General features: G+C 45.2%; 2 protein-coding genes across 10 annotated transcripts; one reads left to right on the top strand and one right to left on the bottom strand.

The window, feature by feature from the left end:
• The first annotated feature begins 12220 nt into the window (after positions 1-12220).
• FZD5 (frizzled class receptor 5) lies at positions 12221-34130 on the top strand. Of its 3 annotated transcripts, XR_011528898.1 has the most exons (4): positions 12256-12388; positions 12549-14372; positions 18937-19374; positions 24600-25303. XR_011528898.1 is itself a non-coding variant. In XM_070581807.1 (3 exons), the coding sequence occupies exons 2-3, from the start codon at positions 12660-12662 to the stop codon at positions 33002-33004; spliced, it is 1881 nt and encodes a 626-aa protein (XP_070437908.1). In that variant the 5' UTR covers positions 12221-12388; positions 12549-12659; the 3' UTR covers positions 33005-34130. The 3 variants fall into 3 exon arrangements, 2 of the variants coding, with proteins under 2 accessions (XP_070437908.1, XP_070437909.1); XM_070581807.1 differs by lacking the exons at positions 18937-19374; positions 24600-25303 and adding an exon at positions 32837-34130 and having other exon boundaries at positions 12221-12388; XM_070581808.1 differs by lacking the exons at positions 18937-19374; positions 24600-25303 and having other exon boundaries at positions 12549-18725.
• CCNYL1 (cyclin Y like 1) lies at positions 23579-59143 on the bottom strand. Of its 7 annotated transcripts, none has more exons than XM_070581809.1 (10): positions 58639-59143; positions 47924-47998; positions 46207-46241; positions 40496-40596; positions 37314-37349; positions 35402-35453; positions 34229-34348; positions 30291-30457; positions 26767-26929; positions 23579-25605 (listed from the first exon to the last, which is right to left on the bottom strand). In XM_070581809.1, exons 1-10 carry the CDS (start codon positions 58862-58864, stop codon positions 25489-25491), a joined length of 1092 nt encoding a protein of 363 aa, XP_070437910.1. In that variant the 5' UTR covers positions 58865-59143; the 3' UTR covers positions 23579-25488. The 7 variants fall into 7 exon arrangements, with proteins under 7 accessions (XP_070437910.1, XP_008515117.1, XP_070437911.1 ...); XM_008516895.2 differs by lacking the exon at positions 58639-59143 and adding an exon at positions 58074-58295; XM_070581810.1 differs by lacking the exon at positions 46207-46241 and having other exon boundaries at positions 58639-58658.
• Between the last annotated feature and the right edge of the window lie 959 nt (positions 59144-60102).

Here is a 60102-nt window from a genome sequence, read left to right as displayed (position 1 = left end):
GAAGATCTGCTCATGATGTCTCTTCAAGGTTTTTCGAGCTGCTTCCTGGAGGCCAGTGATCCCTCAGGGCTTGTTTCCCAGACATTTAAACCCCTTTTTGTATACAACACCAAAAGCATGATCCCTGGAAGAAAAATTGATAAATTGTACTTCATTAAAATTAAAAACTTCTCCTCTGTGAAAGACCCTGTTAAGAGAATGAAAGGACAAGCCACAGGCTGAGACGAAATACTTGTGAAACACACATTTGATGAAGGACTGTTATCCAAATATACAAAGAACTCTTATAATTCAGCAATAAAAAAGCAGACAACCCAATTAAAAAATGGTCAAGAGACCTGGACAGACACCTCACCAAAGAAGATATACAGATGGCAAATAAGCAAAAGAAAAGATGCCCCACTGATTTGCTGTCAGGGAAATGCAAATTAAAATAACAATGAGATATCACTACGCACGTATGAGCACGGCCAAAATCCAGCACACTGACAACACCAAACGCTGGAGAGGATGTGGAGCAACAGGAACTCGCGTCCATGACTGACTGGAGTGCAAATGGTACAGCCACTTTGGACGACAGCCTGGAGGTTTCTTACAACACTAAACATACTCTTACCATATGACCAGCTATCGTGATCCTAGGATATACGTTCCGTCCCGTATATCAAGGGCTCCATAAATAAGCTATTATGATAAGATGTTGCAAAGGAGCTGAAAACTTATGTCCACACAAAAACCTCCATATGAATGTTTACAGCAGCTATATTTATAATTGCCAAAACTCGGAAGCAACCAAGATGTCCTTCAGTAAGTAAATTGATAAATAAACTGTGGTGCATCTAGATAATGGAATACTACTGAGCGCTACAAAGAAATGAGCTATCAGGTCATTAAAAGACATGGCGGAACCATAAAATATATATTACTAAGTGAAAGAAGCCAACTTGAAAAGCTGCATATGGTATGACTCCAACTATATGACATTTTGGAAAAGGCAAAACTATGGAGACAGTCAAAGGATCAGTGGTTGCCAGGGGTTAGGGGAAGGAAGAGATGGCAGAACACAGAGGACTTTAGGACAGTGGAACTACTCTGCATGATACCATGATGGTGGAAGCATGTCATTTTACAGTTGTCAAAACCCATAGGATGTACCACAGCCAGAGTGAACCCTAATGTAAACTACAGTCTTTGGGTGACAATGACGTGTCAGTGTAGGTTCACTTATTGTAACAAATGTACCATGTGGTCGGGGATGTTGAGAGTTGGGGAGGTGGTAGGGGTGGGGGCAGGGAGTATGCAGGAACTCTCTGTACTTTCTGCTCATTTTTACTATAAATCTAAAACCGCTCTAAAAAATAAAGGACATTAAAACAAAAAAGAAAAGAAGTGAGCTATCAAGGCACAAAAAGACATGAAGAAAACTTATTGCATATTGCTGAGAGACGGGAGCCAGTCTGAAAGGCTGCATACCATATGATTCCAGCTCTATGACATTCTGGAAAAGGCACAACTATGGAGACAGTAAAAAGATCAGTGGTTGCCAGGGTTCAGGGTAGGGGTGGGGAAGCGATGATTAGGTGACACACAGGAGATTTTTAGGGCAATAATGCTATTCTGTGAACACGGTAATGGTGGATACACGACATTATTTGTCAAAACCCATGGAATGTGCAACACAAAGAGTGAATCTTAATATAAACTATGGACTTAGTTAATAATAATATATCAATATTGGTTTATCAATTATAACAAATGTACCAGATGTTAACAATAGGGGAACCTGGGCCTGGGAGAAGGAAGGCTATACGGGAACTCTCTGTACTATCTGTTCAATTTTCTGTACACCTAAAATTGCTCTACAAAATAAAGTCTATTAACTTAAAAAAAATAGTGCAACCCTTTGCTTGACTAGTTCTGTGTACACCACTTAAACGATAAATTATCTCAGCAGAGTGCTTTGGGGAACCAAGCAACGACGCAGCCAGAGCCCCCGTGGGCAGAGCCTTCAGTCACCCCTGCTGCAGGGTGAGGAGCATTGGAGGACAGGGACAGAGTGTGGTGTCTGGTATGCGAGCCTCACTTGTAGCTACAACCAAGAGTCACTGAGCATGTGTAGGCAACCTAGCGGGGTAGCAGTGCCCTGAGAAACAAGCCACACTTGGCAACGTGTTTTGTTGGGTTTTTTTTTAAAGATTTTATTTTTTTCCTTTTTCTCCCCAAAGCCCCCCAGTACACAGTTGTATATTCTTCGTTGTGGGTCCTTCTAGTTGTGGCATGTGGGACGCTGCCTCAGCGTGGTCTGATGAGCAGTGCCATGTCCGCGCCCAGGATTCGAACCAACGAAACACTGGGCTGCCTGCAGCGGAGCGCGCGAACTTAACCACTCGGCCACGGGGCCGGCCCCTTGGCAACGTATTTTAACCAAATAAACTAAATAAGGAAAAAATAACCAAGTAATTCATCCGGCATGATCTTCATTTTTCCCACTGGTACAACTGAGAGTATTGCTTGTTACAGATGTTGTGTGATGTCTCCCAGCTTTCCCTGAAAGCCTTAGCACAAACATCAAAACATTCCTGTACGTGAGGAGGATACGGCAGCGGACGCGTGTGACCACACAGCACTCGGGATCGCGGTTAAGGAAGGTGGGGCAGAACTCTTCTTGGGAACACACATTTTCACAAAGCTCTTCCAGGCGCCAGAAGAACTGCGGTTCCACAGTTACTTTCACTTCTGTTTCTCCTCTGCTTGCTATCTGAAATTCTCTCTAACATTCTACACCCTCCGTGAATATAAGGACCGCAGGGGTTTTACTAACCTGCAAATACATTTCTGTTGAGCAGAAGCGTGTCCTATTGTCGTGCCACTTGCTGCTATTGCTCAAGTTTGTTAACCCACCGGTGAGAAGCCATCCATCCTCCCCCGGCAGCCCTACATCAGTGGTGATTCTGTGATGGACTTTAAGATCAGAGATGAGAAGGATTCCCCCACTGGAGATGGGAAAGTGAAAATTTAGTAAGAGAACAGGATGCAGAGCTTAAGAAGTGGGTTACCGTCCATGAAGTTCCAAGAATCACAACTGTTGGAGAAACATTTAGCAAACCAGAAAATAAGTGAAATGCATCCAGGCTGAATGAGACTGAATGCTGTCCCTAAGCCCCGGTTGGTGACCATGTTGTTCTTCGCATGGAGAAAAAGGATTGGGAAGAAATTTCAGATTGTTTGTGATTCATTTGACCATTCTCTACTGCTCTGCTCACTGGGACAACATCCTTTTTCCTGCCCAAGGTGGCCGTGCAGCTGTTGCCCATCCATTCATTCTCATCACTTGGCAGGAAGTGGTCCCAGCACCAAGGTCCAGGTTGCAGGGTAAGAACTGACAGGCTCGTGGAGGCAGCCTGAAGGGAGGTCCAGGGTGCACCCCACACCAAAGGGACTCAGGCTCAAGAAGTGTCACTTAGCCACACAAAAATACACAGGAGTGTATTTTTGGTAATTGAAGCCCAGTTTGGATTCTGTTTCGGAAAAAGATAACATTTGTTTTCTAAAGACTAGAGAGTCTTTTAGGGGAGGGGGTTCTCTCCAGCCCCACCTTAGGGCTAAAAAGGCAAACTCTTTAGGGCACAAGCTTTTCCTCCCCATGAATTCACGTATTAGATGTTTCAAAATGACTGGAATCAAAAAACGTTAGAGGCAAAAGTTTTCCACAAGCCCTGCGGTTGAATCTCCTCATTCTGTAGTTGAGGAAAATGAGGCCCAGAGACGTTAAGTGTTATGCCCAAGGGCACACAGTCGGCTCACAGGATGAGACTTGAATCCAGATTGTACCAGCCGGTGCTCTTCCCACTATGCTGTGCTCCACTTACTAGAACCACAAGAACCACTGCCACTTGTGGAATTTAGAAACTATTTTTTAAAAGCTTGGAACTAAACTTGTGACTAATTAGAATAGAGCGATCCACCACCTTTAAGTCACCAGCTAAAATCCACCGCTCCATGTCGCAGGGAGCCCGAGGCCTTCTGGGTGACCCGCTCAAAGACAGATTATTGTCTCAACGCAGCTTCTGTGTCGCGGTATCCACGAAATGGACATCACGTTACTTGGGGAAGAACAAGAGGACAAGATGAGATGAAAAGGAAGCATGTTTAAAACGGATAAAAGGAGGCACTTTTTTCCCCACTACACACAATTGACCTGAGGAACTCACTGCAGCAGGATATTAAGATCAATGGTGAAGATTTGTGTTTTAAAAGATTAGACATTTCACATGCATGTCATCAACAGTGAGACTCAGGAGGATGAAAGTAAGGTGGATGAAAGTTCTCCAGCTTCGGCGCAGAAATTGATCACCAACTGGGTCAGGCCAAAAAAAAGTTGTCTACTCAGTCATCTAAGATTTCACAGGCAGGCCGATTTGGGGGTATTCCAGTCATCGCTACTCTGTAACAAACCACGCCAACTAGTGGCGTGAACCAACAGCCATTTTACGATGCTCTTGTGTGCTGTGGGTCGGGAACCTGGAGAGGGCACAGAGGGATGGCTGACTCTGCTCTGTGAAATTTGGGGCCTCAGTTGGGAAGGCTTGAACAGCTGGGAGTGACTCGAGGCTGGGGACTGGAATCATCTGAAATCTTTACTCATGTGTCAGACACATGGCCTGGGACGCCTTGAAGGCTCACTCAACAGGGACTGTCAACTGGAGCGTCTACATGTAGGTCCCAAGAGGAGCATCTCGAAAACACAAGTGTTCCAAGGGAACCGAGTGGAAGCCGCACGGCCCTTTATAACCCACGCATAGAATTCCCAGAACATCGCTTCCATATATTCTATTGGCCAAAACCATCACAGCCGCTGAGAGTCAAGGGGAGGGGACTTCAGACTCCTACTTCCCTCCCCTGTGGGAACGGCAAGGTCACATTGCAGAAGAACTACGGAATGGGAGAAGTTTTTGCAGCCATCTTTGGAAAATACAGTCTCCCAGGGAAGGGATGGGGGATTTAAGGGCGTAAGGACACACAATCTAGGGGAAAAAACCGATATATGAACAGATAATCACAGTACAATAAAATAATCTCAAGGTAGTTATCCCCTTCCTTTGAAATGCTGCCCTAAGAATTCTTTTTTTCCCTTTCATAAGAGTCATCACATTAAAGTTTCACTGTCTGACTTCCCACCAGACTGGTATCTCCCCGTTATACCCCCTGTGTCTGAAAGGTGACCAGACCCGTAACAGGGGCTCATGTGTATCGGCTGAGTGCTGGTGAGTAACGCAGAAGGGCGGTAACAGGTGACAGCCTGACAGAAGTGAGGTTTGAGTGGGTCTTGAATGCTTTTGAAGCACGAATAGCAGTTTTCCTGGTGGAAAAGGGGGAATAAGTTTTTGTAAATCTCCTCCAGAGACTTTCATTGGCCAAGTTTAAGGGGGCACATCCTTGTCCTGGGTGTACAGACCGCATGTAGTAGTTATGATAATTTTGGCTGAACACTCTGACTCAGCGGGCTCAGAAAAGAAGCAACGTATTGTGTCACATGAGAAGAAGTGCGGAGGCAGGCAGATGTCCATGCCATCCTTCCTCAGTGCCTCAGCTTAGCTCTTTCGAGGTTGCAAGATGGCGCCCACAGTGGGAGGTATCACATGCGGACCAAACAATAGCCAGCAGGAGAGGAGACTGTCTCTCCTTTGGGGTAAAATCTCTCCCATAAGGCCTGACACTTACCTCACACTGGCCCACACCCTTGTGGGCCAGAACTGTGCCCCCCACACACGAGTAACCTGAATACTAATAAGAAGGGGCAACGTGAGCAGTTGGACCAACCATGTGTTACTGCCTGGGGCTTGACAGGAGGTCCTGTCTGCTGTGAAGCAGGTGGCTGTGCAGAAAACGGTAGGTTCCCAACCCAAACAAAACACTGGGGTTCTGTCAGGAAGGAGAAAGGGAAAAAGCCTGGGGAGGACATCAACAGTGTTCATAGCACCGAACTGGGAGAAGGTTAAAGTGCTTTTTCTTTGTGGATGAACATCCCCCAGCACTTCTGTTTATTCTCTCATCTGCTTTTTGCTCATTTCCTTCCTCCTTCTGTATTAGTGGTCAGTTGAATAAATCAACCACCACATCAATGCAAGAGTGTTAGAGTGAACATGCAAATCTAACTAATTAAAGAAGATGCTGACTAGACAGGAGGGCACGTTCAGATTCTGATGCTTCTGCTGCCCTCCAGTAGCCTGGTCGTGCCCAGCTGCACACCGTGCTTTCTGCCCTACACCCTCCACCTCTGCAGATTCCTCCATCTAGGTAGTCCTTCTCAGTTTTCACCCGCAGTGGATGCTGAGGGTTGCCTCTCGGGGACTCCATTCAATCCTTGTTCTAGTAATCCAGCTGGAGAGATTGGAAACCTCAAAACTACATTTCCCAGACTCCCTTGCAGCTAGAGTCTGGATCTGAACAAAGTTCAGTCAACCAGGTGTGCTCCTGTGAGGTTTGGCAGGCAGATGCAAGGAGAAGGCATCATTCTGCTGCTGTTGCTCCTGGCCAGCAGGGCTGAGAGGTGATGATAAGAGGCATTTAATGTTGTTGGACTCAGTGTCTAGTAACAAGTTTCACAGGTATGAGGAGCAGTTGCTGCAGCAGCACCATCTCGGCTTTTGGAACGTACCCCCATGGTGGGCCCTTGAACTCAATAGTCCAGGAGTAGCCCCTGACCTCTGCCCCTCCAGCCCTTCTAACAATTGTATAAGCCCCTGCTTGATTCTCAGTATTAAGTCTTTCTCTGCTTGAAATACCTAGAGTGGTTCCTGCTTCCTGTGCTAAACCCTGACTGAGAGATCGCCTAACTCGCATCCAGCCTTCCAGACACAGCCTGGCTCTTCCTGAGCTGCCAAGTTGGGCTCCTCTGTGCTCCGCTGTGCCCTGCCTGGGAAGTCTGGGCCTCACCATCTTCATACCCCTGGCACTAGTGCTTAGCTCACAGCAGGCACAGCATTGATATTTACTGAATTGAAGCATCCTCTGCCAAGATACCAGGAAGGTCCTGAAATCTCGTCTAAGTGGCACCCCACTTGGCACCCAGTCTGCAAAACCCAAAGAGCAAGTTGGCCCTAGACTTGTGCTGGATTCTAGATGAATCCAGACCCCAGAGCTTTTCCACACTTTAGCCCCCACACAAGAGGCTACCCCAGAATTAAAGATTCAGCCTGGTCCCCAGGATAAGGATGCCAAGGAATAAGGAAAGTTGCTTCTCTCGAGACTTGCCACCAGTGGTTCTCAGCACCCTCCACTGCAGGGCCGACAATGAGGCTGCAGTTGGGGGCAGCACAGGCTTCGGAGTCGGGAAAACCCCAGCTGGAAGGTGTGTGACCTTGGTAACAAGTTACTCGTCGGAGCCTCAGTTCTTCATCTATAAAATGGGGATAATAATATCAACCTGACAGGATTCTTGGGAGTAACAGAGATCGTACAGGTAAAATGCTTGCAGAGTGCACGCACGCTGGAAATGCTCAGTGCCCATCGGGTGCCGTCACTGCGGTCATCGCTGATATCAACGGTGCCATCACTGAACAACAATTCTGTTGTTTACATAATGTTTCCTTCAGCCCAAACAGACCCACATGCGATTAGACCAGAATGCACTTCTCTCCACCTTCCCGGACGTGCTCCATTTTACATACCGAGGTGAGTAACTCTGTCTGCAGAAGATCCAGCTGGGCCCAAGTGTGGGGCTTACTGAGGAAATAAAATCATCTACGTGTAGTTGTAGCTGAAAATCAGAATCACTTGGAGAGTTAAAACAAAACAGCAACACAAACAAGCAAGCAAACAAAACCAAAAATCAACGTGCTTCTTAAGGCTCCCCGGTGAGTACGGTGCAGCGGAGAGCAACCACTCCACGTGGGAGAGATTAGTATTTCCATCGCCTCTGGGGAGAAAGAAGCCTTGACTTCCGTAATCTCCACCCTGCTGGGGGATGGGAGAGGACTGAAAAGCATAGTTGGATTATTCCACCTGCATTGTGAACCTGGACAAATGACTCATCACGTTAATCCTCTGGTCAGTGTCTCGGTTTCTCGTTTATAGGTGTCTGATCTGATGAGAAGAGGAGTGATCAGAAATGCTCCAGGACATGTAAGGAGCTGGTCTGGAAACACCTGTGACGCGTTCATGTTGGCTTGTGGGCGTCTGTGCCAGCACAGTGCACGCTCACACACTCATGGACTGGTTGCTGATGTCAGGCGTATGCACTTTGATCCAGGGCAAGTGGAATGATCCCTGCTTTGGCATAAAACAGCTAATATCTAAATGCTAGAGACAGCTGGTGTCAGCTGGGAATGCACTCAGATATAAACTACATCTAAAAAAAGGTAACTATTTTTCCATTATTAAGGTAATATACAAAAAAAAATATAGAAGATTGGGAAAACAGAAAAATAGAATGAACCATAGTAGAAAGAATAATAACTAAGAGCTATATAGACTTACCTGGTGCCAGACATGGTTCTAAGCCCTTTACCATATAAATTCATTTACCCCTCACTACGACTTGATAACTATTTTAAACTCCATCTTACAGACAAGGAAAGAGGACCCGGAGCTGTTAGGTGACTTGTCCAGAGTGGCACAGCTGGCACAGGCAGAGCTGAGGTTTGGACCCACCCTGCATTTAACAGGGTGTGGTGTGGTGACCCTCGGAGATGTCGCTCACAAGTCTGTGTTCAAGGATTCAGTGTCAGTTGCTAAAGTTTAAAAAGTTAATCTCAGTTGTCATTCATCCATCCATTTGTTTCACAAATGCTGACTGAAGGTGCCTATCACGCAGCATCCTGTTACAGGCTTGAGTCCCAAGATACTGAAAAGTTTACGAAGGCCACCTGTCCACTTGTTCCTTTAGCATTGAACTGTCACATGTCTCAACAGAACAATACATGTATAGTCAACACAAGCCTAGTATGGTTTAAAATCCTGCAACCATCCCCTGATGACAAAATCCAAAACCAATACTTCAAAACTTTTAGAATGTCACACACTTACTAGATGGAATGTTTAGCATTATCCTCTATATTTTCATCAATTCATAAACACAACTTGGGTAATAATTAAAGTGGGATTTCATGAATTTGGCTTTTAGAAACATGTTTACTATAGCAGTAGTGTCTTCAACTCAGAAATCTGATGCTTGTTGGATGGATGGATGATGGATGCATAAGCCAGTGAATTAATACACCAGAATGCTTGGCAATGTTTCAGGTTCTGAAAAATCTCATCCTAAAAAAAATAATTTAGTGTTTTCTAGTTTGTTGAGTAGTAAATTATGACTCAGGAGAAAATTTTGATATCTGTCCTTTCCATGGACTAATAAGTAACTTCAAGCAAGTCATTATGGTGGCAGTTTCATCTGGTTGTTGTAGGAATTAAATGAGCTACTGTAAATGAGTTACTTAGCACCCTGCTTAACGCGTGTTAAACAATCAGCACATTTTAAACTGCCTTTAAATTGAAGTACTATATATTTAAAAGCAAAAGTTCAAATGATACAAAAAGCTACACAATGGAAAATAAGTCTCTTTTGGCAAAGTTTTCTATTGTTAATACTACTACTATTAGTGATCTCCAAGCAAAAATAATATTTCGCTGTTAAGAAGAGAGAGGTTTACAAACTAGTAGATAACATGGTTTGATTCAGAACCAAGTGAAATAACACAAGCATTCTAGCTAAATTCCAGCGTGAGTGATTAACATTCTCCAACTTCAAATACTTTTTATTATTAGCCAGCACTTGTCGGTCCCCAATAATACACGCGTTGCATAAAGGGCACCAAAGGAGACAGCCCTCCCTCGGCATGTTGGTCGCCACATTCTTTCCACTGAGGGCTTCCCTATCTGTTTGATTGCTATTCCACAGCTCTTGGACTCCCACGACTTTCAACCCTGGGATGTTTGCAGACCGAGGGCCAAGAATTTCCAAAAAATAAAAGAGATAAAATATGAACACCTGTAGAATTCCAGGGAACGAAACACCTAATGTACATTTTAAACATATTTATCAGTAGTTTTGACGTTGGTGAAGCTATTGATATTCCCTTTAAATCTGAGGCACATATTCCTCACATATTCCTCATTATTTCCCACGAAGCCTTGTTGATGAGCAGGAGGGCGAGGTCTGCTCTGCCCCTTAGTCTCCCAGTCTGCGCGAATCGTCAATACTGTAGGCTACCGCAGCCCTTCAGTCCGGGGTCCTCCAAGTCCTCAGGCCCTCCTGCCTTCTTTCTCCTTCTTCCCAGTGGAAAGAAGGGGTGGGGAGTGGGAAACAATACAAACCCTCTTTGTAAGCGTGTGAATGAATTTCAAGTATGCTAAACACCTAATTAGAACACGTAGAAAAGAGGCATTTTAGGACGTTGGAAACGCCGCGTAACAACCCATCTGGGGAGCGCCACAGTGCGTCCCGCTGTGGGGGCGCCCACAGGTCTCGCCGCTGGCCGGACCGCTCCGTGCGCCCCCGCGCCCCGCGCCGGTCCACGGGTACGGGCGCGCGGTCCCTGGTGTGCGGGGGCGGCTGTGCGGTGCACGCGTGTGCGTGGGGCACCCCAGGGCGGGTGCGTGGTCCTCCGGGGGGGGGTGCGGGTATGAGGTGCACGGGTGAGCGGGCGGCACCTGGGGACGAGTGTGAGGGCGCAGGTACGCGGCCCCCCGGGCAGGGGCGCGGGCGCGTGCATGGGTACGCGGGGGGCACCTAGGGGCGGGTGCGCGGGTGCGCGGCGCACGGGTACGCAAGGGGCACCTGGGGACGAGTGTGAGGGGGCAGGTGAGCGGTCCCTCGGGCGGAGGCGGGGGCGCGGGTGCAGGTACGCGGTGCCCGGGGCGCGTGCACCGGCACGCTGGGGGTACCTAGAGGCGGGTGCGCGGTGCACGAGTGTGCGAGGGGCACCCCGGGGCGGGTGCGCGGTGCACGGGTGCGCGGTGCACAGGTGCGCGGGGCGCACCCCGGGGCGGAGCGCGCCCACGGCAGAGACGAGTGGTGTGCCTCCTCTCCGCGAGCGACTTGGGAGCCGCTGGGTTTAAACTTCGCGGACAAAGGACTAACCCCTCTCTCGCCCTCCAAAGACAGAAAGCACTTTCTTGTCGCCACACTGTGGTTTTGTTACGAGACGCGAAGGTGAAGCTCTGGCGATGCCGCTGGTGGACGCGGGTTGGTGACAGCTGGCGATGCGTGGCCCAACTCCGGGGTCGAATCCGGGCTCGCCGCGGAGCGCCCACCGCGTGCGGGTCCCGGACACCTGGGAGGCCCCGGGTCGGGCCGTGGCCGCTGGAGACGTGGATGAGCTCGTCTGGTGGGGTTTCCTCACCTGTGCAAGCCGCGGCGGGACCGCGAACCGAGGGGTGGCGCGGACGGTCAGCGGCCGTGCGGCTCAGCTTAGGGCTCGGGGGCACCGCTTGTCCACTGGGCGCACTGGCGCGGGCGGCGCGGAGGGGCAGGCGCCGGGCTCCTGGCTCGCCCCGCAGGAGTGACCCCGCGGGAGGGGAGCCGGAGGGAGGGACCCCGCGGGAGGGAGCCCACAAGAGTGACCTCGCGGGAGGGAGCCCAGGGAGAGTGACCCCTGCGGGAGGGAGCCCCGAGGGAGGGACCCCGCGGGAGGGAGCCCGCGGGAGGGAGTCTCGAGGGAGGGACCCCGCGGGAGGAGCCCGCAAGAGTGACCTCGCGGGAGGGAGCCCCACGCGGGCGCTCATCCAGGACTCGCGGGGCACCCCGCCAGCGCTGCCCAAGGGCTGGAGGCCAGATTAGCGTTTGCCCCGCCCCCGCCGCGTCCCGGCCCGCGATTGGCTCACGCTCGCGGCGCCCGCTCTGGGCGGGGCCTCGGGGAGCCGGGGGCGGGGCGGTGCGGAGAGCGGGACGGGGGCGGGCCCGGGGGCGTGTCCGCAGGCGGGTCCCGCGGCCCGGGGGCGTGGCGTGGCGGGCCCGGGGCGGGGCCTCCGGCCCTAGAGGCAGGTGACCCGGCGGGCGGGCGGCAGAGGCCGGTCAGCCGGGCCCAGACGCCGCCGCCGCCGCCGCCGCTCGGGCGGGAGCTGCGAGGAGCGAGCGCGGGGAGGAGCCGAGCGCGCCCGGAGGCCGCCCCGCCCGGAGCGGCGGGCCGCGGAGCCCCCTGCCGGGGAGCGGGCGGGACGGCGCCCATGCCGCGCCCGCGGGGCCCGCCCGCCGGCCGCAGCGCGCTGCCCCGCCCCGGTGCCGCCGGCGCGGGCATGCGGGGGCGCCCGGAGGAGGCGACGGCCAGCCACCGGCCCGCGGGCCCCGCGCGCGCGGCGCGGCCCCCGGTCTGAGCCGCCCACCTGCCGCGGCGGCCCGGCGTCTCAAACTTCGCGGCGGCCCGAGCGGAGCGCAGCGCCGGGACCCGAGGTGAGCGCCCGCCCGCTCCGGCCCGCGCTGGCCGGTTGGGCGCCCGGGGTCGGGGCGCGCGGGCGGCGGGGCGGGCCTCGGTGCCGGGCGGGGCGGGAGAGCGCGCGGGCGGCCGCGGACGCCCCCTAAGGGGTGGGCGACTCTGTCCCCTCTCTTGAAGGCGCAGCCCCGGAGCCCGCCAGCCGAGCGCCGAGGCCGCGCCCCCGCTCGGCCGTTGGAGAGGCCAGGAGCCAACAGGTTGCGGACGCCTGGGCGCCCGGCGCCCGGGGGCATGGCGAGGCCCGCGCCGCCTCCGCTGCTGCTGCTGCTCCTGGCGCAGCTGGCGGGCCGCGCGGCGGCCGCCTCCAAGGCCCCGGTGTGCCAGGAGATCACGGTGCCCATGTGCCGCGGCATCGGCTACAACCTGACGCACATGCCCAACCAGTTCAACCACGACACGCAGGACGAGGCGGGCCTGGAGGTGCACCAGTTCTGGCCGCTGGTGGAGATCCACTGCTCGCCGGACCTGCGCTTCTTCCTGTGCTCCATGTACACGCCCATCTGCCTGCCCGACTACCACAAGCCGCTGCCGCCCTGCCGCTCGGTGTGCGAGCGCGCCAAGGCCGGCTGCTCGCCGCTCATGCGCCAGTACGGCTTCGCCTGGCCCGAGCGCATGAGCTGCGACCGCCTGCCGGTGCTGGGCCGCGACGCCGAGGTGCTGTGCATGGACTACAACCGCAGCGAGGCCACCACGGCGCCCCCGCGGCCCTTCCCGGCCAGACCCACGCCCCCGGGCCCGCCGGGGGCGCCGTCCGCTGGGGCCGAGTGCGCCGCGGGGGGCCCGTCGGTGTGCAAGTGCCGCGAGCCCTTCGTGCCCATCGTGAAGGAGTCGCACCCGCTGTACAACAAGGTGCGCACGGGCCAGGTCCCCAACTGCGCGGTGCCCTGCTACCAGCCGTCCTTCAGCCCCGACGAGCGCACGTTCGCCACCTTCTGGATCGGCCTGTGGTCGGTGCTGTGCTTCGTCTCCACCTCCACCACCGTGGCCACCTTCCTCATAGACATGGAGCGCTTCCGCTACCCCGAGCGCCCCATCATCTTCCTGTCGGCCTGCTACCTGTGCGTGTCGCTGGGCTTCCTGGTGCGCCTGGTCGTGGGCCACGCCAGCGTCGCCTGCAGCCGCGAGCACAGCCACATTCACTACGAGACCACGGGCCCGGCGCTGTGCACCGTCGTCTTCCTGCTCGTCTACTTCTTCGGCATGGCCAGCTCCATCTGGTGGGTCATCCTGTCGCTCACCTGGTTCCTGGCGGCCGGCATGAAGTGGGGCAACGAGGCCATCGCGGGCTACGCGCAGTACTTCCACCTGGCCGCGTGGCTCATCCCCAGCGTCAAGTCCATCACGGCGCTGGCCCTGAGCTCCGTGGACGGGGACCCGGTGGCCGGCATCTGCTACGTGGGCAACCAGAACCTGAACTCGCTGCGCGGCTTCGTGCTGGGCCCGCTGGTGCTCTACCTGCTGGTGGGCACGCTCTTCCTGCTGGCCGGCTTCGTGTCCCTGTTCCGCATCCGCAGCGTCATCAAGCAGGGCGGCACCAAGACGGACAAGCTGGAGAAGCTCATGCTGCGTATCGGCGTCTTCACGCTGCTCTACACCGTGCCGGCCAGCGTGCTGGTGGCCTGCTACCTGTACGAGCAGCACCACCGCGAGAGCTGGGAGGCCGCGCTCACCTGCGCGTGCCCGGGCGCCGACGCCGGCGCGCCGCGCGCCAAGCCCGAGTACTGGGTGCTCATGCTCAAGTACTTCATGTGCCTGGTGGTGGGCATCACGTCCGGCGTCTGGATCTGGTCCAGCAAGACGGTGGAGTCGTGGCGGCGCTTCTCCGGCCGCTGCTGCCGCGCGCGGGGCCCCAAGGACGCGGGGGCGGCGGGGGAGCAGACGGAGGCGAGCGCGGCGCTCACGGGCAGGACCGGGCCGGGCCCCCCCGCCGCCCACCACAAGCAGGTGTCCCTGTCGCACGTGTAGGAGGCGACGCCGCGGGGGCCGGGGCTGCGGGAGGGGCGGGTGGTTTGGCAGCTCTGCCAAGGTCACTTCCGTATACCCTCCCGGTTCCGATGGCCCTCCTGGGGCAACGTGGAGAGAGATGGGGCTGCGACAGGGAGCCCCTGTCCCGGCACGTCTCGGAGGGGCACAGCCCGAGTGTGCTCTTCTGGTCGGCATTTCTGGCTGCCTTCTTTAGGGGAACCCTGTTTTTAATTTATATGTATTTGTCTCCATTTTTAACTTTGTTGCATTTTGGCAACAAAATTTACCTTTGTTTTGGGGGCTTTACAGTCCGAAGGTTGCCATTATAATGAAGGTCCGCCGGTTCAGGGTTCTTTGCACTGTGTGCTGTAAATTGGGAAAATGGATTTCCTATACTTGGGTCTTTAAGAAAAACCACACACAGAAAGGGAGCCCTGGCAGTTTGGGTCGCTGTGGGTGGGAAGCTGTCGCTGCTTTATCAGCTTGTCTCTCCTTCCGCTGCTGCTCCAACAGGCTTTCAGGTGAGGTGGTCCCTGTTGGTGGTTCCTGTTAGGAGAAGCCCCAGGTCACACCAAGGAGGGGAGCAGAATGAGGTGGGGCCCCCCCAGAGCAGCCGTGTGGTCCTGGCTTTGTTGAGCAGGCTTCCCTGTGTTCTCTGGAGTGCTTGTCTTCAAGAACTCCATTCTTGTTCTTGCTTTTGCATTCTTGTTCCTGCCAGCGACAGAATTGTCTCGAACCAGTTAGAGGTGGCACATTGCGGAGTGTCTGGTGTGAATATTTGGAACCTAAGGGATGGCCACTGGCTGAGCTTGAGTTCTAGGCTGGTCAGAGGGCAGCTTTGTGCCAGACAAGGAGTGGGTGGTTCTTAATAGGCTTCAGTGATCCCAATTTTTTTTAATAAAGAACTGGTGTTACAATTTTAGTAAAAGTAAACCCATTCCCTTCTTCTGGAAGTACTTAGTGAAAGGGGGCTTCTTTTCAGATTTAAGGACTAATATGGGTGTATCTCCAGTAAGTAAGTAGATTTCCAACACTTGTTTTACCGGCTCCACCCCCGTCCCACCTCTTTGATCATGTTAAACGGTCTTGTTGCTTTTCTTAGTCTTCCTCTCCTGCAGAGCCGTGATTAGAAGCCACACCCGCCCCTGAATGAGGTGCTGGACCCGGGGGAGGGAAGCCGGCTACCTGTGAACAAACACTGGCAGTAATGAGCGAAAATGAGTGTCCCTGGACTTTGGACTAGTTTATAGCCAGATATGCGAAAAGCAGCAAGACCTTGCTCTCTGCAGTCTCTGGAAGCAAGTGAGACCGTGACACACTCGCGTAAGCTTGTAAAGTAGGGATCTGTGTACTGGAACAGCAGGAGGAGAGCTGTCCCCACCCCCACCTCAGGGTGTTTTCCTTTTCCTCTTCTGAGAAAGCCTTTATTGATGAGCACACACTCGCACACGAACACTGCTGTTAGAGAATTCTGTTTGCTTTCCGATCTGCTTAACTGTTCCTTCTTTCATATGGGAGAGCCTATGTATTGATGAACACACACGCGCGCACGCACACACGTTACTTTACCCTTAGAAAATCCTGTTTGCTTTCCTAATCTGTTTAACCATTCATTCATGAAGAGTGTGAGGCCATTACTGGGGAATGGGGTGACACTGCATTGTCCAGCAAAATACCCATGACCGGGACTGAGTGGGGACTACATTTAAGAAGCTAAAATGGCAAAAGCAATTAAGATTTGAGAATGCCTCCCCTAGAAAACAGTAAGTCTAGGGGCACTTGTCTTCTTTTACACCGAAGTTGGAAAAGTAAGATTTAAGCCCAGGTCAGCTTTTACTTCATGGATATTAAGTAAACAAATGCATAGTTCCCACAGAGAATTTAAACACTTTGCTGGTAGGGAGAAGCCTGGTATTAGAGTTCCAAGGACTCTCGAAAGCTGTTCACGTTTTAAAAAAATGCACTGCTCTTACACGCTCACCCTCCGAATCAGAGGTAAACTTTCAGTGGATTTGACAAAAACCCGGTACACAGCTGTAGACCTTCTGGCACATCTCATTCCTCTACTCATTCGGAAGCTGCTTCTTAGCACCTTGAAGTAGATCCCTGCCTGAGAGACACTTCCTCTCCTGTCTTTCAAATGACGATCTTCTTGATCACCGTGACCTCATCCCTCATTTCTGTGTCTTCCCAGAAACCACGTGGATTGTTCTGCTGCCTTCAGTCCTTGTGCCTAACTTGGGTTGTCCCCCTTCCTTCTTTTTCTTTGTGGAGGAATCTAGAAATGATGTACAGTGTATCTAAAAGTTGTGGGATGAAAGTGATTTAATTCTTCATTTTAAAGAATTGATTTTTTTCATTTTGGCAACATGCCAAACCTGAAAAGGCCAACCAGTTTACTCTGAGAACTAAGACAGGTTACCAAGCCAAGGAGAAGTAGTGTAGGTGTTGCTTCTTGGCGTGTAGTTCCAGACCCACTTTCAGAGCCGCCTCTGTTTCAGTCTCTGTTCTCATCGCCCGCCCCCCCTTCCCTCAGATAAAACACACTTGCTTCCCCTGGTCGTACTAACATCAGCCAGCCCACCCAGGGGAGAGGAGCTGGGTCTATTTATGGCCACCCCCTATTTCCACCCCATGCACTATTTCCCCCTAATTTTCATTTTTATTGTGCAAACACCCTATACTGAAAACAGTTATGAAGGGAGAGGTCTTCACAGGCAGCTTTGTGAAGTTGGAGGGGACTTAGGGCCCAGTTTGGTCTCACCTGTACAGCTTTCAGGCCACAGTGTCTCATTTCATAGATTCGGGGGTGAAGATTTAGAAGGTTGTCTAAAGGAACTAATGTGACGTCCCAGTGAACCGGTTGACCAAACTTTAGAGAGGTCGTTTTAATTTATATTATTTCCCTCCTCACATTTTGAAGTTGTCTAAATTGGCTGAAAATAATTTTTCTTGGTGCCTTATTGGTTTATCCTTGCAAACCTTTGTCATATTTTCATGTGACCATTTCCAATGACGGGCCTGTGTGTGTGTGTGGTGTGTAATTGTGCACATGTACCAGCTTAAATAATGTGCCGACAGCACTGTTTCCAAGTTGGTATTCATTAGGCTGTTTCCTCCTGGGCCAGGGCTGTGCAAATCCTGACACCGGCCGTCAGGAGAAAACCTCATGGATCCCACACGGAACCTTAATAACAGCATCCGTGACCTGCTCTCTCGAGTACAGAATGGGAACCCCAGAGCTAGGAAATGTAGCTGTGTATTTTAATGAACTGCTACCCTGCTAAAGAGGCTTCTCTCCCTTTTGTGCTCTGCAGAAAGACCAAGGGGGGTAAGAGGGACAAAGCTTTGAATACCTGCTTTCTGTCACCAAATGTGGCAAACAGGACGGAGAACATCACAAATCCAGGCAGGTGCGAGGTACAGCGCTGAGAATTGCCTGCTCCCCTGCTTGCCCTTTCTTACCTCCACAGTCCAATCAAGTGATCCTGGGAAAGAAATATGCCTGGGTTGGGGAGAGTGGTTCTGAAAGAAAAAGCTACCGTGACATTAAGCAGGGCCATGTAAGTAACTAAGTAATGTGACTCGGAATCCTCAAAAGCTTCTAGCAGCTTGATGACAATTACAGGATTTATTTCAGCCAGGATAATGTCTGTGGTACACCATTTTAAGACAATATTACATCATGTTACAAACTGTATGTATAGTGTGTCCGTGTGGTGGGTGTGTATATACATAATATATATTATATATCTGAGAGATTTAGTGACTTTTGATACGGGTTTGGTGCAGGTGAATTTATTACTGAGCCAAATGAGGCACATACCGAGTCAGTAGTTCGAGTCCAGGGCATTCAATATTTTTTATGATTTCAATATGCGTATAGTGCCTACCCCACGCAGTATTGTCACTGTCATGTCAAATCCAGAACTCGCGAATCAGAGCCAGCAATATTTTATTTGTAGACAATCAACTTGAATCTGTAAATTATTACTGGCAGATGGTTATAATTCTGAATCCATAAAACTAACGAAAGGAAACCCAGAGCATCTTGATAAGTTTTTGTTTTTGTTTTGTTCCTGGAAGTCAGTAGAACAGCTATGTATGTGCTTATGTTAGTCTGAAGATACTTAATTTGCTGACCCTATTATTTCAGATAAATTTTGTATGTATTGTATTTGTGGGAAGGTAAAATAATGGTTTGAGATTTTTATCAGATATGGAGAGTAGTTATTTATGAAAAACAAAGAAATGTCTATTTTTGTTTCTTTGTTCCCAATTAATGTAGATAAAATTTAAAGTACATTAAAGCAATGGTGAAGAAAACACAAAGATGCTGTACACGTCTTTTTCTCCTCACACATTTATGGAGAAACACTGCTTTCTAAGAGTATCTGGGGAGATATGTGGATTCTAACTTCATAGTCAGATTTCTCAGAGGTACTTAAAATATAAGTGGCAATGTTTTTATTAAGAAAATCAGCGAATTCCGGTCACCAGAAGCAGAACTAATGAAGACGTTTTACTTGAATATACTTCATAGGCTTCTCCTGCTGATCCTGTGACTGTTTCATGACCCACTTGAGGAAACGAAGGGAAGCACGTGAGAGAGACCCCGCCTGAGACGCAGTAGCCTCATCTGTGCCGCGTCCCGAACCTCCTTGGATAGAGGGGGTGCTGTTGATCTGTGTGTCCGCTTGAGGGTCAGACACTCCCACAGCCCTTTCTCCTTCAGCGGTTAGATCCACAGCTTGGTGCTAAGCTGTAAATACAAGTCGGGGAGCCCAGATAAGAGGATATAAGTTGATTTAGAGGTGGCACCTCCCTGATAATCTGGACAGATGCTTAGCAGACCTGAGATTCTGTTGTCAGAGTACTTTCTACTGGCTGCTGCTTTGGCAAAATGCAGATCGGCCACCAATCCACCAGTCACCTCCTCGTAATGCCTGGTGTGTCACGTTCTCCAGCAATGCTCTGAGGTGTAAGTATGTGGGAGAAGTTGGGTAATTAGGAGGTTAAAATGTTTGGGGAAGTGAGACAAATCCAGCAAGAGGTGGATAACAATGTGAGGGTGTATAATTCAGTGTCAGAGTGAGTGCTCTGACCGATGCGAGATTGGCGCGTGAGCTAGGGCAGCTGGAGAAGCAAAAAAGGAGATCCAGCAGTGGTGCTGGATGCTGGCAGGAGAGCAGTGCACCTCGCACGGACAGGACACTCGTCGGCACGCCTCGCCCGCCTGCGGCTCACCCCAGTGGAACAGCTGGAGCGAAGGGACTGGAGCTGGAGAGAGGTGGGCCCAGTGTCACTGCCAATGATGCTGCTTTAGAGATTTAGGGACAGAGCTCTTCCTTGTCCTGCATGGAAACAGCGCTGAGAGGCAGTAGAATGGTTAGCCACATAGACTTGGGAGCCAGACTGACTGGGGTTCAAATCCCAGCGCCAGCGTTCACAGCCACGTGGTCCTGGACCTGTGCCTTAACCTGTTAGGACTTCAGCTTTCTCATCTGTGAAAGGAGGGAAATAACAGTTCTTGTCTTATGGTCCAGAGGACCTAAAAGATTAAATCAGGGTTAGGCCAGGTTAAGGTACAGAAAGTGCAGAAGCAGCAGCTGTTCAGGCATGCAGTGCGAAGGGAATTGAATGACTAGGTTTCAAATTTGAGTCTGCATAAGAGTCATTTGGGGTTCCTATTAAAAATGTAGATTCCCAGGCTTCAGCCTGAGGAACTGAGATTCAGTAGGCCTGCAGTCCAAGAAGCTGCTGCTGCTTTTTGGTAAACTTTATTCTGGAATTATTTTAGATTGATAGAAAAGTTGCAAGGATAATTCAGAGTTCCTCCAGACCCCTTACTCATTTTGCCCTAATGTTAATGTAGCATCATAGTACACTTGTTTGTTACAATTAAGAAGTCAACCTTGGCACAGTACTATCAGCTCCAGACTGTATTTGGATTTCACTAGAGTTTCCACTGCTGTTCTGTATCTGTTCCAGAATCCAATCCAGGATTCTGTGTTGCGTCTAGAGAAGCTTTCTTTTTCATATATTCACTTTCAACTGACGAGAGACAGGTGGCCTAGGGACCACATCTTGAGAAACACTAAGACGGTAAAAGACTGAGCAAAGTCGAATTGCCCCATCCCCACACTGGGGAGATGAATGCAATTTTGAAACAAGGGAATAAACTGGTGGAGGGGAGGGAGCTAGGTGATTTTAGAGTTGGGATGGAATCCCCTCCAAGCTTAAGAAGCGAGGCATCTATTCCTACTGCCAGATGAGTGCCAGTGAGTCTGGGAGTTTGGAATGTAGGGATGCTGCCCAGGCTGAGGAGATACATCTAGGGCTGTGGGCAGGTCAGAGAGTCAGCAAGTGCAGTAAGTACGGAACACATGCTTTTGGGCACACAGGAGGCCTCAAATAGGCGGTTAAAGGGGATGACGAGGGCCCAGGTAGCCTGTGAGTCATGTAAAACCTGTATTTCCTGGAACCTGGAGGTAATGCTTTGGAAATCAGGCACTGCCCCATTGGACACTGGCAGAAGGTCAAGGAGGGCAAAGGCCAAGATGATCTTGAGGGAGGGCCCTAAACGGGAAGTGGACAAAACACTGAAGCTCTGCTTTTGGAAGAGTTGGTTCCCATAGGGAGGAGATAAAGGGGCCACCATCTAGGGGCTATACGAGAAGGTGAGTAGAATTGAGAAGGTAACATGAATAGATGTCTTAAGAAAAAGCTAGCAGAATCATTTGAGGTCTGAATACTCTTGGTATCTTCTTGAGGACCTTAGGTTCTGATGGTATCACTGAATTTAATCAATTCAATTACTTAGCTCCCTTCACAGCAGTTAGAATAATCTAACCTATTCCTTTTTTAAAGAGAGTTAACCTTTTTTTATTTGACTCTGGATTCCTCTTAATTTCTGTACTGTTTCACTTTCCTAGTTCTTTCGGCACCTTAGAGATCTAAAATACAAACTGGTGCTTTTTTTTTTTAAACATTTTATTTTTCCTTTTTCTCCCAAAGCCCCCCAGTACATAGTTGTGTATTTTTAGTTGTGGGTCCTTCTAGTTGTGGCATGTGGGACGCTGCCTCAGCATGGCTTAGGCGAGCAGTGCCATGTCTGCGCCCAGGATTCGAACCAGGAAAACTCTGGGCCACCGAAGCAGAGTGCATGAACCTAACCACTCGGCCACCAGGCCAGCCCCAAAACTGGTGCTCTTAAAATTTATTTCCCCTTAAGTGCATGTTCTCCTATCTGCCAAACCCATTTAAAATAGTTCAGTGGAAATTGCCTCAGAAGCCAAACAGCTTGGCACCTGCGTGCCAGGGCAGCAGGCTTTGCTCAGGGCTCCTAGGTCTTTGGTGTTGCTTCCTGGCAGTGTCAGGCAGACCAAGTTGGGAAGTGGCTGACCGTTAAGACCTGAGGTGATTGAATCCTTGTTGATAGATGCCGTGTGTAATCTACAGATTCTGCATAGAAACTAGCATCTACCTGGGAGATTTCTCTGCTGGCTATCAAGTGCTTTTCCAAGTAGCTCCATACTCACCAGCTTCCAGGTGAAGGAACAGTGTAGACATTTGAGATGTGGTTGGGGGAAGGCGTCAGTGATTTTAGCTATCCTACATGCTGTAGCTAAATGTTTCCCCAAAAACTGCATAACCTGAATACAGAGTGAATTGAAAAGTAAATACTGGTGTCAGCATTTTTTTAATCAAGGAATAGTCTATTTATAGACATAGGAAAACTAAACCAAGAAATGAACCTTGATTCAGTGCTGTTGGGTTTCAGTAATGTACGGGCAGACCAGGTATGTTACCAGTAAATGAAAGAGCCATGATGGAACCCAGTACAGCATGGAAGAAACTTCTCTTTAACCGGAAACGTTGGGTCCTACGTTGTCGTCTTAGGATGAACCATAGGAAACTGCTGACAAGCAACCATTTTTGACCTACAAAAATTGCCATTTCATTTGGTTCAAACATGTATTTCAGACCTTTGTCTTTTCCTTGTAATGAAAACTTAAAAGTTCAGTTCACAATATACCAGAGTTAAAATTTCATTGAGGTCAGTATTCCAGTAGGAGGAAACACTAAGAATAAAAATAAGTCTGAGTGGAGGTAGTCAGGTATTTTATAGTATTAGAACTATGGGAGCAAACCCTTCGCAGGTGTAATACCTAAACAACTGCCAGGTCACCACCCCACTGGTAACCAGTTTCCAGGTCCTGTGACATTTGTCAGAGAACATGCTTGCTTTCTGTGATGTTTCCACTCTTACCCTAGGTTGACCCAATTTCCCATTTATCAAAATGGCTGTATTACCTTCTAGAATTAAAGCAATTTTTAGTGATTCTACTTATTCCACCAATTTGTTCTTGATATCAGAGTCATGTCCAATGTCTCTCCCCCAAACTTTTTAAACCTTTGACCCCTCATATTTGTCAGCTTAGTAACTGGCATGTTACTAGAGGGTCAAACTATCTTATAAATAGTGATTTGTGATTTTCCCTTCTAAACTTAGATCATTTACCTTAATCAGCAATTTATCAACAACAAAATGATCAAAGATTTGACCTCAGGTGGTGAAACATGGATGAAATACAGCAGTACTCAGGATTTACTCAGCATTGCTTGAGTGACTAGGGTCTGAGTTTTAAACAAACCTTATGGAGATTTGGTATATTTCTAACTGAAATGTAAGTCTGAAAATAGCATTTTAAAGTCAAATTATGTGGCTTGTTTAAAGTCACCCTCCTTCCAGAAGCCACAGTTCCAGTTCCGCTTCTTCCACCGTCTCTCCTGTTTAAGTGCTGCAGAGCCTCAAGTGACTATCCTGATACCACGCTAATCCTACAGCACTCCTGTCATTCCTTTCTCTCTCAGGTCTTTTACCTTCCAGTGTGCTTTTCTGTCTTGACACAATAACGAACCATTCAGAGATGCCTTCTAATGCACTATGCCTCTGAGTACTGTGGCCAGTGATTAAGTGAATAAATTATCTTCAGGTTAAAAAGAGCATACACCCAAGAAATAAATGACCATCATACCTAGCAGCAGGGGTAAAACCAATCTATGAATGGTCAGTCTGGAAATGCTTCAAGACTCCACTAGCAGAGCTGACTGAAACCATTTTAAGTTAGGCAGAGATGTAATGCTATGATAATAGAAATGTTACAAACACAGTAGCCATATTTTAATTAAAATAGAGTTTATTAGCTTTTCTTTTAATATAAACATGAGAAAGAAAAACCACATAAGTTGTAGCATTCTTTTCAAAATAAAACTGCAATCAATACTTGAATCTCCAAACTCCATAAACAATGCTTTTGAGGTGGTAGATTGTAATATTGTATATACCATTATCTATCATTTATGTCTCTGTCCTTTAAAAATGATGGAACCTGCAGTATAATGTGAAGCCTTGCTATATTGAAAGTTTTCCTGGCCCAGAAGTGCTTTGTTTTACAAGCCAAATTCTTAGGATTACATTTGAGAAGGTAGGAGAACAGATTTCACAGGTTGAGAACACTAATCTTTTTTCAGTATTTCAAGTTTAGGTGACATTTTACCAATCTCTTGAAGGTTGATTACTTCACTCCCTATGCTGCACAGCCTGAGATAAGGGCTCCTCTGGTTTGTAAGTTTCCTCTTAAACGGCAGGACGTCGGACGGGGCAGCACAGCCAGGTTAACACGTGGGATGGACAAGCCGTTTCCCATCACCTACTTTCACATCACTACAATTAGGGTCCAGTTCCTGCCAGCTTATTACATGTGAATTAACACTGCTCTTCATAATCCTCCTTTCCCAAACCTAGAGAAAAATTTAGGTGATCAAATCAGGTAACAGCACAAGCCCTACAAAGAACTATTTTTAAAAGAGGAGGGCACATGGAGACACAAGGCATCCCTAAAGTCTGGTGCAATTTTAAGCTTTGAGATTTATAGAAGTATAAATGCTACAAACTGACAAAGCACCATTTGAAAAGTGAACTAAATTTCTTTTAAACCTATTTAGTTTTATAAATTTTAAATATTAAACTTTCAATTTTAATTTTGTTTCAGGCAATGTTTGCCAATTCAAGAGGGGCTGAAACAAAAAATTAAAACTAAAAGCTTAGTATTTAAAATTTACAAAACTAAGTAAGTTTAAAAAAATTCCATTAACCTTTCAGATGATGTTTTGTAAGCCTGTCGCATTTACCTCCTGCAGCAGCGTTCCAGAGGCCCCGCGCTCTCCATAAAGCCTGAAACTGCACCAGCACTCTCGGGACACCTGTCTCAGGACCGGCTCGTTGTCACTGGACCACCATGTTGGCTGGAATTATGGAAATATCTTTTAATACATCTATCTAACGAAGAGGAAAATCATCAGAAAATGAAAAGCACCATTATAGTTCACGAGAAATGCAGCATGGCCCCAACAGAAGTAGATAATAACCAATACTTCCTCTGTTTATGATCCCAAACATGCTAATATGCTAATAAGTAGTGCTGGCAAAGAATGTGAATGACAAGTGTTATTCAGCAGCTTTTTGGTTTAAATTGATTGCCAATAATGACTAGCAGCTTCAATGACACAGTAGGGAGGAAGAACCTTCAATACCTAACAAGGCTACAGTCCATTCCTAAGTGGCTTTACGAGGTGTTAGGAGCCCCATGTTTCCCATGGTAATACTGCACTGATTCTAAAGGAATATGCAGCAATGTGGGGGGAAGGGAGGCAAGAAAAATAGAAAAAACATAAAACTTATATAGTTAGTGTCTTTAAAGTCTAAAAATTTAAACTATTAATTAAAAAACCTCACCTAGTTAGCTATCAGCCTACCACAGTATGCACATATCTGTGTGTGGGCCGGTAGCTTTTGCTTTGGAGTGGTTTTTGTAAGTGTTTACATTAAAAAGGACAGAAAAGTGTGTTGCATTGACAAGGTCCCATTCTTTCCTATGAGCATAATCCTTGCTGTCCATAAGTCTCTTGAATTCGATGTCTTTCTTTTAGGTGAAAATACTAACTTTGCTGGTTTTTGAGCAGGAGAGGTCCTATTTCTCCAGTCCTTGTAGATGAGGGGTTCATGATGTTACAACCCCTCCTTTCTCCCTTAAGAGAGGATGGCATTAGAGCGCTGAATACCAACGAAATTATCAGCACTGAAAGACCTTCTCATGGCAGCTCTACACAAGTCTTTGTATTTGTCTTCACACAATCTGGAAATGGCCTAGGAAAGTCAATCAAAGAGAACACAGGTACAATTAAAAAGGGTTCTAACTTAAAAAAAAAAAAAAAAAGCATCACCAATAAGCCACACATCCACACCCTCGGATAGTTCATGGTCTCTGCTACTCTGCATAGCTGAGGTCTGCACTGCCAGGCTCTGGGGATGTTACTTCCTGCCAACTCACTAAGGTAAAACCCTTTAAGGGCTATGATTCGATTTCCAGAGTTATTTAAAAATTGGGTTCCCAAAGATGTCAAAGGTATCGTGATAGACTCCTAACAGCAACACCATGTTACCTGTACACTTGTTCCTTAAACATAATGAACATACACTTGGCCAAAATCAGTGTTTGCTTAGCTATTCAAATTCTGTCCAATCTTCATTAGCTGTTACATACTCTGAGCAAAGTTTAACAAGGCAGCTGTGTGCTGGACTTGATTGGAAGCTAGGAGAAGTCTAATGACTGAAGCACCAAAAGGTGCTTTTCATTTGCACATTAATTATGGTAGAAAAGATCTTATTCTAACACACCCTCAAGGTACCACAGAAAGTGTCAATTTTAAATGTGTCCACCTCAGTTGTGAATAAGTTCATTGCATACTCATCAAAAGTCATAAATACTACTTTGTCCAATGTACCTTATCATTTCCACTAAAAAGCCATGTACCTTCTACATCCAGTATTTGAAACACATACATTCTAAGTGGAGGTCTCTCAGGTTAGCTACTAATACTTGTCTAATAAACTCATGGGGCTGAACTGTGATATATGTAGAAAACAAGGACATGAATTTGAAAACTGAGTGTAAGGCAGTTAAGAGTGGTAGGCAGATTGTGTGTGTAGATAGTCAGGATACAATCCTAAGAAATTATTCATGTACGGTTATTAGGAAGGGTAGAGGTTCAAACGGAAAACCATTAAGAACAGATTAAAGATATTCTGAATTACAATCACAGAAGAGATATAATTTATTTTTTAATGTGGTACCCGCATATAAGCCAGAAAAGACACAGGAAATACGATGCCAAAGAGTTAATAAGCTCTTCAGTGTGTTAATTTTAAAGCTTTCCGTTTTTGTAATCACTGCTTCATATGACTTAGGCACAGATGCTGGCTTTGGTCACCAAAAGAAAACCCCACTTAGTGATTTCACAGGCTTACCTCCAGGTTCTGTGCTCTTTCTTTGCTCAGAGGAGCAAACAGAAAATTCAGGTTGTTGTCATCTGCTAAGGAGCGAAGGTCAAAGTAGTATTTGGCATAAACACTGGCAGGAACGTTAATATTAAACTGAAGTAGCTCCAAAAAATGTCTTTCCATCTCATTCCTAGGGGAGGAGGAGATAATAAAACCAACACAGGACAATTTTAGTCAACTGGGCTATTTTCAAAAATATCTTCTAAGCTACTAGGATGGCTCTAAATTCTGTTTTGAAACAAATAAAGGCTAGCAGCTGGATGAATATACTAATGGTCAAACAAGGTGCAGCTATTTGTGGTCCTTTCTGCATCCCCGCAGTCCAAGTTGGGACCAGGGGAATAGGTTTCGGCCCTCTCGCATGCTCGTGCTGTCGACTAGGGGGCTCATTCTTCAGAGCTCCATTAGTGCAGCTGGCGATTCATGTGCCACGCTCACTCACAAGGCCCCACTATAGTGATCAGATGAAAGGAATGATGTATGCTGTTTATTAGCTCTGAAGAACTTGCAGACATTTTCACCAGGCCGATAACAGGAAGGGGCTTATTGAAGTAGAGAGAGCCAACAAAAGGAGTGGGCGCATCACCACGGCAACAAATGGATCCATCGAGAGCCACTGCTATTATCTCTGAGGGGGAAAAACTCTTGAGGCAACAAGGATTTATCTCAAATAAATAAATAAGCTACATTTTATGGGAAACGGAATCCCCCCCCACCCCGCACCGCCCAGTGCATGGGGGGGGCTATGTCAAAGGGCATAATGCAAGTTTCTGCTCACCTTAATCTTACTGGGGTGAGAAATTGTTACTATGATAGGACAAGATGCACTTTTTAAACTCGGGAAGGCAGAAAGATTAAAGATTGATGTCTTGGCTCGATAAACCCACTTTATGATACGAGCTCTGTCTGATGGAGCACTGGACTCACAATGCAAACAGTGTTTCTCCCACAATGGGGATGCGACCCTGAGAGGCTCGGCCTCCAGCACCCCTGTCAGAACAGAATGTGAACACACCCTCAGGGGCGAGTTCAGTGAAGTGGGAGAGGAAAACGCTGGGAGCAGTCCTTTGCTACGGGAATATACAGCCATCACTTGCCAAATGTTTAAGTAAATAAATATAAAATTAGAGTAAGTCTTACCCTTTCACAATAATCCATTTAGACAGTTAATTATATAAAAATGATAAATACCTGAACAAACATGAGAGTCTTATTTTATAACATATTTGATTTCTTGGTTTTAAAGTTTTAGTAGATTAATAATTAATAATATTGACCACTGGATAGGTCCACAGAGGCTTGATGCCTTCCTGTATAGAGGACAGTCAGAACACAAGCAGAGATGAGGTTTTCTCATTTGTTGAACTTGAAACCCAACTGAACCTACTTCCATAATTAATTTCCTGTTCATAGGACTGTAAGTCTATAGAAATGTAAATCAGATAATGTTTTGATAATCAGCTAATCAGGACTTAATTTACTACAGAAGTAAAGGCACTTCACTATCCCTTTTATATTTCCTCCACTAATACATTTTAATTGTGTAGAAATACAGTACTTCATAGGATTAACATGTCTATTAATAGTGGTTTAATCACTGAAGCAAAGTCTCATGCCTACAGAATACGCATCTTCTGGGTTTTTTGTTGTTAAATGGCAGGATGGCTGAATAGCATATCACTTACAGGCATAGCAAATTTTCTGAATAGCAGCTGCTCAGTTTAACTTATTCTTTTGGAGGAAAATATATTCTAACAAGACATATAGATGTTGGAAAGTTTTAAGAAAAAGCTGATAGACACCAATTTTTCAATTTAGACTCAAAATGAGACCATTACAAATAGGAGTTAACAGCGGGGGGGACAAATGTACATGAAACGCTTTGTTGTAAAGCTTTCCAATTTCCCGAGATCATAAACAAGAGCAGTCTGTCACCAACGGAGACCCTGGGGTTTCTCTGTTCACACACGAAGCATTGTCTCCAACAGTCTTCCTGCAGCTGGAGACTGCACCACCACTCCTGGAGCTCATGGCCGGAAAACTCCACACATATCCCAAGTTAAGACTAGAACCAGAGGCCCGGTCAGCACAGTGGCAGGTTTTAAGAAAATTTCAGCTGCCATCATGGCAGGACTGGTGTTCATGATGACAAATTTTCCTTCCTTCAAGGGACCAGTCTAAAGACTGATGACAGTGGTGATCAAAGTCACTTTAGCTTCTTCAACTTCCAAAAGTACTTCCATTCATTTCATTCGTTATTTGCCATCAGACTGTTGCTAAGACGCTACCAGCAACACCACCATGACCACTCAGTTTACACATTATCCAAGTGGGCATTTTCGCCAAAAGCCACTTTGACAGCTACCAACCATCACTGGTCCCTCCTCTTAGTCACAAGGACTCTCACTGCAGTTGTAAATATGCATTTTGCTGATTCTGAATGAGTCTTATCTACAGTGATGGTCAGACGAAACAAAACAAACTCTTGTACTACCCACCAGAATCTTGATCTTCCTGTGCTGTTCAGTAATCAAGCAGTGTTCTTTCACATTTTTCTAAAGTCACCCACAAAGACATTTTCACCATCAAGTGGGGACTTTGAGAGTCTGCTGGAAATGCCTCTTTGGCTCATGCTGCCTGCTGCCCTCAGGGCCCTGTGCAGCAGCCAGGGTGGCCAGATGGAAGCCCTCGTTAGGTGTGGTGTTTCACCCCCACGTCAGCATGCCACCTGTGAGGAGCAGCCTCACAGCTAACCTAGCATGCAAGTGCTGCAGTGGCTGCCAAGCGCCCCAGGAGACTCTCAAATGGAATGGGCACTGGGTGATGCCCAGCGACACTTCTTGGACTGCCTGAGAGGTAGGAGCTTCCTAACTCATCAGACCCATTTTTAAATATGCGCAATACTCCTAATAGGGGAAGAGATAGGAGCACAGGGGCCTGAAACCTTTCCATGTGGCTACTTTTGTGTCATGGTTTCTCTAACACCACAACTTGAGATGAAAAGGAAGGAAAGACCAGCAAAAGCAAATATACAATGTGTGACTCAGGCTGAGGTTATAACCTTCTCAATAGCCTAGAGGCCCTACAACCTTAACAGTGGTCACTTATTTCAAACGTTAGACATGTGTCCCCTTAAAAATGGACCAAAACTGGTAGACAGCTTTAAGAAAGCCATGAAGATATTTACTGTACTACGTTGTTCTGGTAGTAAGCTTGTAAAATGTTTGCCAAAACTCACCAGGAAAACACATTTCAATTTATCAAGCACATTATTACAGTAACACATGAAGACCTATCAATTAATGATTGGAAATATGAATTGTTACACCACAGATGGGTAGACAGGATAGAAAGGAGTATGTAATTTTCTGCCTATTTCAGTTCTCTGCACAATGTAACCTTTAAAAATATTTCTTAAAATTTCAACTTTATGGGAGCAAATGAGGTATTGAAAAATGGTTAGAAAGTTCACCAAAACCTTACAAACTCACATGTCCTCAACTGTAATGTCCTTGAGGATCTGGCAGTAGTCCACATTCCATACAGCCTGATCGTCCCAAACCTTGGAGGCAAGAAGAATGGCTCCCAAAACAATTCTTTTCCAGTTAGTGGGACAAATGTCGATCTCAGCATAAGTTAAAAGCCTTTCTAAGTAAACCTGCAAAAGTAGAGCACTGGTCTTTGATTTTAGTTCAGTTTAAGTGCCGTAATAAGAACTGTTAGGAATGACAGGGTTGTTTTTTTATTCTTAGGTTGTACAGAGACTTTGCTCGGCCAGCCAAAGCCAGAGGCCAGGTCACAGTCCTAAGTCAGAGTCTTGCTGCCTACCCTGCCCATGCGAATGTCCAGCCCAATTTTGGTCACAGGAGTGAATGGCCATCTTAGCAAAGGGCAGCCTGCAGACACGCACAGAGTTACTGCCTTCCCACAAGCAAAGGGCAAGACACACAGCCCAGTGTAGATTCAAGTTGTTAACTTGAGTGCCAACCACATGCAAGGAACCATCCCTGGCTGGCAGTTATGTGATGACTTTACCTAAGATTGGAAAATGTAAAACCCTGGCAGTACTGAGCACATCTTATCTTCTTTTCACGGTAACTAGTCCTTTTGTGGTGCGAGCTGAAGATAAAAACTAGTGGTCAGGGGAGCCTCCCAGTGGTTGCTGTGTGGCACAGCAGGACAGGCAGTACAAACGGGTGCGTTTGAGAAGTCTTCACAACTGTCAAGTGTTCCCATATTTAGTGCCTTTTTAAGGAACACACATGCACACACAGGACAGTCCATGCAATATCCCATCTGTCACATCTCCATGATCATTTCATGGTCATTCCTTTCTGTCTCACATGACCTGCAGCTCAGTCAGTTCTGCGGGTTTGAAGTCGGCAACAGAGCTGCAGGTCTTGGCCTCCCTGGGCCTCCTCCAGACCTGCCAGGCCATTGTGAGGAGATTTCAAGACTTCGTTTACATGTATCAAATGTCCAGTCTACAAAGACCTGGGCGAAGTTAATAGCTGAGTAAGGATTACAGAGGTGAGCTGTGATTTGTTGTTGCAGAGGGTGCTCTGCTGAAGAGCATCTGTGCCCATTTGACGGAAAGGAAAAAGTCCAATTTTAGAGAGTACGTTTATTGTCTGCGGGTTAGCAGACCGACAGCTCAGATTTGCCAGTGTTCTCCCAACTCAACTGTGTTTTCAAAAGCAAATGGTTACAGAATATTTCGTGATTTGTGAAAATCTGCTCCCATGCCCCAAAACTCAGCACTCTCAGGTATCGTAAGAGTGAACTTCCCTGAAAGGTTCAATTTTCTACTTTATGGGAATAATTAGAGGCGCTCATACAACACTTCAACCTCTCAACCTCCCATCCCCTTCCTGGCAAACTTGGTATGTGCCGACACTAATTTATTCCACTTGCCCCCGTGTCAGGGGAACTGAGACTTCTCTTTCTTCTCACTGAAGCTAACTCTTCTACCAGTGAAGTTGATCCCATTCCCACTTCTGCAGAACACTGTTCCCACAACTATCTCTTTTTGGAGAATTTTTCCCTCTTGCCAGACTTTCCCCCCATGAGTGTGTTTACATTTCCCATCCCACCCCAAGAAGCCCCAGAATGCCCCCTCTCACTGTGCTCACAGTAAATGCCCCGCTGCTTGCTTCTCACATCCCATCCTCTCAGTAACCCACTTTAGTCTGCCTCCTGCCGCTATCACTCACTGAAACTGCTCTTGCCAAGGTCATGGGTGCCTTCGCACATGCAAACCAGAACTCTGCATCTCCACTCTCCACCCCCAGCCTTCCCTAACAACGTAAAGGGCACTGCCATTCGCATAGTTGTTGAGGCCAAACACCTCCACTGGAGTTAGCCCACTCTGATCTGTTAGCAATTCTTGTCATCTCTGCCTTCACTGGTAATCTGAGCGCTTCCTCTTCTTACTTGTCACTTCTTACATGTATCACTGTCACTGCCTCCACTGTGACTCCTAACTACAGTGTACTGCCCCCAAGGCAGCCCATATAGCCTCTTAAATAAAGGGCACTTCGCTCTCTGCTCAAGATCTGCCAAAGGTTTTCGACCAAACAAATAAAAATTTAACTTCTTCACTAGCCTGCAAGCTAGCAGGCCCTATAAGATAGGCCATTGCCCTTCTGTGACCTCACCTACACTCTTTCCCTCATTCCTCACTCTGACCACACTATTTACTGTTCCTTCAACACACAAAACATGTTCCCGTCTCAGAGTCTTGCACTTGTCCCCTCTGCCCGTAATGCCAGAGCTCCACATCTTCCACAGTTCAGTCAGGTAACGGTTCAAATGGGACCCCATGAGGAGGCTCCTCCTGATCATCCTATTTAAAATACAAAGCCCCTCTACGCTCTTTAGCCCTTCACCCTGCTTTATCTTCTTGGTATTTACTACTACCTGAAACAGTCATCTTTTTAAAAACACTCATTTAAAAAAAATACTTGTCTTCCTCACTAGAATGTAAGCTCCATAAAGGCAAGACCTTTATTCAACCTGTTTTCTCCTCTCTCCCTAGCACCTAGAAGACGACACAGAGGAGGGAGCCAGTGGTATCTGCAGAATGCACAGCTTCCTGGCAGCATTTAGCATTCAGACCACACTCCCTGGAACCTCTCTCATCTGGCCGTCTCTTCACCACCCTCTTCTGGTTTTCCTACCCCTGTCGCCACTCCTCTGGGACTGATCCCTGAAGTGCTGACAGTCCTTACAGATCTATCTTCTATCTACTTTTTATTCTACACACTTTCTCTGCATTGGAAAAGCTATTCTTAATTCCCTACCTCCACCTCAGATTCATTCTCCAATTCCACATATTCAAATGATTACTAGACACTGCCACTGCGCTGTCTCACAGGTGCATCGAGCTAAACTTGCCCACAAAGAACTCCTCCTCCAGCCGGGCATGACCTGCTCTCCACAGGGAAGCACTATCCCTGCCTCTCTCCAGCATGTGCCAAGCACTCACATGGCTCGTAGCTCCATGAAAAGGCCTGTGTCAGATCCGGCGCCCATGGAGGTCTCTCTACTCAAAGGCCCAAGCCTCCTCTCCTAAATTCTAACTGGATACTAAAGGAGTAGGCACTGACCTAAGTATTCTCTCCCTCCAGACCATGCAGCTGACTTTCTCCTATAGGTTTGCTGTAGGGAGGAATAAAACAATCCCAACCACCTCTTACTAGAATACGATTTATTACTCAAAGTGATAAAATCTTATGATAGGAATTCTGTGTGGATGACACAAAGGTCCTTACACAGCTGTAGCTTACCAGGCTAACTAGTAAAGCCTTTCCAAGTCCTACTGGCTCTCCAATCCTGGGCAACTGCACAGGCAGGCACAAGAGGAAAGCAGGGGTGGATAACACCCATCACCCAAGGAAGAGAGAACTTAGGGCAGCAGTGCTCAGTCAGGACACACCTCAGAACTGCCGAGGAATACAGCCTGGGACGCAGCTTAGACCTGCGTGGAATCAGTCTGCCTGTGGACCAGATGGTTCTGTTATTGCCCCCATCTCACCCTACCAGCACACCGGGTGGGGTGGGGGTGGGGTGTGTGTGTGTGTGTGTGTGTGTGTGTGTGTGTGTGTGTGTGTGTGTGTGTGTGTGTGTGTGTGTCCTGAGGTGTGGAGGGGTGTGTGTGTGTGTCCGTCCTGAGGTGTGGAGGGAGAAACCAGAAATCTCTCCTGCTGCCTTTAATAGCAATTGTTTTGTGATGAGAAAAGCAATGGTAACATTTTAAATCATAATGATTAAGCTTGAATGTGTGTATTTTACTTTCCTTTGATGGGTTTCTCTTAATAAAGCTCTGATGATCATTTGAGGAACTTACTTTCATTTGAAAACCAGAACCATACCCTGTGTACAAGACAGAAATTTCTAAAGATGCTTTATGAAAGAAGAAATATCTTACCAAAGTTACTATTGCACATTCAGCTGTTAGCTGTGCAGCACTAAAAAGAGTACGAACAAATCTGTAAATAAATTTGTGTTCAGGATCATGCTCGAAGTATTCCTCTGGAATCTTTTCTCGCTGGAAGGAGAGAAAATGCGAAAAAGTATCCACTGAAGAAAAATACTTAAGTACCCTTACAACAGCAGTCTTCTACTTGTGCCCACGTGCCCCTTAAAATAAGCGTCATTGGGTGAGACGTCTTTCAGTCTTTTATATATAAACCATGAGATCTTAAATACCATAATGATTCAGTACTCAACACCATCCATTAAAGAAAAATACAGGGACAACCTGGGAAAATCAACACAGTCATGCCTCACTTAACAACAGGGACATGTTCTGAGAAATTCTTCATTAGGCAATTTCATCACTGTGTGGACATCACAGGGCACTTACACAAACCTAGATGGCACAGCCTACTGCACACCCAGGCTATATGGTGCTAATCTTATGGGAGCACCGTTGTATATGCAGTCCATTGTTGACCAAAACGTTATGTGGCACATGACTGTGTATATTCCTTTCCACCTTGTCTCCACAGAATTCTATCTAAATGTAAACTATTTTTAGGTTCAAAAGTCTTTGCTGATCACCATTTATCATACTTATCTGCAAACACCTTTGAGAAAACATTTTCAGTTCCTTGTAATCATAAGGCTCTAAGACTATGCTGGCCTACATAGTACTCACCAGCCACATGTGGCTATAGAGCACCCACGGAAGTGAATTTTAAAATTTTTGTCATCTTAATTGATTTAAAATTTAAACATTTTCTAATTTTCTTCATAGAGATCTTAACATATTTGTTAGCTTTATTCACAAATATTTACATTGTTTGATGCTATTTAGAAAGATACATTTTCTATTATTTGGGTACAGTTACTCACCTTAGCTCACTAATTATGCAAAGCTGCAATTCAGTTCTTACTCTGTCATATCCCTTATACAACATTCCTTTTGTAAAATGATCAGATACAGCATGGGATGGGCAAGAAGACTGAAAGGAAGATGATTTAGACTTCAAGCTGGAGGGAGTAATTTTCTTCTAGTAATTAATTTCAAAGTGAATCAGCATGAAATAAACACGACTGTATGCGAGGAAAATAAAATTTCAACAAAACTGACACTTACTGTGAGTGGATGTGATCTCTCATCAAAAATATCCAAGGATCGATTTGCATCTCTATAAAATAAGAATGTGCATTTAAAAAATGAATCCAGGAATTGTTAATATCCTAGTAAAATATCTGCTGGGAGTAGACAGGGGGGAGAGAGGAGCTTAACCTTCAACAAAGCAGTTTTACAAATTATTCCCCTGGATTCTGTTAGAGGGTTTCCTCACCTCTTTTTACTTAGAATGTCAAATTCTATGAAATCTTTTCCACAACGACCAGCCTGAGTTGCCTTTATAGGCACTGACCCACCCTAACAGGCAATGCCAGTAACCCAAACGTATTTCCACCCTCTAGCCTCACACTGGGACACATGAGAACATTTTCTGGTGCGGCATAGTGGGCAAGTCTTTGAAACTTCAACGAATGTGAGTGAGACTCATGCTTTTTCCCTCTTTTTTCCCCTCTTCACATTGCTATATTATATTCTTATCATCTCTTTTTGTCTCTTTTAAATAGTTTAAGTTAAAAACTTAATTCTCTTTTTATTTAAAAGAGACTAGTCTTTTTATTTAAAAATCCACCACACTAACACATTGTGCTCATGTAAACAGGGGCTCTCCACGTGTGGTCTGCAGGCCTCTGGGCTCCCCTAGACCTCCTTCAGGAGGCCCATGAGATCAAAACTGTTTTGATAGGAATACTAAGATAATACCTTACACAGTCTGACATTTGCAATGATTACTTTAAAGCAAAAGTGGGTAAAACTACTGGTTTCTGAACATGAATCAAGGCTGGGGTACCAAACTGTAAAAATAAGTTATTTGTTTCCGATGTTAAAATTCAAGCCAAAAATCAGGATTTGGGAAAACTTGTACCTTCTATTGTGAGCTTGACAGTTTCTCAATACTTTAAAGACTTTTCTCATAAGATTGGTGGTGATAATTTTAAAAAGTGAGTTTTTGACACTGTATAAAGAAATGTGAACCAATACTTTCCAAATGGCCAATTCATAATATTGTAAAATCACATAGAGGTAAAAGATCCATTCAACATACAAGACAGATCAATGGGTATTAATGTAACATGCTTACTACAAGTTCACTGATATGATTTAAAATTCCACTGTAACTAATTTAAGAAACTATCACTCTCTGGTATAGTATCAAAGAATATACCTACAATTATCTTAAGGCTTTAAAAATACACCTTTTTTCAACTATATCTCTACATGAGGCTAGGTCTTCTTCATTGTTTCTTCAAAACAAATGACTGAAATGACTGAAGTGATTGCAAATGATTGAAGACAGAGTAGTTATGAGAATCAGCTGTCTTCTATTAAGCCAGACATTAAAGAGATTTGCAAAAATGTAGATCAACGACACACTTTTCGCTCAACATTTTTTATTGTGGAAAATAAGTTATTTTCATAAAAAATATTATTTATCTTAACACTGTGGTTCCCAATTAGGGGTGATTTTGTCCCCCAGCAGACATTGGCCACGGTTGGAGACATTTTTGGTTGTCACAATGTAGAGTGCGGGAGAGCAAGTAGAGGCCAGGGATGCTGCTAAATATCCTATAAAGCACAGGACAGCCCCCCACAACAAAGAATTATCTAGCTCAAAGTTCAATAATACCATGAAAACCCTGAAAATATAATGGATGAAAACCATGGAAATATAATGGATTTAATTTTTAAATTCTCAATTTTAATTTCCAGTATAGTAAATATCAATATAAGCCACACAAATACTCAATAATGTAAGTGTTAAGAATCCTAAGACCAAAAACAAATGATTCACTTCAAATTGTAATAAAAGCATGCTATAGCTTACTGTAATAATGTCTATAATTATTTCCTAACACTGAACTTAATATCTTGCAAATAAATCAGCTGGAATAACAAGACAGGTTTTAAAAGAGCTCACCTGTTCTTTATGTGGTAATATATTGCTAAGGTCACACTGTGGAGGAAAAAAAAAAGCGGTAACAATTGATGTTTATCATCTTAGACCTGAAGACATTATTTTAAAGGGGTTGGGGGAGGGAAGATCTTTCCAGCTGCCCAGTGGCCCTGTAATCCTCTAATTCAGAATGGGTACCATAGGGCACTTTTAGCCTCATTTTAGTTCTTTGGCTTTAGAAAAAATAGGAGAATCAAAATGCTAGGTAATATGCTGTTAGATGACACGTTTTGGTTGATTCTTCAATATATGAATTATTACATTATTTCCCCTGTCATTTGCCCTCCTACCCAAAGGAGCTTTCATCCTGTACAAGTTTCATTCATTTGTACACATGCTTAAATTTAAGCCACACAGTTTTGTGGGTTTTTTTTTTTAAGGTTGTTAGGCTCTACATTTCAGTTGATTTAGCTCACTATCCACCTACCCACCCATTTTCCATTATTTCCCTAAAAGTAAATAATGACGTGTTCTATACTAAATATAATCATTTTAAATCACATATACATAATCATCAGAAAATTCAATAACAAATATAAGTGCCGACAAAACTGAAGATAGGTCTAGATCTCCTGAAATAAGCAGTGCCAACAACACAGCGTAGTATTACACAGTATAATATTAATGACAGGTATTTCCAAATTAGTTTAAATGAAATGTTAATGAAGAGGTCTAAGTCCTCAGACCCTCTTCAAGCCACTGAGCTCCTCACAGAGTTGTGCACGAGGCAACAAAGGGGTTCTCCTGGTCAAGTCCGATGCTTCCCTTTGCCCTCAGTGTCTAAAATGAAGCTCAAAGTAGTTGAGGGAAGGCAAATCTGAATTTGACAACTAGGTCTATAGAATACTGGTACTTGTAAAAAGGCCTATTATATTGTCAGCATCAAAGATGGATACTTCTATAGTGCTTCAAACAGTTTCATCTTTAAACTGATTTTAAAATCACAAAATTCAGTTATATACTGAAAAGGACCACTGAATCTTAGATGACATTTAATTCAACAACGCGTTTTACAGGTAAGGGAACCAAGGCTTAAAGCTGAGTTGCCCAAGGTCCCATCAATAGTCAGAAGCAGTTCTTCTTTCTCCTACACTCCAGCCAGGCAGTGGTTCGCAAGCTTGGCCGCACACTGGGATTACCTGCGGAGCTTTAAAAACTGCCTAGCTTCCACCTCTGGATGTTCTGATTTAACTGGCATTGGGCATGACTTGGGCACCAGGATTGTTTTTGAAAGCTCCCCAGGTGATTGCAACATGCAGTAAAGTTTGGGAACAAATGAGTTGGGGTTAAGATCAGACTCACCTGGGATGCTTTGGTCCATATAATCATGCCTCACACATTCTTCCTCAGCGTATCAAAAGGCTTGGGGGCGGGGGGCGGAATGCATGTGTTTGCGTAAGTGATTCTAATAAGGCCCATCTACCCCACTGAGAACAATGCACTAGTACCCCATGATAAACATTTTTCAAAATCATTCATAAAAGCCACTTTGCCCTATTATTTTTCTCAGTAAACCTTTATTTCACTACTAATGAATGTACTGGATGATCATTTTTATCTTTATTTATTCATTTATTTATTTGACAAGAAGAGTGGCTCTGAGCTCCCATCTGTGGCCAATCTTCCTCTTTTTTGTATGTAGGACATCACCACAGAGTGGCTTGACGAGTGGTGTGTTGGTCCGTGACTGGGGTCTGAACCTGCCTTAATAAGAGCAAATTAAAACTTATTGTACATCTAAAAATTAGACTAACTTGGGGAAAAAAGCATGAAACCTACTTGTCTGAACAAGGTTAATCTTTAACACTACTCTTTTGAATTCAAAAGAAGCCGTGAACTCTAGCCAAAGTAGAGATTTTACCCATGGATTTAGTTTCTTGGTTGAATAAAAACATTCAGTGATTACTTAACAGGTGCCAAAGCTCAGGACTTTAGAGAGAGATGGAGCTCAGTTTTTGCTGAAATACAATTTTATCTCAACTACTGTTCTAAGTGAGACAGGAAAGTTACATTATTATGATTGTGAACTTGCTGTTTTTAACTAAAGTAGAAGTATTGATAATTTAATTAGCTTAAAAAGCCGGCACATTAGAAACAAAATTAAGTTTATAAGCTAATTATGTTTTTAAGACTGAAAAATAAAATCAGGGAAAAGGATATTAATATTTTCAAGTAGCAGTTCCCAAACTGGGTTCTGGAAAATCAACACTCATATCCCAAGAAGACATTAACCTTGGACAACCCCAAAGGAGTCAGGAAGCTCTGCACCCCGCTTTTTTTCCTCCCTTAAGTAAGTTTCAAAGGTTCGTCTTAGGGTGTTTTGAAAGTGCATCTCCAATTGTGTACTAAGAGGTACTCCCGGAAATCACGACACTGTTCATTGTTTGCTTTAGTATAAACCTGACCACAGCTGTGTTTCCAAAACTTCATCACTGTCATTGTTCTCTGCTGTGATTTTCTTATATCTATGGACTGATACCATAATATATTTCCACACATGTATAAAATTAAATTAAATCTATTAAACTAAAACCTCAAACAAATTTCATCCATAAAGAAATTAAGCTTGAGAATTTGTTCCTTAAGACTGGCTTGATATATTTCCCCCCTCTTTGGGGTACAGGAAGGAGAAGTGAATTTTCAATTCAGAAATAGTGCAGGAAAAAAATGCACAATGGGGAAAATCTGACAAAATCCAACTAAATTTAAATGCAGATACACTCTGGTGCCAGTAGGGGACAAGCTAAGCTGTTCCTTCTTCCAAGAGTAGCTTCCAAAGCAGTATACATTGTTTTAGGCCAATATCTCATAAAGAAATAATTTTTTCTAGAAACATCCAATAAAAAGAACCTCTCCTTTTCATTATGTTCAACAATATCTTAATAACAGAAATGCATCAAATAAAGATGTATATACTTCAGGGATTTCTTATTTGCTAACTGGCTTTGCCTTCCACCATGTACTCTAAGATTAAAATGGAAATTGAAAATTCATATTTAGGTCCTTGAAATCAATAGATAATTGACACCAGTTTCTTCACTTGATCACTGAAAAGGACACTCAAGTGATTAAAATGGCATGTGGCTAGGATGCTTTTAGTAAAAGGGGGTCTGTCACTCAGTCCTTGGTAACCTAGATGTACTCACCATTTTATTGTGGTTCTAAGATTAGGCTGGCTGACTGTGCTGTCATCTAGAAATATTGTTGAGCATGAGCTATACTTTTTAGTAAGCTGCCCTGGAGATACCTGAAGGGGAAGGGAAATAGAAGAAAATGTCACAGTAAGTTAAACCTATAGAAGTGTGTTTTTTCCTTGGTTAAAATGTCAAACGATTAACCATTAAGACTTTTCTTACACTTCATGAACTGCCTGAGTGTGACTATCATGTGCAGCTCTATGGGAAACCCAGTGGATACTCGAACTTCCACAGACGAGATTTGAGGAATGGGTTATAAAATGCTACCCTTGAGATAGTGCCTATAATCAAACTTGCCAAGCACCTATTATAAATTCCCTTTACAATAATGTAAAAAATTTAGGATAAGATTTCAGTGTTTTTTTCTTCAGCGAGGGAAAGCAGCTGAGATTTTCTATTCTTAATGTTCATTTACTACAATAAAATGTGATACCTTACATAATACCGAAGCAAGAGCATTTTATTGCAGTAAATGAAAGCCAATAGTAAATATATTAGTTCAGGAGATAGTGTGATGAAACAAACATTTTTGAGGCAGAGGCTTGCGCACCAGGGCGGCTCCATCACTACCTACAAGTCAGGGGGCCATGGGTCTCTCTGGGCCTCAGTTTCCTTAGCTGGAGGACAAAAGAGTATTGTTTTAAGATTCTCTCACATCCAAAAAAACAGATAAAACAAAGGTGAGAATTTTCACTTCATGTTAGGTAAGACTGTCATTACATTACTCAAGCGAGAACCTCAGAGAATACTTTCTATTCATTTCAAAATTTTATTGATTCTATTCTGTAAGTTATTTGACACTCACCACACTTTCCTGCCCCACTCATGCGGTTCCCTCGGCCCACAATGCCTTTTTCTTCCTCCTTGTCTCAGCGAGCTTGATCCCATCTACCTCCAGGATATATTGCCAGCAGCCACACCACAAAATACCTCCCCTTCTGTGCGCTCACACATCTGATTTGCCACTTGTCACATGATATCAATTGCTTGCAGGGTATTCCCCACATAAGAAAGTAAATTTCTCCAGGGAAGAGAGGACTCTTTCCTCTCTCCTACCTCCAAGTGCTGTGCACAGAATACAGGACAAATCAGGAGTTCCACAAGTGTTTGAAAAATTACTTAAAATCAATTACAACTGGAAGGTTAATCTTACTACAGATACAAATTAGTGAGAATTTATCTGCAGTGGTATTGGAAAGGTGACAATGAACTTTTTGAGACCCTCTAAAGAATAAACTATCTTTAAAACACTTTAGAAGTATCCATTTATTCATATAGAGCCCAAGAACATAGCACTGGTAAAATACTGAAATGGCCTCAACTATGTGAGGACAATTCTATTTGTTAAAGTGAGGCCAATAACCAAATCCCAGTCACTGTCAGCAGTTGATAGTAACAGTAGCATTCTTTAATACCACAGAATACCATCAATTTTTGCTTGGTTTGTTTAATTCAGATGAGCCTTCCTTCTTTCTATTGATATATAACAGTTCTCACCATGCTGTCACACTCTCTCATCAGTATCACCCACAAATACACAAAAAATGAGGCAGGGAGAAAATCTAGTTGATGCTTTTTAAAAATACAGAGCATTTAAAAATTGCCAGTAGCCAACAATCAGAAATATCCATATGGTATATAAAACACCATTTTGCTTGTTTCAGATGTTTTACCATGAAGCTACTTATTAACAAAAAGTTCCAGACATTATATTTTTGAAAAGAATCACTATTTGGAGTACTAAATTGTCCTTCAAGCTAGAAATGTTTTAACTATATCTAAAACTCTGATATGTTCCTTAAGCCATTCAGTTAATAGGTAATTTAGTTTCAGAATCTCAAAAAATGAATACAGCATGAAAAATAAAAACTAATTCATTCAAATACTTTTATTCCAAATGGAAGAACAGTCTTTTTTAAGGTCACTACTATTAGGGTGTACTACGACGTACACTACACCATAATAAAGGTCAGTTCTGACCAACACCTATATGGGGGGAAGAGAAAGAATAGGAAGGAAATGCACCAAAATGTAGATGAGTTTGGTAGAGCTTTGGGTGATATTTGCACCCATTTTCCTGTATTTAAATTTTTTTCTATTATGAATGTATATTGGTTTGTCTTTGAAAGTATTAGTGCTTCATTTAAGAATTTTAATTAGATGTGGTCTTACAGCCCTATGGGGGCTCATTTAGGTAAATTAGCAACTTACAGTCCACTGGCTAGATCCAACCAAAGAAACACAGAACACTTGCTCATCCATCCAGGCTTACTCCCAACTACTCAAACTTTTCAGTATCAAGTACCTCATACTTACTAGAAGGTGGCAGAGCTACGCCTCTGAGCAAAGCCTGGGTATATTAGCTGCCACAGCAGGTTACTTTCCCCTCATCTTGCTTAAAAATTTAAGACAACTGTCTTTATGGTTAAAGCCTTACCATTGCTGGCTCACAACCTCAATAAGCTACACTGATAAACATAAGGATATAAAATGCAAATACCAAAAAAAATCTAACAGCAAAAAACACTACTGACAGTTTAGTGTGCATAGGTATTATTTCAGCTGGTCACTAGAATAGACAGGGACAAAGAATACTATTTATCTCACTCATTCAGCACTAATGACAGAAAAGAGGGACTTCTACAATCTTTACAAGGAAGCGAAGGTGTTACTTAGAAGACAATGTTCAATGGCAAAGACTAGAAAATAATCATGCCTACACGTCTAGTGAGTCACAACCCAAACCTCACTGTCTAGTACCTACTGAAATCCTGAGCCCGTCTACTGACTTTTCCTATTGTGCTTCCTGCCTCCTTTTAACCCATTACAAAATAAACTGAAGTTCACTTTTTTCTCTCCCCTTTTTCACAAGTTTTAGATATGTTTATTAAGAATTAATGACTTTTAATTAACAATTTCTAACACTTTATGCATTAATGAAAACTACTCCATCTACATTGCACGTTAATGGGACAATATGGCAGGGTGCATGGTTTGAAAAGAATTCTTAATGAAGGCCTTACTAGAAAAGTGTAAGATGCTAATCACAGGTATAACCAAAAATATTGTCTGAATTAATATAATTAATTATATTGAATTAAAGCTTTAAACTTCAATTTACACTTTAAACACAGGTTCAAAGTTTGAGATAAACATGGTGGACTGACCAGAAATCTGTTTCCTCTCCCCTTCCTTTCAATCTCATTAGAATTAAAGGCATAAAAAAAAGGTTATACATACGACAGAATAAACAGCAGATGGTTTTTAACATTTGAAAGACGAAAAGACTAGATAAAGGAGTGGTAACTGACATGGCAGAACAGAGGAAGCACAACCTTGGGCCTTGAGAAAGTGACTGGGGGGACAGGAGAGGGAAAGCCAGTTTGTCCTAGAGAACCCAGGTAAGGTTCAGAATGCAGAGGCTTGGCCCCCAAATCCTTGCAGTGAAGCCCATCAGTTAACAAAAGTCCTGTTCACTCATGGTGCTTCCATTTAGATCTGAAGAGACAGCCAGGGACCAATACACATTTGAGCGAAGGCTACAACAAGTAAGAGAGATCAAATTGGAAAAAGGAATTGATGGGAGTGATAAAATTCAGGACAAATGAAAACTTAAAAAAAATATTCTTAAACACTCTTAGAAAGACAAGAAATTGCATTGGTGAAAAAACCAAATGCTATTAAAAAAAAAAAAAAAAGAATGGCAGACTACAAGAGAACTCTACAAATTAAAAATAAGATAGGGGCCGGCCGGCCCAGTGGCACAGTGGTTAAGTTCGTCCATTCTGCTTTGGCAGCCCAGGGTCTGCTGGTTTGGATCCTGGGTCTGGACATGGCATCGCTTGGCAAGCCATGCTGTGGTAGGCGTCCCACACTTAAGTAGAGGAAGATGGGCACGGATGTTAGCTCAGGGCCAGTCTTCCTCAGCAAAAAGAGAGGAGGATTGGCAGCAGTTAGCTCAGGGCTAATCTTCCTCAAAAACAATAAATAAATAAATAAAATTTTAAAATAAAATAAAAATAAGATAGACAAGACAAAGTATTCAATGGAAAGGTTAGAGCATAAGGTCAAGGAAATCTCTAGGAAGTAGAACAAAAATAGAAAATAGGAGGGGAAAAAAATTAGGATCTATGCAGGAATACTGGTCTAAGAGTTCCAACATCTAAATAATAGGAATACTAGGAAAAAGAAGGAAAAGAGAAAATATCAAAGAAACAAAAAAATTCACTAGAAGGAGAGACAGTCTGCAGACTTAATGGCCCCAATAAAATAAAAAGGTCCATACCAAACCATATTACGAAATTTCAGCATCCCAGGTATAGAGAAGGTACTAAAACTTCCAGAGAAGGGAGGAATGGGGGGAAAATGACTAAAATTGGTAATGTACAATGTATCATACAATGTAAACAGCTTTAAGAACAACACTGTAAATGAGAAGACAACAGAAATGTCTTTAGAACTGCAAAACCTGGTTTCCACCTAGAATTCTATACTTTATAAAATAGGCATTTCAGAAAGGCTAGATCTCTAAAACTTCTGCCCTTGTGCCTTCCCAGGGAAATGTGCTCCAGTAAAACAAGGCAGTGCACCAAGACAGAAGGAAACGCAGAATCTAGGATATACAGAATTCAACACAAGAGAGGAATCACCTGAGATCCCAGATGACTCCAATGAGATATCGTGGGAAAAGAGGCACAGAGCAGGCTCAGAGAAAACCAGTCCATATTGGAGCAGGGTGACAAGAGGCTGGAGACGGTTGTCTCCAAGAAAAACGTGGAACAGATATGTTTAGGAGATGGGAAATATTTCTGATAGGCATGTGACAAATGTTACAACATTTGGGTAAAATAATAGCAGTTAGACAACAGGCAAGTGAATATAGTCACGAAATTAATGCCACAAAAAAACCGAAGAGATATTAAGTTAACGCAGCATAAACGTACTTCTGTCTGATAGTCATCATTCTCTGTCAAATCACCAGATTGTGAAGAAAAAAAGGAACATGGAAGCAGGGAGATCAGCCAGGGAGCTACATACCGCATTTGGCTGTATGAACCACACTGGCCAGGAAGAGGGGGATTGGGTTATCCTGGAGAAGTGCAAAAGCACTCAGATTTCACTAATATTGAAGAAAAAGAATGAAGGGCGTACAGGAGGAGGCACAGTCAGAGAACTACATGGTTCCGCCGTGAAGTATATGCACAGTCATTGCATTGATTCTGATTTAATAAAGACCAGGATACATGCTGACGGAATAAAGGGAGGGAAAGAAGGCCATGGTGGAGGGAGGAAGCTAGGCTTTCCGCTATGACAGGAAGCCAACAGATAGTGCTAAAAATTAACTTAGCAGTTACACTTTTTTACTTTCATGAAAAAGATAAAAAAAATTAAGGCAAAAAAATTTACAGCAGATCTTTCTACCACAACCATGGTACTGATATTTAACTTAAGTGTCAGAACACCTAAAAAAAGGGCACTACTAAACCAAAGACTTTCCTGAACACATTTGATAATTAGGAAAATAGAGGAGATTTAGAAAATCTACAAAAAGAGGTCCATGGTAACAGTATTGGGTCCACTGTATTTCTTAGGAATCATGGTAGACACACTTTTAATTCAAACCATTAATTTCTTACTTAACTTTTCAACTGTTTACTTACATGGTTTAAATGGTTGCTCTTCCTCTTTTCTCGCACTAAGAATAAAAAAAATTAACTGATCAATTCTAATACAAATGCCATAGAAAAATAAAAGTAGTTGCTAATTATCTGACGGATTACCAACATAAAAATGAGATAAAATGCTATTCTATTTTTTTATATTTCCAACAAAATTTATAATTTAAATCACCTGGCAAGATGAGTCCCACGAAGCAAAATCTAAAAACTTAGTTTTACTTTTGGACCTAACAGATATTCTACATTAGGTACAAATGAAAGACTCTCCAGATACAAAAGAAAAATGCAAAGCAAATTAGACCAGGTGAGCAATTCAGCTAATAAAAAAGTTTACCTGTTGCATAGCTGATCCACTACCCAGTAATAGTTTCTAAGTCTACATTTACACACAGCTTGCTTTAATTACCAGGATCTAACAGCTGACAGCTCTAAGAACCAGTTTCTGGCCAGGCACTAATCTCTAGATACACCAGTACCCCTGGAAGCATCCTGAACCACTCACAGGTAATCAACTAAAATACCTTACTAAAAAAAAAAGTGGGTCTTTACACAACTGGAAAGTAACCTAACAAATTTAAATTTTAAAATGAGTGTGCAAACCCAGTTGAACATATCTACAGCACACAAAACCATTTTGCTCTAACAAAGGCCAGAAGAACAAAGCTCCAAAGAGGTCTTGGGCTGCACTTTGTCCCCACACTGCCTCCTCTGCTGCGTCACAGGTACACACTCCGTATGACTGAGAAGAGAGGGACGTGACAGCTTTTCTTTCACTGTCTCCACTCTCTCTCTGCATGTGAGCGGCCTATGGCCTGGAAGAAACTGAGAAATACCGCAATCCTAAGCAGAAACGGTCGGCTCAAGACAGGCAAAGCATACACACTATGAAAACACAGGTTAAAAACCTCCATTTTTTATTGCACTGCATTACGTCAAATACTATGGAACCCTCACTTCTTATATTCCTGCTGTCATAATCAACTGAAAAACCTGGTTATGTATGGCTTCTTAGCAAATAAACTCAATTTAATAACACATCAAGGAAAATAAGCAGGCAAGCAGGAGTGCTAACCACTCCTGCAGTTCTGCTTCTCATCTTTACAAGGAGGACACAGGACACTGCACTAGTTTCACACGCTGAGGCTAGCCTTACAGGAACCTAGGGGGCATGCTTGCTCTGACGCACCTGGCACAGCATTCCATGAGGATAAGAAAGTTCTGAATAGCTTAAAAGTTCTGAGTAGCATACATCTGGATGTGAGAGAGGCTCATTTGGTTGAGCGCTGTAAAATGGGACCAAAGTCACATATTCAATCTGCATCAATAAACACTTGATTTTTTTGATTTGTTCAAATGAAAACCTGTGACAAATCTCATCATTCATCTTTAAAAAATGTGCTCTTTGGAGCAAGGGGAAAAGGAAAAAGTAGTACAGAAAAATAGACTCCATCTAAACCATGTGACCAACTGACCGTGTTGATAAAGAGGTGGCAAAAAGTGTAAACAGATAGTCTTGTGTTCACATCACTAAAGCAGTGGCAACCAAAGGACAATGTACCATCACATATTAAAGTAAGACAAGTGAATACATGAAAAAGTAAAACATTTAAACCAGTGTATAAGTTCTTCTAAATACTTTCTATAATACATAAAAACAGTTTTCAATCTTTTTCTCAGGGTAAAAAAAATATCGTCTTACCATCTGTTTGAGATTTGCTCAGGAAAATTGTGCTTGCCCTTGGATGGTCAGAAGGGTTTGATTCCAAAGCTAAGTCTGCATAGGAAGAAGAGAAAAAGGTATGATAATTTAGTTGGAGAAAAATACATGATTTTTAAAATAGCTACGCATCAATTATAATTGCTTTTAACAATCTTGGGAAGAGTTTCAAGTAATGATATAAAGCCAATTTTAGTAAAGGTAACAATATAAAAATTCTACTGGGAAACTGAAAAATTATAGAATCTCTGCCTACATGTGGACTAACACCAGGCTATGTCTTTAATAAAATAAAACCAGACTTTCTTAAACTTGCACCTAAATAATCTATGGCAACTTTTAGATGAATCATATATGTGCTTTCCTCCTGCTTATCAATCAGAAATAGTCACCCTTCTTTATGCTGATATTACTAGCACATTCCAGGAACATCTCAAGAATCAAGTTATGCTGTGACCAATTAGCATCAGATAAGAGCTAATATATCAAATATATCAAAACAAAGTGAGGTTTTTTAGCAAATGTTAGAGAATCAAATGGCTAATTCCATTCAACAAGTGAACTCAGCTGTGGTTTATTTAGGGGCTATTCATCATGGCAGATGTAAGAGGATGTTCTAATCTTTAGGAACACTTCCACGACAGAAACTGATCTTTAACTTTTGCCCTGAACATCCAAAGCTAAACTCTCATCTCTTCCTTCCATGCCACATGATTACTTTTTTGGGTCTTCAATAAAAGTACTTTCTGGAGCAGATCATGGGGCCACTTGTAAAAAAATTTTGGCCGTACCTACGTAAAGGTAGGTCTGCCTGCAGTCCACCTTGTACCAAGGTGGGATAGTCTTCTATTGAGGCAAGAATACAAAGCAGGTACTTGAATTTTCATAAAACAAAGTTCGCCACTATATGGGATAATAAAGTTGCCATTAAAAAAAAACTAACAACCCTATGACACTCCTCAGCAATGTCCACCTCAAACCACATAACCAATCTTCTAAGAAACTGGACCAACGTCCTGATAGAGTAATGGTTAAGGCAATACTTCACAAATCACACAATAATTGTTCTGTTTTTTAAAAGGAGGATGGTGGTCAAATCGAAATACACTATGTCCCTGGTTCTTAGAGAATCAAAATGCACACTGATAAATAAAAAACTACTCAGTCTAGTAGAAATCCTAAGTCAGGATTTCACAAATTTTTCTACCTAGAATCCTTTTTTCCTGCAAGTTATTACAGTTAGAATCTGCACAAACATAATTTGGGACTTCCTCTTTTAACAGGAATCTGAACCATCCATTTTAATGATACTGCCAGCACTAGAAATTTACATAGCTAAACCAAGTGCTTTGTTCTTCAAGGAAATTCCTTCACTGAATTTGAAGTTTACTGAACTGCTTTTGAAGAAACTATTCTATTCAACATTTTTATGTAAAAGACCCATAAAAATTATTTTTTCCCACATTTTTGAAAAACAGACGATGTTAGCTATTTGGAAAAATAAATTCATTCAGTTGTGCACAAAGTGACTGGCAGAGACTTTCAGAGCTGCCTCTAACCTAAGGCTTCTTAGGATTCATGGACTACTTCCTACCAAAAAGAAAGCAAATATACTGCATTTGAACCTAAAAAATAAGCAGAAATGTTTGCATTAGTAGCCACATTATGTATCAGTGCCTATGGCACAATAAAGTTTAATTAAAAGTTTTCAGGGGCCAGCCCATGGCCGAGAGGTTAAGTTCGCACACTCCGCTTTGGTGGCCCAGGGTTTCGCTGGTTCAGATCCTGGGCATAGACATGGCACCGTGCCATGCTGAGGTGGCGTTCCACACAGTACAAACAGAAGGACCTGCAACTAGAACATACGACTATGTACTGGGGGGCTTTGGGGAGAAGAAGAAGAAAGAAAAAGAAAGAAGACTGGCAACAGATGTTAGCTCAGGGTCAATCTTTAAAAAAAAAAAAAGTCCTTTCTCAAATTAAAAAATAAAGTATAAGCTTCTGAGGATTATGTTTTTAAAAAAAGTTTTCAATAGGAAGTCCAGGAAAAGTAAGTACCAGAATCAAAGGAGAAGCAGGCTTAAACACACACACACACACCCCTCCCCCAAACCAAGATGTGTTACTATGGATCTAAATACAAAAATCAAGAGGGTTAGGGTAAAAGAAAGGACAACACACAGAAAAAAAGCAAAACTAGCCTGGGGACAGGAACAAGCTGACACTCTCACTACCCTACCTAGGCTTCTAGGATGGGCATGTGCCCCACAGCTGCCCATCACTCACAGTTGCCCTGAGACCTCCAAGAACCAGAGGAGAAAGGCAGTGGTGAACTCCAGGAGCCTTCGCAAGTCTGGAGCTGCTGGACACTCCCTTTCAGGAGAGATCAAGAAAGGAGAGCAGAACTGAGACAGGTTCTGGGATCATTTAATTCCTGGGTCAAGGAGTACCTAATTTACTCCATGAACTCTGGTTATACAATATATTTTTTTTAATTTAAGCTATTTTTTTTTTAAAGATTATGTTTTTTTCCTTTTTCTCCCCAAAGCCCCCCGGTACATAGTTGTATATTCTTCCTTGTGGGTCCTTCTAGTTGTGGCATGTGGAACACTGCCTCAGCATTGTTTGATGAGCAGTGCCATGTCCGCGCCCAGGATTCGAACCAACGAAACACTGGGCCGCCTGCAGCGGAGCGCGCCAGCTTAACCACTCGGCCACGGGGCCAGCCCCTTAATTTAAGCTATTTTGAGATAGATTTTCTTTAACTTGCAACTGAAAGAGACCTGTTTAAATCAGCGGTACTGATGATCCCACTAAGAGTGGGGTTAAGTAAAGGTCACCTGCTCATTCCTTTAACAACTATCTTATCAAGAACAGAAATCTGCAAGAGCCAAAATAATGCTTTGTTTAAAAATTACCCATAAAGTCTCAACCATTACTTTTAGTAACTTTTCTTTTACCTTTTTAAAACAAACAGTTCTAATCAGTGTATAATTTATGTCCTCTTTGTTACTGAAAACCAATCTCCATCCCACTGCAGCATATTTACTGTTTATTGATACATAACGGCTCATCAAGTGCTATTCTTGTATTGAGGAATCCCTGTTGTTGGGGTTCAGGTGCTTACAAAGTTCTATTCTTACAATATTATGAGGAAAATCTTCACGCAGTGTTTTTTTAATAATTTTTTTTATCTCCTTAGGAAAGATCTTCAAAATGGGATGACTAGATCAAAAGGTCAGATCATTTTCATGGCTCAATGTATGATACTAAGCTGCTTTCTATATTAGTGTATAATACTATCAATCATGCCAGTTTTAGCTCCTACACCAGCTTTGGATACTTGAAAAAAAAATTCCTACCGATGTGAATGAGAAGCCTCACAGTCTCTTATTTGCATTTCTTTGATTACACAGTTTGACCATTTTCCCATAGTTAAGAGTGCTATTTCCACTTTGGTGAGTTGCCTATTATTTGTATATACTGTATGTATTGTACCCACTAGGGCTCCTATGTCAATTTGCATGAGGTTTTCTCAGAGAATATTAATCTTCCATCTATAGCCTAAAACAATTTTCTACATAACTTGCACTTTTTACTAGTGACAAATCGCACATCACTATTTTATAGAATGGATATTTAAGCCATCAGACAGTAAACACACACATGCAGTCCATTTCCGCACTCTCCATTAACTGTTTTCCCAAGAGCCTAAGGAGACTATGATAAATTGTACTATTTTCACTATCATACAGGTAAGACTGCCAACTATTAAGCAAAGCATTATGAGCCCCCACAGCATGCACAAGTGCACACAGCGATTTAGAGACGTCAGGAAATTACCGTGCATCTTTTATGTGAATACTTCCAAAAATTATTTCTTTAGAAACATCTAAGAATGTTTTAACCTAGGAGAAATATTCTAGAGCTCAGGATTATGGGTTATGATTAAAATTGTATTTTGAGACACACCACTTTTGCGTTATCAATGTAAACTGCAACTTAATTTGATAGCATGATAGTTTGATGTAGGAAAAGTATGACTTAATAAAAAAATTAAACTCAGGTCTTAATGTAAATATTCCTTGGAGGAAAAAATCCGTAAAACACCAGTGACACTGAATATTGCTTTTCTTCAATCTAAGATTCTCTCAGTTTTAAAAGCCATCTCAATTGCACAGATACTAAAAATGTAAAAATACAGGCAACTTAGAATAAATGAAATGCATTACTAAAGGCTAAAAGTGTTAAAATTATGTAATCATAAACTATCAAAAATAATTTTTTCTTGTCAAAATATTAGAAGGAGAGCGGGGGCTGGCCCTGTGGCCGAGTGGTTAAGCTGGCACGCTCCGCTGCAGGCGGCCCAGTGTTTCGTTGGTTCGAATCCTGGGCGCGGACATGGCACTGCTCATCAAACCACGCTGAGGCAGTGCCCCACATGCCACAACTAGAAGGACCCACAACGAAGAATATACAACTATGTACCGGGGGGCTTTGGGGAGAAAAAGGAAAAAAATAAAATCTTTAAAAAAAAAAGGAGAGCGTAGTGACCAAGAAATTATCTGACAGAAGTAGCCTATTTTAGAAAGAGACTGATTTCAACATACTGATCTCAATGTATTCCAATTAAATAGAAATGTCACCAGTTTCTGGGCCAATGGCTGGGCACCTGTTTACTTAAGGCTTCCTGCATTTAGTGGACCATTCTGTCACCCCTACAGTGTAGATTGTGTTTGTTTTCTTTTGTTTTTAGGGGTATTTTTGGTGAGAAAGATTGGTCCTGAGCTAACATCTGTGCCAATCTTCCTCTCTTTTATATGTGGGATGCCACCACAGCATGACCCGATCAGTGGTGTGTAGGTCTGTGCCCAGGATCCAAACCCACGAACACGGGCTGCCAAAGCAGAGCACAAACTTAACCTCTGTGACACTGGGCTGGCCCCTACATTGTATTAGTTTTATGGCCCACAATACAAACATTTTGAGTCCTACAATTACATATACACTGATGAATTTCTCTCTCTGAGTCCACGCTTTACACCCCAGTCAGATACTTCCTACCTGGTAGCCTTGAGCTGGCTTGCCTCACCAGAGGGCACACAGCACCTTCCTGCGTCCCACAGTCTACTGCTCACTTGAGGCTTGCTAACTTCGGCTTCCAGACCACTTCTGTGCTTGCCTCTACTTTGGTTCTCATTCTTGCATTGTTTTAATCCTCAATCTATGTTTTAGTGACAATGACTAAGATGTAACATTTCATAAAGTGAAATACATCTTTCTTCCTTTACATATTTCTAAAGAGTGCTCTGCTCAATTTCTTGGACTTTTAAGAACATTTCTGGGTTCCAAATTACCTCCATTTCATTTCACATTATGCAACTTTATTGTTTTAACCCTAATGCTTAAATACTTTAATACACTAAAAAAGGGGATGAAAAAAAAGGTAGCCAAAGCAGCTGACCTAATGCATCATCCTATAAATTCTGTTCCTGCATGCCACAGACCTGGAGTTTACATTCCTCTTCTATCAAGACTCATTTTTAAAACCGTGGACAACTCAATTTATACCTCTCAGAGCCTGTCCTCTCCTATGTAAGACATAATTCCTATACTACATAACTCAAAATATTGTTTGTGAGGATCAAATGAAAAGCAAGAGCAATCTATATACTATGTTAAGCACAATAAATGACAAAACAAAACTTTCACAAATTAACTCAAAAGCAAAAAGTGAACATTTGGCATTTCATTGGAAAGTGTATAAAATGCCCACTCATAACCCATACCCAAGTATCATCTTAAGCAAATACATGTTTTGGCTACCACTAAAGGGAAAGGGACAATGGTCACACAATCAGCAAGAATTTCTCCCAGTCTTTTTTTTTTTTTAAAATAAGCAAATATGTATTTCCCCTGCTCTGTCATGTAGGTCAGTGTGTGTCCTCTCCTTGCTTTTTTCAGGTGACATATCCTGGAGATCACTTCAAGGCGGTAAATAGAGATCTTACTGTTTCATGTTCTCCACTGTGCAGATGTATCAGTCCCTTGCAGGACATTTGAGTTATTTCCAATATTTTGCTTTTGAAAATAATGTAACAAAAACTTTGTGAATATGTGGTTTCATATTTGTGGGGTATGTCTTCAGGATAAATTCCTGAACTTAGAGTTTCTGGATTAAATGCATGTGCAATGTTGTGAGATTGCACCAACTTTGGCTTCATGGGGCAGGGTCATTTTGCATTTCCATCAGCAATTTATGAATGTAACTGTTTCTTCACAGCCTCACCAAAGAATGCAGTCTCAACTTTATGGATTTTCTCCCAATATAAGAGAAACTACAGTATAGTTTTATTTTGCATTTCTCTTACATGTGAAGATAAGTTTAAGAATCATCTGCATATCTTCTTCTGTGACTCGTCCATTCATATTTTTTTAACCTACTTTTAGATTCACTTAAATTTCTTTAAGTCAGCCTGTTTTAGGCCCTTATAGTGTTTTGTTCCTCTCACCTTAACTACTGTACCACCTTTGCCTGCATTAGTCTACTCTCACACAGTATCTAGTCTGTTCTTTTGTTTTGTTTTGTTTTTAAGAATTAACATCATTACCCTGCATATAATCCCCCAGTGGTTTCCCATTACAACTGGACTAAAATCCCCACTTTTTGTCAAGAGCCACTAGGCATACAAGGTCTTAATCCACCAAATTCTTCCTGGCATCCCTTTCACTCCGCTACAGCCACCCATGTCCTTCTGTCCTTTGCCTGCACCAAGCGTATTCCCATCTGAGGAAGTGTGCATGGAAGCCTCTTCTCCTACATCCTCACATTGCTCACTTTTAAGACTGCTCAGGTATCACTGAAGGAGAGCAGCTGTCTTCAACCACCCCATGTAAAACTGCTCCCTCCTCAGTCCACTACCCTCCTTTACTTTCTTCCCAGCACCTCACTGCCTGAGGTTCTTGATTATTCACATGCTGTCTGCCCCCAGGGCCCTCTAGAATGTAAGGACCTGAGTTAAGGTAGAGATTTGTCTGGTATACCACAGTCTGTCCTGTATCTGGACAAACTGCCCAATAAACATCTCACTGTTTCAGAGTACCCAGGACCAGTTAAGTTTCTCCCAATTTTCCCACACTTTCTAAGATTTCTTCTAATGCTGTCACCTAATTTGTTATCTAAGACCAACATTTACTCTTAGATCTCTTAGAGTAGTAGTTATTCAGAACTGAAAACAAAACAGGCTACCAAGAACCACAAAAACCTAAGAGGAATTCTAACATACACTGAAAAACCAATGGTGTCTTTAATTTGGGATAAGAAATTTAATGTTACTTTTATAGTTAACCTTAACTATAAAATGACATCCTATGGATCTGTCATAAGACAAAGCATATCATCTGAACTCTACAGGGAGGTACAATGTATCAGCTATTATCTGTACCCCCAGAATGAAGAATTATAATAAGACTGTGTGCAGTTTTATTATAAAAGATGCCCAACCATAAAGGGTGGGTAAATGAATGGTGCTCCAACCATTAAATGGCACAAAAAACAGTTAAGAAAAGGTGTGCAGTACAGCTACATGCAGTTGCATGGAAATACATCCTGGAGGGCTCTTTAGGTGTCAAGCACAGTTCCAGAAGCTTTACGAAGAGACATTTCTCCAAAGAAGATATACGGATGGCCAATAGACACATGAAAAGATGCTCATCATCACTAATCATCAGGGAAATGCAAATCAAAACTACACTAAGATATCACTTTACACCTGTTAAAATGGCAAAAATAGCCAAAACAAAAAGTGACAAATGTTGGAGAGGTTGTGGAGAAAAAGGAACCCTCATACACTGTTGGTGGGAATGCGAACTAGTGCAGCCACTATGGAAAACAGTATGGCGATTTGTCAAAAAATTGAAAATAGAAATACCTTATGACCCAGCCATCCCACTACCGGGTATCTATCCAAAGAACTTGAAATCAGCAATTCGAAAAGTCCCATGCACCCCTATGTTCACTGCAGCATTATTTACAATAGCCAAGATGTGGAAGCAACCTAAGTGCCCATCAACTGATGATTGGATAAAGAAGATATGATATATATATATACACACACATACATATACAATGGAATACTACTCAGCCATAAAAAAGGATAAAATCGTCCCATTCACAACAACATGAATGGACCTTGAGGATATTATGTTAAGTGAAATAAGCCAGACAGAGAAAGACAAACTGTATGACTCCACTCATAGGTGGAAGTTCAACACAGAGACAAAGAAAACTGGTGATTACCAGGGGGAAGGGGCAGTGGGGGGAGGGCACAAAGGGTGAAGTGGTGCACCTACAACATGACTAACAATAATGTACAGGTTTCACAAGGTTGTAAACTATCATAATCTTAATAAAAAGTTAAAAAAAATAGCTACTGGAAAGAGGAAAGATCTGCTGCTCAGAGGTTTTCCCGCAACATATTGCCAATTCCTTCCCTACTCACTCCTTGGTGGGAAGGGGAAGGAGGCATTACTTGGAGAGACCACCTTTAGCAAGCAAATTAGCAAAGTTCATGAGATCAGAACATAAAAGTCTGTATGCACACTTGTTAAGAGGACCTTTGTGTCTTATTTTGTTACTGATACTACCATCAGTTATATTGTTATACTGTTAGACAAAGGCAAGGTAGCAGAAAAATTCTTGAGTCCACGTGAAACCTACAAGTTCACAGAAATAGCTTTGAAATGGCTTGAAGAAATCATGTTCTTCTGAAATATTTCGAATAAGGCAGAGCATCATTTATGTATGATTTTGTCTAAGTACCAAATGATTCAATTCTTCGCTGTAGAAAAGCCAAAATGTTTTACATCTAAGTAGATATTTCTCAGCTTCCAGGGAAATTGATATAAAATTGTCTGAAATAAAGACGTTAAAAGCAAACTTTCAGTGTGCCTGTACTTTGTATTTGGTGTTCCGACCTTGTTTCCATGGAAACTTAAAGGCAACAGCTGAAACTGAGGTTTCTCTTATCACTTTATTGAATGCCAGAAGTTTTTTTTAAAGACAAATTGAAATGAAATTTCAACTATCACGTTAAACACAAAAAGGTAAATTCTGTATTCATGAACAGTATTTTTTCAACTTTCCTGGTTTAACACTCTTTATCACAGGCCTGTACTTAATGCTTGGTGCCTTACTTGCCCTCTTGCCAGCTTCTCTTAACGTCCCTCTGTCCAGGGCATTCTTAGCCTCACTTCGAGGTCATGAGAACAAACTGTTTAAAACACATCAACTCGCTGACCTGACCGGTAAATTCAGGCTACTTCGTGACTTCTACTGTTACTCCCACCCACCGTAATCAAGTACAGACGGGGACGGAGAGGTAGACATTGCTCTGAACAGCGCACAATCAACTCTGAACGGAGACACTCGGCCCGGAGGCAGCCCGGCCCGCCTCACGGACAGACGACAGAACGCCAGCCGCACTCCAGGGCGCTGGACGCGGCGCGCCGCCACCTCAGTCACTCTGCTGCTCGGGGCATGTGTCAGACGCCTCAGACCGCGGAGTCCGCTCTCTCCCCGCCAGCACGGGGAGAACGCACACGGGCCACTCCGGCAGCTGGAGCGGCCCAGCGAGACGCGCACACGGACACGCGCGGGGACTCTCGAGGACCACACAAAGGCCCCGTCTCGGCCTCCGACCCGACAGACCCGTCCACTAACGGGTCTGCAGACGCCACTCGGGCTACCTCACGGAGCTGGGCAGAGCGGCACTGTCCCCAAGTACTCACAGGCTTCGCGGCTTAAGGTGCAATTAATTAATTCCTGCAATCTGCGCAGCCTTTCACAACATCTGAGCACTCGGGAAAGGGAGTATTTCCCAGTTACCGGGCCCCGTCCGTCACGCGGCACAACTCACACGCTCAATTATCCCGACTTTTGAAGAGACTAAGAGCCCGACGAAAGTTGCGACAGAGGCGGAGCTCCCAGACGCTTCCTCTCTGACCTCGGGAAACAATCCCCGGCGTTTAAACGACACGGCCGGCCCGCGGCTCTAACACCTTTCCGGCCGGCGCCTCCCGCCTCCACGAACACAGCCCGCGTCAAGGAGCCACGTTCCGGCACTATTTTTACCCGGGGCCATCACGTCCCGAGACTCCAGACACAGCGAGCAGACGCCTCCTCGCCGCGCCCTCTCCCGCGCTCTCCCGGCGGCGGGCGGGGGGCGCGGAGACGCGCGTCCTCGCGAGGACCCGGCCCCCGGCCGCAGTCACTCCCTCGGCCTCCGCTTCCGCTTCTCCGCAGACTCCGGGCAGCGCTGCGCCGGCCGCGCCCCTCGGCCGGGCCCGTGGCAGCGGGGTCCGCTCACCGCGTCCGCGCGGGAACTGCCCGGGAGCCTCGCCCCGCGCCCGAGCCCGAGCCGCCCTGCGCAGCGCCGGCGGCGCACGCGGCCGCGGGCACCTCAGCCCGCGCTCCCGGTCCTCCCCTCCCGCGCTCTAACGACAGTCGGCAGGAGCCACACGCCCCGCAGCCTCCCCCGAGCCCTCGCCCGGCCCCGCGCCCCGCGCCCCGGCGGCCCGCCCCGGGACCGCCTGATGGGAAGGGGGCCGGGCGGCCGCTCCCGGGTCGGGGGCGAAGGCCCCGCGGGTCCTCACAGCCGCCGCACACGGCCGGGCCGCGGGGCCGGGGCAGCGCCTACCTTCGGGCATCTCGCGGTCGCTGATGTGCTGCAGGTGGTGGCCCTCGCCCGCCCCGAGGTCCGCCTCGCCCGGCTCCAGCGCGCCCGGCGCCGCCGCCACGGCCGCCGCGTCCCCGGCAGCAGCCTCGTAGCCCTCGGGCCCGCAGTCCCGCGCCGCCGGCCCCGCGCGCCGGCCTGGCTTGGGGCTGGCATTGGGGGACACGCAACAGGTCAGCGTGTTGCCCATGGGCCGCCGCCCGCGCCGCGCCGCGCCCCCTCCCCCACAATGGCGCGGCCGCCCGGCCCTGGCGACGCCCGCCGCCCGCCGTCCGCTCCGCGCCGGCCGGGCAGGGGTCGGCCCGCCGCCCCGCGCCGCCGCCCCGCAACGACCAGAGCGGAGGGCGGCGACCGGCCAGCTCAGGGAAAAGGGGTGGGGACCCGACCGGCGCCGGAGGCGCAGCCACTGCCGGGAGAGAGCGCGGCCGGAGCTCCTCCTCCTTCCGCCGCCGCCTCCCGACTGAGGCCACTCGCCGGGCGCCTGCCAACCGGGGCGCGCCCCGCGGTCACCTGGTTACGACGGGCCAATCAGGCCCGAGCTGGCGGCACGCGCCCTCCCCCGAGCCAGGCACGTGACCGCCGCGCCCCGCCCCTCGCGGCTCCGGACCCGGTCCCTCAGCGTCGGACCGGGCTACCCCTCGGCGCGGGTCCCGGGGGTCCCCTGGGCGGGGGCCCTGGGCTTGCGGGAGCAGCGAGCGGGGGCGCTCGGGAGGCCGCCCTGGTCTGGTCAGCCGGCCCCACGGAGGACACCGGCCGGCTAGTGAGCGGCCCGGCGGCGCGGCTCCCCGGCTTGGTGACACGGCGTGGCCGTGTGTGACGCCGCGCTCGCGGTCCCGCCTTCCCAGCGCCGGTTCCGCCCGCAGCACCGGCCCCGTGAGAGGGGCCGCGGCCGTCCGGAGGGCCTCGGACACGTCACCGCCGCCGCGCGTCGTCCTCACTGCGCACAAAGCGGGGCGCCGCCGAGAGGGGCGCGGCGCCCGTGCCGCGCGGAAGACGGGGCGGCGGCAGCGCCTGCGGGCCCCTCGGGAAGAAGCGGAGACGCGGGGAGCGTGCCCGCGGCGCCTCGTCGGCGTCGTCGGAGCACACGGGCGGAAAGAGGACGTGCGCGGAGGCGCCGGGCCGCCGGTGGTCCGGGAGGAGCGCGTTTCCGCGGGAACTCGACGGCGTCCCCGTGGGCTCGGGCGGACGAGGGGCGCGGCGGAGTCCAGCCGTCCGAGGCGCCCGCCGGAGAGCGCGGGAGCCGGGGTTCGGGCTCGGAGAAGTGAGCGCGGCGGAGGGACGGGGCCCAGGAGCGCCTGTCGCACGGCGTGGCGGGGCCGCTGCACACTCGGGCGGGCCCGGGGCGGGCGGCCCGCGGAGAGCCTCGCCTTCCCCGGGCGGGAAGGCCCCGACTGCAGGCGGGGACCCGAGGCCGTCCGCGCTGGGGGG

This window comes from Equus przewalskii, chromosome 17 (genome assembly GCF_037783145.1).
Source record: "Equus przewalskii isolate Varuska chromosome 17, EquPr2, whole genome shotgun sequence".
Classification (NCBI taxonomy): Eukaryota; Metazoa; Chordata; class Mammalia; order Perissodactyla; family Equidae; genus Equus; species Equus przewalskii.
This window is presented reverse-complemented; position numbering and strand designations above follow the sequence as displayed.

What these genes read in the sequence shown, in the direction of transcription:
- FZD5 (XM_070581807.1), top strand. Translation starts at nt 12,660, where the DNA reads ATGGCGAGGCCCGCGCCGCCTCCGCTGCTGCTGCTGCTCCTGGCGCAG. An exon ending in CCGCCGCCCACCACAAGCAG is followed by an intron (nt 14,373 to 32,836) that starts GTGTCCCTGTCG and finishes CTCTCTCCCTAG; the next exon opens with CACCTAGAAGACGACACAGA.
- CCNYL1 (XM_070581809.1), bottom strand. Translation starts at nt 58,864, where the DNA reads ATGGGCAACACGCTGACCTGTTGCGTGTCCCCCAATGCCAGCCCCAAG. An exon ending in CTTAGAACCACAATAAAATG is followed by an intron (nt 37,350 to 40,495) that starts GTGAGTACATCT and finishes TTTCCTCCACAG; the next exon opens with TGTGACCTTAGCAATATATT. An exon ending in AGAGATCACATCCACTCACA is followed by an intron (nt 34,349 to 35,401) that starts GTAAGTGTCAGT and finishes CTCTCCTTCCAG; the next exon opens with CGAGAAAAGATTCCAGAGGA.